The sequence below is a fragment of the Capsicum annuum genome, chromosome 2 (genome assembly GCF_002878395.1).
Source record: "Capsicum annuum cultivar UCD-10X-F1 chromosome 2, UCD10Xv1.1, whole genome shotgun sequence".
Taxonomy (NCBI): Eukaryota; Viridiplantae; Streptophyta; class Magnoliopsida; order Solanales; family Solanaceae; genus Capsicum; species Capsicum annuum.
Window position 1 is genome coordinate 150,354,711 of NC_061112.1, and position 51,408 is coordinate 150,406,118.

General features: G+C 34.1%; 6 protein-coding genes across 7 annotated transcripts; 3 read left to right on the plus strand and 3 right to left on the minus strand.

Moving 5' to 3' along the window:
* Positions 1-2,432: 2,432 nt before the first annotated feature.
* On the minus strand, positions 2,433-4,279 carry LOC107861451 (myb-related protein 306). Its single transcript, XM_016706789.2, has 3 exons — positions 3,971-4,279; positions 3,712-3,841; positions 2,433-3,342 (listed from the first exon to the last, which is right to left on the minus strand). The coding sequence occupies exons 1-3, from the start codon at positions 4,101-4,103 to the stop codon at positions 2,691-2,693; spliced, it is 915 nt and encodes a 304-aa protein (XP_016562275.2). The 5' UTR covers positions 4,104-4,279; the 3' UTR covers positions 2,433-2,690.
* A 26,882-nt stretch (positions 4,280-31,161) lies between these two features.
* LOC107860532 lies at positions 31,162-35,351 on the plus strand. The gene is made up of 5 exons (XM_016705920.2): positions 31,162-31,759; positions 31,849-33,077; positions 34,035-34,457; positions 34,541-34,779; positions 34,907-35,351. Exons 1-5 carry the CDS (start codon positions 31,641-31,643, stop codon positions 35,162-35,164), a joined length of 2,268 nt encoding a protein of 755 aa, XP_016561406.2. The 5' UTR covers positions 31,162-31,640; the 3' UTR covers positions 35,165-35,351.
* Positions 35,352-36,335: 984 nt separating this feature from the next.
* On the minus strand, positions 36,336-40,400 carry LOC107860533 (coiled-coil domain-containing protein 115). 2 transcript variants are annotated; one of them, XM_016705922.2, is made up of 7 exons: positions 39,885-40,400; positions 39,150-39,267; positions 38,613-38,774; positions 38,252-38,313; positions 37,388-37,475; positions 36,947-37,044; positions 36,336-36,743 (listed from the first exon to the last, which is right to left on the minus strand). In XM_016705922.2, the coding sequence occupies exons 1-6, from the start codon at positions 39,996-39,998 to the stop codon at positions 36,953-36,955; spliced, it is 636 nt and encodes a 211-aa protein (XP_016561408.1). In that variant the 5' UTR covers positions 39,999-40,400; the 3' UTR covers positions 36,336-36,743; positions 36,947-36,952. The 2 variants fall into 2 exon arrangements, with proteins under 2 accessions (XP_016561408.1, XP_016561407.1); XM_016705921.2 differs by having other exon boundaries at positions 38,252-38,316; positions 39,885-40,249.
* A 75-nt stretch (positions 40,401-40,475) lies between these two features.
* On the plus strand, positions 40,476-42,595 carry LOC107860534 (60S ribosomal protein L34). Its single transcript, XM_016705923.2, has 4 exons — positions 40,476-40,788; positions 41,003-41,082; positions 42,072-42,181; positions 42,283-42,595. The coding sequence occupies exons 1-4, from the start codon at positions 40,710-40,712 to the stop codon at positions 42,374-42,376; spliced, it is 363 nt and encodes a 120-aa protein (XP_016561409.1). The 5' UTR covers positions 40,476-40,709; the 3' UTR covers positions 42,377-42,595.
* Positions 42,596-43,341: 746 nt separating this feature from the next.
* Positions 43,342-44,642, plus strand: LOC107860535 (delta(3,5)-Delta(2,4)-dienoyl-CoA isomerase, peroxisomal). Its single transcript, XM_016705924.2, has one exon. It carries the CDS (start codon positions 43,502-43,504, stop codon positions 44,327-44,329), a length of 828 nt encoding a protein of 275 aa, XP_016561410.1. The 5' UTR covers positions 43,342-43,501; the 3' UTR covers positions 44,330-44,642.
* A 585-nt stretch (positions 44,643-45,227) lies between these two features.
* Positions 45,228-47,512, minus strand: LOC107861452 (putative NAC domain-containing protein 94). Its single transcript, XM_016706790.2, has 3 exons — positions 46,828-47,512; positions 46,280-46,584; positions 45,228-46,182 (listed from the first exon to the last, which is right to left on the minus strand). Exons 1-3 carry the CDS (start codon positions 47,006-47,008, stop codon positions 45,475-45,477), a joined length of 1,194 nt encoding a protein of 397 aa, XP_016562276.1. The 5' UTR covers positions 47,009-47,512; the 3' UTR covers positions 45,228-45,474.
* Between the last annotated feature and the right edge of the window lie 3,896 nt (positions 47,513-51,408).

Consider the following 51,408-nt stretch of genomic DNA (forward strand, 5'->3'; position numbering starts at 1 on the left):
AATTATTACGAGTTTACAAAAAATAAATAAATGTTTTTAACATTAAATAATTTTTAGGCATGTTTAAAATATTCGTCTCAAGTAAGAATGCGGCGTACGCATCTTTCTGAGACATTTAAAAATTCAAGGATGCAATAATGTACCTTGATAAATATTTTTCTAAAAATTAACTTTTACCGATTTGTTTAATATAAAATAAATAGATAAGTTTTCAGTATAATAAAATGAGCGAATTTAGGCCTTCACACAATTTATTCAAATAATTTTAATCAAGTATAAGTCAATAAAAGCGACCGTGTTAGAACCACGGGATTCGAGGGGTGTCTCACACCTTCCCCTGGGTCAACAGAATTCCTTACCCGATCTTTTGTTTTCACAGACCATAATAAAGAGTCATTGCCTTATGACTAGGGATTCAAAAAGGTGACTTGGAACACCATAACTCAATTCCAAGTGGCGACTCTGTAAATAAAATAATCTCTATTCAATAACCGTCACTTTAATTGGAAAAACCCTTCGACCTTGATCCCTTCGGGCAAAAAAAAGGTGTGACAATTGATACCACTTGCAAAAAAGTCTATGTATACGCTATTGAGATATCATGTTTGTGGCCTAAAACAGTCTATAAATATTTTTATGATTATATAATCATGTTAATAAAGATAAATATAAAACTTGTAGTTAAATTATTTACAAAATATAAAAATACGTCATTCATTTTTCTAACACGCTAGAGAAAAGGGTCTCACATGAAAATAAGATAGAGGGAGTAGCAGGGGAAATCTTGTAGAAGAAAATTTGTGGGACTCTACAAGACGAGTCTAATGCTATTAGAGTTTCTTGGAGGCTATTTCACCCTAAGCCCTAGTTTGGAGGCTACTCTAACCTAAATCCTTAATGAATTTAAAGGTAACATATTTCTTTGAAGAGACATCTCGAAAATTTCATAAACTTATGAAATATCACAAAGGGATCAAGACTCGTCCTTCTTTTTTAAAGAAGATCCACAAATTCTCCTTTCATGGAGATCAAATCCAAATCGTCCTAAATTCGAGAAATACGCTACTAATGGCCCTCGAATCTCGAAGAAAATCAAGTACTCCTTTCATGGAGATCAAATCCAAATCGTACTAAGTTCGACAAAGACACTACTAACGACCCTCGAATCTGGGAGAAAATTAAGAGAGAGGAATCTAGGGAACAAATGAAATTGTACCCATATTATTTATCAATAAAATTATTGTTCTTTATATTTTGTTTGTGATTAAAGTTTATTTTTCAAGAATTAAAAAAATTGTTGCAAACAACACCAACTTAAGTGTCTTAGATTTTGAATATTAACTCACACTTAGATGGCAATTGGACATGAAACCGCTTGGCGTATGGCTCTCAACACACACGCACCTTAATTGTGGTTATAATCACCAGGTTAAAGATTTATATTAATGACAACAATAATCATAATTACAAAGTTGACTTGGGTAGTTAGTGTGTTCTCCACCAAATCAAATACTTACTACTAGTAGTTGAAAATTGTAGAGAGGCACTTGACATGTGAGCATTTAAGGCAAAGAGATGCAAATTTCCACAGCAATTGCTGCCCACATACATTGCTAAAGTCTGATAGCAACGCCTGAGGAGTGAACAAGTGCATCATGTGAAGTCAGTAATCAAATTGAAACTTTTCTATAATTGTGAATATGGACATGTCACAGGGTGTATATCCAATCGAGTGTTAGTAAATTGTTTTCCTCCTGAGACAAGTTTGAGGTATTCAAAATGATTCTATTTTTTTTTCTGAAACAATATGTTTTGAATTTGAATGGAAACAAATTGAGTAAATGGAAATGTTGGAAGCAAAGGAATAGTATCATAAATATCATTCTCTAAAAATTGTTGAATTTTAGTTGTAGGATGCACGTTATCTCTACATGATCGTTGACTTCATCTTTTCTAGATAAGCCCGTTGTCTTTATCATTTCTAGGTACCTCGTTGACTTTGATGTTCTCTAGATATGCCCGAGGTTAGTTTCTAGAAGGCCAAAGAGATTGTTTTAGCCTTGTATTAATTATTATAGGTTGCATCCAATTTGAAGTTCATAAAAGAATTATTATGTGTGCCAAAGGGTGTCCCTCTCTACCACGGATCAAAAGCTTATTTTGTTACTCAATTTCTGACATATATTTCTTATATAAATTTCTCTATAAATAGAGAAAGGGTAAACGCCATTAGGTTTCCCACACCTAATTAACTAGATCTACCCCTGATGTATCTTCGATTTCATGCAGGTTATTCTCAGAAACCAAATGGAAATGAATTTGAATTTTACGGCTACTATTAATACCCTATAAGATCTTATTATAACCAGTTAAACTGAATTAATAATGCAAAAGTTCTCTATACAACAAATATGACTTAATTCCAGTACAAATTAGAGAATAAATAGCTCTCTTAATTAGCAAAGCACAAAATCCTTCTGGCTTAATTGAGTAATCAATTAAGCTAAAATATACACAATGTTAAAAGCCTTGTACCGGACAAAAGAATAAGAATGGGGACGTCACATCCATCCCTAGTCAAAAATTAAAATTCTAGTACTTGGGACTTAGGAGTAACAAACAAAAAAGGATAATGCAACAAAATAGAATCCCCCAAATGGAAAAGCCAAAAAAAAAAAAAAAAAATCCTTCTAAATTAATAAATCGTCATTTTCATCAAACAGCCAACTCTCCAGCATTACTGACAATGGTACTTCATTATCCAATTCTCTCTTGCTTTCACCATAAAATTTACCAGCAGCCTCAGGTGTCGTAGCCTGAGAAAATTGATCTGAATTTGATGGTTCAAATGACTCAAATGATGATGAATATTCCGTCATGGCATTAGTATTGTTAGTAGTATTACAAGAGAATTGAGTACTCGACGATGCCTTTGATTGCTCAGAATTATTTGTGGAATCACTTCTAGTCCATTGTTTGAGTAATTTCGCGATGTTTTCAGCACTTGATGCGTATGTAGAAGTAGACATTTTCGCTTCTTGTTTTATGTATGAGGGATAACAGTCAATATTTATGGGCTTGATAGTGTATTCGGAAATTGGACTTGATTTATCGAGTGACAAGGCATTTTGTAAAGCTTGTTTGGCTGTGTTTATATCAGCTTGAAGTGTCCTTTCCCATTGGCCTCTGGAGGCTGACTTTATAGATGATAAACAGTGTCCATCGCTGGAATATAAATCGTTTGCTTCGAGCTTCTTCAGCTTCTTCTTTAAATGAGTATTCCAATAGTTTTTTATGTCGTTATCTGTTCTCTCCGGGAGATATGAAGCTATGGCAGCCCATCTGTTACGGAGACACAAAAAATCAACAACAGGACAACTAATAATTCTACTAATTCTTTATGAAACAATTACTCTTAAACTTTTCCATAAGGAAAAATAATACACCAAGTGACCATCCAGATCCATGAAGTATTAATTCAAGTTCCCTAATAGTCGATCCAATAAAAAGTACTACTCCATCCGCTACATTTATATGCCGATTTTTTCATCTTTTAGATTCCAAAAGATGATATGTCATGACATGTTTAAAATTACATACATAGAGTTACTCTTAGTACCTATATGCCAAAAATCGGTATTTGTATTTTAAACTAAACTCAATGTTGTGTCAAATAGAAAGGATCAAGATAGGTAATGAAGGAGAGCATACTTGTTGCCTAAAAGTGCCTGAAGCTGGATAATCATTTTCTCCTCTTGATCAGTGAAGCTACCCCTCTTGATTCCTGGTCTGAGATAGTTAGTCCATCTTAGCCTGCAGCTCTTGCTACATCTGCGCAACCCTGCTCATTAAAAGAAAAAAAAAAAACACTTGTTACTAACTCGATGCACTTTGAAATATACTCTTTTAGTAAAACTCAAACTTAAAAGGATTCGAGGAATGACCGAATCGTAAAAGAAAAGAAAATAACCTGTATGAGTGGGAACAGTCCTCCAATTCCCTGGACCATGTTCTTGAACAAAAGAGACCAACATAATATCTTCTTCAGGAGTCCAGGGTCCTTTCTTCACCCCTAGTTTATCACAACAAGGTGGTCTACCCATCTCTCTTTCTTAGTGCAGCTTACTCTCTTTGTATGTACCACAATATTTTATAGTCCTGTATTTTTCCTCTTTTCTCTTCTTGGAAAAAGCAAAGACAAAGGTCTAAGGGGCTAAGGTTGTTTGATGTGGGATATATAGAAAGAAATGACTTGCCAATTCGGAGAGAGAATAGCCTGACCCCAAATTAATTACTCTCTCCACCTCCCGAGAGTCAAACTGTTTTAAGTTTCGATCAGGAATTCATATACGAAATTATCCGTTTCAAATTGAGATGACATAGCTATTAAAAAAATAATAATCGGTAATGTAAGTTTATCATTTTGATCCTATTGATGTGTCATACTGTTAGTTTCAATATTGATGGAGTTATTATATTGCTGATACCAAAACACTTTTTGCATGTATAAGTAGAATTATAGGATTACCAAAGTCTTTGCAACACATTTTTCAAGATTTGATAATTTAATGTTAGTAACAAGGAGTAATCAATTACTAAGGGTATAATTTGAAAAAAAATTGTCATGTCATAATTAATGAAAAAAGACAAATAAAATAAGAAATTAAACTAGGAAATTTGGTATAAATAATTTGGGACAGAGAGAATACTACAAGTCAGAACATAATATATATAAAAATTGTGATCAAAGAAAAACTCATTTGACTCTCAAAATTTGAAAGGTGACACATAAATTGAATCGGAAGGTGAGGGGTAGTGAAAGAGTCAAAAGGTGACAGCAAGAGCATTTACTCCTCCCATGGGAGGCCTCAGCCTAAAGTCAGCTGCCCTGCTTCTCTCTCTCTGCTTCCTCGAAACCGCGTGGGCATTCAATGTTCGATATAGTGTGTCATTATTTCAAGCCATTAACAATCCTAATTAAGGCTCTCAGTATGCTTTTTACTGCTACTGCCTCATCAAATAAAGCTAACTCCAGCAACACTTTTCAAAAGCTTTGATTCATTGGAGTTTGAATAAGTCTAACCTACTATTTTCCAAGATGTATATAATTGTTCCCCACTTTTCTTCTCACTGTGTTCTCTTGTGCCACGAACATGGAGATAATAAACTTTAGATACAAGGTGATGAAATGAGCACACGTGTCATTTTGCGCTAGGTAACACGAATATCCTACCTATAGCGAGGCGCGAGGCCCTGGGGTTATGAAATGATCAAACATGACGAATACTTGATAGATTAGGTTAATAAATAAAGTTGCAACCTTGTTATAAACTATAGCTTTTGCATAATGGTAAACGCTTGCTCCCAAAACTTTTTGAATATTGATACTGACGGAAAATCATGGAGCAGCGATAAAATTATCTCCATGTGACTTAAAGGTCATGATTTCGAGTCGTGGACACAGTCACTAATGTTTGTATTAGAGTAGATGGTCTAATACATTACATACACCCAAGGGGGCAGCCCTTTCACGACTCTGCTAATACGGGATATTTGCTCACCGAACTATCCTTTTTTTTTTTCTAATTATTAAGATCTAATGCTTTGTCATATCCATTTTATATGACTGGGTATGTTAAAGGTACTTAATTATCAATGTGTTTGAATATAAAATCTTCCAACTTCTTCCAAGACAATTCATATATGTGGAATGTGCTTCCCACCATAAGTCATCAGTAACAATGACTTGAAGATATTTAAACGAATCACGAACGGTGCCACAGAAAATAGTAGGTAGTGTACAATGGCACATGCAATATAATAAGTCACTTCATATCTAATGCATGAAAACTACATAATGGAGGGAAAGGAAAAGGGACAATGACATTCATATGCCTATTAATCAGCCGGACGGACCTCCAATCGACGATTAAAGCAGACGGTGAGTGCCTTTTATAAAAAAAAATTTTAATTATTATTATTATTATTATTATTAATTGAAGGCCACCCACTATTATTATTAGCATTCATTCCCCAAGTACTTCTCAAAATAATGTAAGAATATTACTTGGACTTCTGGGTCTGGGCCGGGAGCCGTTAAATATGGGCTTGTGATCTGTGAATGAGTAGTAGGCGTTGAAGAGTAATTCTACCAAATTCGTTTTGAATTAGGTATTTATTTCTAAAAATTACGTATATATATAAGACAACACCTTATAACATAAAATCCACATTGGAAAATAAATTATAAAAATTTCAAATTAATTACTTAAATTCCTATTTTTTTTACTTTCTCTCTTCCTTCTTGTACATCCCAAATAGCTCCATATTTTCCTCCTGAAATCTTGCTACCTTATCTCTCCAATTATCCTCCTTATTATCTCTCTACACCCATAAACTTCAATCTGCAATAATCTCTCTCCAAAAAAAATCTTCTCTATTTTCTCCGTCCAAAATCAACAAAATCTCCTCCGTCCAAAATTATCTTTTCCCTGTCCAAAATCGACAAAATCTTCTCCATTTTCATCAACCCCCCCCCCCCCCCCCTCCCTCAAAAAAAAAATTGCAATTTCATCCAATATATGCTTCTCTGAATCCGGGAATATATGCTTATCTGAGTTTCATCAAAAATGAATTAAGTTGAATCTTCTCCATTTAATGGTCGCGTATTGTTATTCCTGTTGTTGGTTTCGTTCTTAGTTGTTTTGATTATGAAAAAATCAATTTCGTAGAGAACCGTTCGAAGCACCGAAACGATCCAGTAACAATGAAGAAATTAAGGGAAGTTGTCGTTTCAAGTTCAAACAAGAAAGCTCCAAATTCGTCAAGTAAGAAAAAGGTTGATGATTCTGGACGACCACGTCTATCAAAGGTTTAATTAATTATCATTAAAATATGTATTAGCAACACTATTTTATGTATAAGATTTCATTATACAGTTGTTAAGATTATGTAGTGAATTGTATAAGGTGTTCGTATACATGTGAAACAATATTAAATTATATTTATTACTTCTATAAGGTTTACACATACATGTGAAACTGTTGTATGAGGTTGTCTTTTATTTGTTTTGACAGTATGATTCTATGTATATGATGTCATTAGACATGTATTAATACTATATTATTAATTGTATAAGGTTTACATATGCATGTTTAATAATGTTCTAAAATTTGATATCCTTATATATGAAACTATATTGTATGAAGATATTGTAACATTGAATTAGTTAATCCATACAAACGTTTCACTACATGTATATTACTATAGCATAAAATGTTACAATTATAGCTGTAAAAGAAAATTTTCTCACGAAAATATCGTACAATAATATAGATATCATATCAAAATATTTCATCATACACAAGTCTATATGTGTGATGAGTCATTATACATTAGTATACCCGATTTTTACACATTTTATAATGTATAGGAACAACCAATACAATAATAATTACATTAACCGCAGTAACACATTAAAAAACGAACTTATTTAAAATCTATAACAATCAAATTTACCATATTTATTCAACGTATAATATAATACAATACATATCAGAACAAAATAACAAAACTTAACAACTATAATACGACAACTGCAATTTTTATTAAAACGTGTATTAACAGCACTATTCTATGTTCATATTGATTTTTCTGAGAACTGAAGAAAGTCGTAGAAGATTTTTTTTTCATTGAACGCAATTCAACAAAGAAGAAAATTTAATGTGATGTTTAACATATTTTTTAATTTAACTTCCAGTAACCATATTTAATAATACACCACTAAATGTTGAGTAATTAATGGTGTGAATTAAGGAACAAATTGATATTATCAGATTTATCTTTCCTTAAATATAGCCTAATCAGTTTTATCATACATTCCAACAATGTGTGAGGGTCGACCAGATGTATGAATATCTTTCTCAAAATCGAGAGAGAGAAAGGATGGAGGGATTTTATGTAATTACTTTCACTTACTAAAGGATTTATGTAGTTTATAATAAAAAAAACTTGCATAATTCTCGACAAATTTACTCTTGATTACTTTCTAACGTTATTCTTCGCTAAATTATAAATAAGTCCTTATTTTGCAATTTTTGGATATATAATTAGCATCTGCATACATAATTTTGACTACTGAGATACATTCATTTCTGAAACTATTTGATCGAGACACATAATAAATTAAATAGGGAGATATCAAAAAATGGGTTCATGGATGTATCTGGCTGTTTTTCTTTTAGAAAAGAAATTTAGGTGATTAATAAAAAAAATAGAAAATTTATGTAGTTTAGTAAAAATAAGTTGTGATGTTATGTAATTTTTTTTCAATTATTTAAGGCTTCCTTTATTTAATTCATATCCAAATAATTTTTTGAGTCAAATACTACCTGTCATGGATTCAGAAACATACCATGCTCAAGGCCATCGAGCTAAATCATATAGAAATACTAACAAATTATTTGATAATTGGAGGTACAGGTCATCCATTACGTCAAACCACTGCCACTTTCATTGCATTAAATTTTATATGAAAAAAGAAATCGAGGTATATGTATATGTCTTCGATGTTTGTTTAGCCGTCCTGACAAAAATGCAAGCTGCAGTGTTTGCGGTAAGTGTAGGGACTCAGATCGATTGCAAATTTTAAAATTATGGGTGCAGATCATCAATACATTTTCTACGCATTTTTCTTAGTTAGATCAAAGAATATATGTATATGCGTCAGTATGGTTGTGGGAATTATGGAGTCAGTAGCAACATCAATATGTAATGAAGTGTAACCAATTGGAGTTGCAACTATCAATATCATATGTATATAATATACCTTAGTATATTCTCCAAATTTTGTTTGTTTGATGTGATCCGTTACGGTTATTTTCTCTATTTTAGAAACCATCAAGTAGCACATATATATTCCTGCTCAATTGTCCTGCCTAAAGTGAAGTGAATACATTAGGGGACTAATTCCTATGGGCTTTGCTCATTTTCAATTTGTTAGAGGGCCTTTTCTTTCATTCAATTTGGGCTCTAATGAAGACACGAAAAAAATGAAAAATCCAACTGGGTTCACATTCTTCGTGGAGCATTCTCAATTGGTCCTTGCAGACATCTAAAATTTGTGGGACTCTATTTAAAGGTAAAATATTCTTGAAACAAACATCTTGAATATCTCATAAATTGATGGGTATTCGTAAAAACATCAGGATCTCCAATATCTCACAAAATCATGGAATATTCATAATGAGAAATCATCCTATGTTCGAGAAATACGTCACTAACGGCCCTCGAATTACTAAGAGAGGAATCAAGGGAGGAACAGATTTGTAACCACCTTGTTTATCAATAAAATTGTTGTTTCTTCATATTTTTATTTCTGGTTTTATTTTTAATGAACGAAAATTTGTTGGAAACAAATTGGCACGCCCAGTGGGACCAAAATATCCCATAAACTGATGGGTATTCGTAAAAAAATCAGTTTGTGATCACCTCATTTATCAATAAAATTGTTCTTTCTTCATATTTTTATTTGTAGTTTTATTTTTCATGAACGAAAATTTATTGGAAACAAATTGGCACGCCCAGTGGGACTAAAATATCCCATAAACTGATGGGTATTCGTAAAAAGATCACGATCTCCAATATCCCACAAAATCATGGGATATTCATAAAGAGAGATCATTCTATGTTCGAGAAATACGTCACTAACGACCTTCGAATTACTGAGAGAAGAATCAAGGGAGGAACAGATTTGTAACCACCTCGTTTATCAATAAAATTATTGTTTCTTCATATTTTTATTTCTGGTTTTATTTTCCATGAACCACTATTTGTTGGAAACAAATTAGCACGCCCAGTGGGACCAAAATATCCCATAAACTGATGGGTATTCGTAAAAAGATCACGATCTCCAATATCCCACAAAATCATGGAATATTCATAAAGAGAGATCATCCTATGTTCGAGAAATACGTCACTAACGGCCCTCGAATTACTGAGAGAAGAATCAAGGGAGGAACAGATTTGTAACCACCTCGTTTATCAATAAAATTGTTGTTTCTTCATATTTTTATTTCTGGTTTTATTTTCCATGAACCAAAATTTGTTGGAAACAAATTAGCACGCCCAGTGGGACCAAAATATCCCATAAACTGATGGGTATTCGTAAAAAGATTAGGATCTCTAATATCCTACAAAATCATGGGATATTCATAAAGAGAGATCATCCTATGTTCGAGAAACACGCCACTAACGGCCCTCGAATTTCTGAGAGAAGAATGAAGGGAGGAACAGATTTGTAACCACCTCATTTATCAATAAAATTGTTGTTTCTTTCATATTTTTATTTGTGGTTGAAGTTTATTTTCCACGAACGAAAATTTGTTGTATCGGAAACAGTCCTTTCACTATGCCCTTATGCATTGTGGTCTTGTCAAGGCCAAATTTCATATATATATATATATATATAAAGTTGTGGACTTGGTAATACCTAAGTTTTGACATTTTGGCATGATGTTCAGACGAACAAATTTTGCTCAAAACCAATAACTTGTTTTGAATTTCAAAAATCCAACACACGATGATTCAACACTCAAATCTACCTCGATGAGTGCAAAATATAATTTTCATGTACCATAGAGAACAAAATTCAATTTTCTATAACATAATTCAATTATTATTCACGAGCATTTCACTTTGAACCCATGGCGACGATGCTGATCAGCATCCTATACTTTACTCCGCTTATTATGTGTATATCTTGAATCTTTTAACATAGTTTGTCTTTCATTTTAGAGATCTCCCATCGATAAATTTATACATGAAAAAACAATTTGGTACTTCTAAAGTCAGTTTCACTTCATATTATATTCAGCTTTAGATGCTGAGAGTTACATTGACACTAACCCCTACCTTGTAGATTATTAAATCTAAAAGGTAAAAATACGAAGGAAGGGGACATGACACCTCACACGTTCCGGACCTATGTTAAAGATTTAACAAACCAAATCCTAGTACAAAGTTTAAGCTTAGCCGAAACATAATCTGTATCATAATTACAATTATGAAGGTTAGGTCCTACGATTATTTAAGAGACTACAATTTAAGTACAGTATCCCAAAAAGCTATCATGGGAAATAAAACCCCTTGGTTGTGGAACTAAATTAAGCATTAAAGTTAAATTAGCACACCTACAAGTACAATGGGACGAAATGAATATTTTTACAGATTTTTCACTCTAAAAAAGATATGAATACATGATCTTCTCAACACCAAAAGGGAGATGTTATCTTTAAAATGGTGCCTTCATTTTGAACCACACTTGAGGTAACTTGATATATCTTCTTATTAGGAGCCCCAATTGTCTCATCTCTACATATGCAATCACGTCATGACACTGCAGGAGCATAATTTAACTGCAACTTCAATAATTTGACATAACCCAGTTTCGAAGTTGTAGGATATTCACTGTGTATAAATTTCGAAGTTATTCAGTTGTCAAGGTATCACATAAATGGCGTAGTCAATGTTTTTATTGAGAGAGTTCTATTTTTCAGCATGACTTGAAATAATAATTCATGTAGCTGTTTTATTTTACTTGGTCTTAGTTACTTGACACTTTCGATAATAAAATATTATTTATATATTAAATTAAATTTATTAATTATGTTTTAAAATAAATTAATAAATTTATCTTGATTTACTAAATAAATAAGTAAAAAAAAATATTTTTAATATAAAAATCGAAAAAAATGAAACGAACATAGTATTTAATATTTTAATGGCACTCGCAGAAACACTGCACAAAAAAGCTTACATGTGTCTTGCATGTTAGTTTCATGTAACTACTCAATATCTCATTATCAACTTCATTTTTACTATGAACTTAAAATCAAACTAAAATCTTTCAGTTTGGAAAAGCAAGTGAAAACATTAAGTGGTGGCCCCTATTATGTAGCAAAAGCCATGAAATTCGGCCCAAAAGCAAAACTAATTAGTGTGTGAAATTATTTACCCCTTGAATATGAATATACTGGGGTAGTAATAAGATTATTTATTTCTATCCGCAGACATGCAAGGTAATACTCTCGCGGTTTAAAAAAGAATGACCTACTTTGACTTGACACAAAGTTTAAGAAAATAAAGAAGACTTTTGAATCTTATGGCGTTAAATTAAAGTTGTGTTAAATGTACCAAAATACTCTTTAATCTTGTAGTCCTAAATATGTCATGTGAAAAGTTAAAATTAAAGTATTGCCAAAAAAGGAAAGGGGTCTGTTGGACAATAAAATTCTCGAGTGCGAAAAATAAATAATTCAAGACAAAAAAAATATATTGCAACAATCAATTTATTGATTTCAATGCGAGTGTTGCAATCTCTATGAATCCTCTGATTCGCCTTTTCAAATATAAATTCAAGGGCTTAAAGCTTAATCTTGAATTTGAACTTGATTTGCAGACTCGAGGGACTTGATCTTGACTTGTGCTTGAATTCAAGGGCTTTTGAGCTTGTTCTTGAATATTGCGATCTTGATCTTGAATCTTGATGAACTTGATTTGAATGCTTGAGCTTTTTAGAAAAATAGCGGCGTTTGATCCACGAGCTTTCTCTTGTTACTTGTTAGAATTCTGGGGTCTGGGGTCCTTTTTCTGAATTATGAGGCCCCTATTTATAGTTGTAGGAAAAAAAGAGTCATGATGAATATGGACTTCCATTGACCAATCAGATTTAAGTGATGTGGCGCCTTTATGGGCTTTTATTTCATGGGCCTACTGCATCAGTTTGACATGTGGCACGGTCCTATTGGCTCATTCACTTGACTTGGCATGCCACGTCATTTGACACGTGACGCTTATTTGAGTATCTAGAATATGATAATATCTTAGGCTTAGTAAAGTGGGTTCATCATTTGTAGCCCAAATTAATAGACCATCCCAATAAATATTGGGCCTTATTTAAATCCATACCTATTTGGACTTAAATAATTAATTCAATTATATTAATCCGCAATATTTATTTGGGACTAATATATTTTGAATTTAATATAATCCGAATTTTGTACGGATTTAAATTTAATAAAATTGCATCGCCCATAAATGCCCCCTACTTCAAGACTTGTCGAGACATTTAATATTTTAGAGACTAGCCTTGAAGTATGATTATTTAAACATGTTTCATTCGTGCTTCAACGATTTTCCATACATAAGAACACCTCATTCAAAAACTTTAAAGCCGAACCATATTGACATTGTCTCTCAAAACTCTCTTATTTTTTTCATGAATCTCTATACTTAAGACCCGTTGGTGAGGCATGATATCCAATTTCAAACAGTTTTGGAAGACTTTTTTACTGTCTTACTTAACTAGGAATAAAACTCTTCCGATTTAAACTTAGATTGGAGAAGGAAACAACCTCCAATTTGTGTGGGAGAAGGAAACAACCTCCAATTTGAATTGTATGAAAGAAGGAAATCAACCTCCAATTTGAATTTGTATGGGAGAAGGAAAATAACCTCCAATTTGAATTTGTATGGGAAAAGAAAACAATCTCCAATTTGAATTTGGAGATAGAAGCTATCCCAATCTGAATTTATATTGGAGAAAGAAACAATCTCCAATTTGAATATGAAGATGGAAGTTATTTCAATCTGAATTTATATTGAAGAAGAAAACATTCATCCTACAACTCTATAAAAGGAGGTAGTTTTCCCACATTTTCAATATCAATTTTGGGGTTTTCAAGCCATCAACAATATTGAGGTAATTTCTTTCCCTCCTACTTTTCTCCTATTTTCGTCATTTTTTTCAGCACAGCATGTTAGTGGTGGAAAATTCACATCTAATTGTAGGAATATCGAAATTATGAACCGCTTGATATTTCAAAAAATAGACTTCGAGACCTATAACATATACAAAATTTAGATTTAAATTCCTTCAATATAATTTTCGATAATTTTTTGAAGTTAGCCCTGAATTTTATTATGTTGAAAATTTCAGATCTGCGCATCTTACTAAAACTTTCATATCTTGAAGTAGGAAGAATGAAATCACAAGCCGCTTGATTCTTGTGAAATTAGACACAAAGATCTATAACATATCCAAAATTTATAATTTAATACAACCGAGATATTTTCATGTGTTATTCCGAAATCAACATTGAGTTTTGATGCATCAACAATTTCAGATATACGCAACATCACTAAAAAAATTATATATCAATGTGAGATTACTAAAATTATGATATGATTGATCCTATAGATGTCGAAAACATGCATGTATAACATATCCAAAATTTGGATTTTAACACTTTCTTGATTGTTCTAGATGATTTTTTGAAGTCGATCTTATATGCTGTCCGACAAAGGATTTCAGATTTGCATTGCCTCACCAAAAAATTTATTTCTTGATGTGGGACCATCACTACCAAAGGCCGTTTTGATTGCCTCAAACTAGATTTTGAGGGATTTATTCTCATCAAGGCATCTTGTCTCAATCCAAGTTGGTGATATACAATTTTTAAGATCACAACGCTTTGATAGGTAACATATTTTCTATTTGTGTTTTTGCTTTCTTTCTTGTTTTCTCTTTTTTTTTTGTTTTTTTTTTGTTTTTGAAGAATTGAAACAGATAGCAATATACCATAATCGACTTAAGGTGTGAGAGTTTAACTTCGCCTCCGTCATCTTAAGTCCGACCAATTTTATTTGAAGACGGTGGACATTGGCTTAAGGTGCGAGAGTTTAACTTCAACTCCGTCACCTTAAGTCCGACCAAATCTACTTGAAGATGGTGGACATCGGCTTAAGGTACAAGAGTTTAACTTCGCCTCCGTCACCTTAAGTCCGACCAATTCTACTTGAAGACGGTGGACATCGGCTTAAGGTGCGAGAGTTTAAATTCGCCTCTATCACCTTAAGTCCGACCGATTTTACTTGAAGACGATGGACATCGACTTAAGGTGCGAGAGTTTAACTTCGCCTTCGTCACCTTAAGTCCGACCAATTCTACTTGAAGACGGTGCAGTGATTTCTTTTAAGTATGGGCCCTTTTCAATGTTCAGCTTAAGGTGCAAAGGGACAAATCTTGTCCACCTTAAGGCATGAAGATTTTGATATCCTTTTAAGGATAAATCTACGAGAGGCCAACTTAAGGTGCAAAGGGACAAATTTTGTCCACCTTAAGGCATAAAAATTTTGAGATCCTTTTAAGGATAAACCCGTTAGAGGTCGGCTTAAGGTGCAAAGGGATAACTTTTGTCCACCTTAAGGCATGGAAATTTTGAGATCCTTTTAAGGATAAACCCATTAGAGGCCATCTTAAGGTGCAAAGGGACAATGTTTTTACACCTTAAGGCATGGAAGTTTCGATATACTTTTAAAGATAAGCTCGTTAGAGGCTAGTTTTAGGTGCAAAGGGATAATTTTTGTCCACCTTAAGGCATGGAAGTTTTGATGTCCTTTAAGGATAAACCTGTTAGAGGCCAGTTTAAGGTGCAAAGGGATAAATTTTGTCCATCTTAAGGCATGGAAATTTCGATATTCTTTTAAGGATAAACCCGTTAGAGACCAACTTAAGGTGCAAAGGGACAACTTTTGTCCCCCTTAAGGCGTGGAAACTTCAGTTATCCTTTTAGTTATAGGCTTGGAGAACTTTAGCATTCCAAATTCCATTGAAGGAGCTCTTTTTTTTTCGACGGGTTGCCCCCATTGAGTCACAAATATTTGGAGTAAGTCCAAAATTAAAATAGTTTCATACTTGGCGTCCATATGACAGACATTGTGGGAACATATTTTTTTGACACTCTTGCAACTGAAATCGGAATGAGATTTCAAGCGCCTACGTACCTCAATGAAGAGGATCAAGTCACAACGTAGTTCTGGGTGAGTGTTTTTTTCTGTGTGTCCTAAATTTTGCCTAGGCCGCCTCTTTTGAGGTTTTCAACCTAGCGGAATTTCTTTTTTTTTTTAGTCGTACACAGTTAATACTCTTGTGGGCCAGGATTGGACATACAGTTTGTACTCGTGCCTTAAGGAGTGTACATGCAGTTTATACTCATGCCTTAAGGAGTATCATTTCCCTTCAAGGATAGTACTTCTTCATGAACTTGGCATTGATGGGGCCAATCCTCACGCCATCTGCATCAATAACCTTATAAGCACCACTTGAATATACCTCTTGTACGACATATGGTCCATCCTACTTCGAGGTGAATTCGCCCCCAGATTTATGAGAAGTGATAATGAGCCTTCTTACTACAAGAACTTGATCTCCATCTTGGAAGCACCTCAAGCGAACCCTTTTGTTGAAAGAACGAGATAGCCAGGATTGATAGCATTCAAGATTTTGTTGAGCCTCTAGTCTCTTCTCATCAAGAGCTTCTAACTCGGCAAGACACAACTTAGCATTTTCTTCATCGATGAACCTTTCTTGAATAGCCAGTCTCAAAGAAGGTATTTGACGCTCAAGTGGTAGGACTACTTCAAATCCAAAAGCAAGTGAGTATGGGGTTGCTTGTGTTGGTGTATGGTAAGTTGTCCTATACGCCCATAAAACTTCTTCCATTCGCTCATGCCAGTCTCATTTGGATTTGGAGATGACTTTCTTCAACAAGTTGCATAGAGTCTTATTGAAGGCTTCAGCTAGACCATTGGCGGCAACATGATACATTGAAGACTTGCTCTACTTGAAGCCAAAGAGGTCACAGATCTTGTTCATCAACTTTTTATCAAACGGCTTGCCATTGTCAGTTATTATATATTGAGGGACTCCAAAGCGGCAGACGATATTCACTCGAATAAAGTTTGCAACATTTTCTTACTTTACTTCCTTGAGAGCAACAGCTTCGGCCCATTTTGAGAAGTAATCTGTCGCAGCCAAGATGTATAAATGTCCACCAGAAGACTTTGGTAGTGGACCAACAACATCCATTCCTCAAGCATTGAATAGCCAAGACGTTATAGTTGGATGTAGTGCCTATGGAGGTTGATGTATGAAATTTGCATGGAATTGGAAAGCTTTGAATCTTATCGCATAGTCCAAGCAATATTTCATCATCATTGGCCAATAATATCCCATTATTTTAATGTGAAATTGGAGCTTCGGTCCAGACTGATGTGATCCACAAAATCCCGAGTGCGCTTCTTGCAAAGCTTGAATTGCTTCTTCCTATCCCAAGCACCGTAAGAGTACTCCTTCAAATGATCTTCTGTACAGTGAGTCTTTGTAGTAAAGGAAGCAACGTGAACGATGACGAATGTCAGTCTTTCTCCTTGGATCTTCTGGAAGTATCCCATAACATAAGTAATCAATAATAGGTTATCTCCAATCTTATTTTACAGTTTCATACACGGCAACGAGGTATTCAACCTTGTTTTCCACATCCTCATCTGACGGCGGTACTTTCCATTCTTGGCGGACAGTAATTTGGGTCTGATTTGGAAGAGTTAGGGTTGAGGCCAGAGCAGCTAGGGCATCGACTTGCTTATTTTCTCTCTTTGGCACATGTTGGAGGGTTACTCCTCCAAGCCACCCCATCAACTTCTGTGCGTAATCATGGCATGGTCGCAGCTCAGACTTTCTGACTTCATAGCTTCCCCAAAGTTATTTGATCACTAATTGGGAGTCACCAAAGACTTGTAATTGCAGTTGTTTCATGTCCACTTCCATCTCAAGTTCAAGTATTAAAGCTTGATATTCAGCAACATTATTAGAGCAACGATTTATTAGGGTAAAAGAGTATGAGATGACCTCTTCTTTTGGAGTGATGAATACCACCCCGGCACCAGCTCCATTTTGATGTGCGACACCATCAAAGTACATCTTCCATGGGGGTCTAGCTTCAATGACCATTGCATCTTTTTCAGGAAGTTCATCGCTCAGTTCCCAATCATCAGGTATCGGGTGGTCTGCTAAGAAGTCAGCCAATGTTTGTCCCTTATGGCCTTTTGGGGAACATACACAATTTCAAACTGCTGAAATTAAAGGTACCATCTTGCAAGTCGGTCACTAAGGATAGGTTTTGACATTACAAACTTGATGGGATTTTTCCTAGACACGAGACGAACCACATGAGCTTGAAAGTAGTGTTTCATCTTTTGAATTGAGAAGGCCAATGTCAAACATAACTTTTCAATTGGAGAATACTTTAGCTCATTTGGTGTCATCATTCTGCTCAGATAGTAAAGAGAGTTTTCTTTGCCTTCACTATTTTCTTGAGCCAGTAGTGCTCCAACCGACCTTTCTTGTGCCGCGACGTATAGTATCAACGGCTTCCCAGGTATGGGTGCCAGAAGAACTGGAGATTTTATTAAGTACGATTTGATACTCTCAAAGGCATTACTACAAGCTTGGTCCCATTTGAAGGGAATGTTCTTCTTCATAAGACGACTAAATGGTTGACATTTTTCAGCCAGGTTTGAGATGAACCTCCTTAAATATGCTAGCCTTCCTTGAAGGCTTTTTAACTCATGAATATCCCGAGGCTCGGGCATCTTCAAAATTGTATCAATCTTAGCTTGATCAATTTCAATTCCTCGGTGTCGCACAATGAAGCCAAGAAATTTTCCTGAAGTAACTCCAAAGGCACACTTCAATGGATTCATCCTAAGTTGATATCTTCGAAGTAACTCGAATACCATTCTTAGGTCTTTTAAGTGGTCGTCTCTCTTTCTTGACTTCACCACTAGATCATCCATATAGCATTCAACATTTTTATGGAGCAGGCCGTCAAATATGTTCTGCATAGCCCTTTGATAAGTGGCGCCAGCGTTCTTCAAACTAAAAGGCATCACCTTGTAGCAATAAATACCTTTAGGCGTACGAAATTGATACGGTAAAAACTTGAAAGACATGAAATTGGCTCAAAACAGTCCAAACACACTCCAAATATAGTCCATTAATTCAGAGAATCAAGGACCCTTTTGGAGACCACTCTCGGATTCAAGAATGCAATACAAAAAGGACAATATTACAAGGTGTTTGACACCTTTGAAGCCAACAACAAACTAAGTTAACAACACAAGAATAAACCATAATGAGAACAAGAACAGCAACAACAAAAAGAGCTTTACAATACAAGATGGAAAATGGATACAAGATTACAAAAGGAAAAGGATAGATAGATAGACCACATGAAGGTATAATATTAAGAACCAAAGAATGACAACTCTTGGAGCCTTAACACTACATACAACAATAAACATATCTCTTACAAAGACACAAGATCAGAATCCACCTCTCTAGCATCAATGTTTCCAAGCAATCAACAACAAATAAAATCCACCCTATTGTTGTCTCCTAGTTTTGGTTTTGCCTCATCAAGAGAAGAGAGGACTTTGTGTTTTTCAAGTGTTTCTCACTTCAACATCCATAATAATATAAGTAAATAAAACCCTACATTGTTCTTTATATAACTATTACTAGATATAAGTTAAAATGACCAAAAAGGTCTTCAAAGAGTGGGTTGCCCATCAAGTGTAAGTTATAGGCCGATTTTGGTTTGTTTTGGGCCTCTTACACTTAAATTACACACACCAAGTCTCGAGACCAATGCTCACTCTTATAAGTCCATATCCATGATTATTCTTGTATCATTCTCTCCATCTTGAGAGAAATTTGCCCACAAATTCACGGCTTCATCTTGTTCAATTGGCCATTTCAAAAGAAACCACTCAAAACAGTCTGCAAAACATGAAGAGCCCGAAAGATCAATAATAACGAGGGATGTATAAAAAATAAGCTAAAAACATTCCATAAGATATGCACAAAAAACAGTCCATAAGCTAGCCAAAACTGAGAGCATAATGACAAAAAGTCTTGGATCGAATATCTTCATTTTTGACCCTCGACTTTCTCTCCCTCTTTAGATTGGCCTTCAATCTCATCCAACTCAAGTTTCCTTCTATCTTATAAGCATCGTCGTAGACTCCATATCCTTTGTGTCTCTCTCTACCATGTTTCTCTTTTTGGAGGTGTCGGTTTTGGGAAAAGGAAGTTTCAATCGAGAGACTCGATTTGGTAACGTAGAGCTTCGGTTGTGGAGTTTGGATGGGAGGAAATTGGCTTCCAATTCCTCCTTGTTGGAATTGATCAACTTGTGGGGGAAGTGGTCTATCTTGTTCTTAATTTTGAGGGTTATTTGGAGCTTGGCTTGTGGCATTATGTTGTGGTCTTGGAGGATTGGTCATTGGAAATAAACTTTCGGGAGTAAAAGCATGGGAGTTCCTTCGACTCTCCATTTGATCCAACCTCTCACTCATAGTTACCTCATCCGAGTCAATTTTTTTAAGACTTGAATTTTCCCTAGCAAGGTCTTGGGACAAAGCATCAAGGAGGGCCAATATGGTTTCCATTATGCCCAAGAAGTTACCTACAAAACAACAAACAAGTTAGATGTACAAGAATGGTCCTCACACTCCCTCTCTATTGTTTTGTCTCTCGAATTTTTTTTTACTTTGGTCTCACAAGTGTCATAACCTTGCTTGTACTCCGTGAGGCATTGAGGGTGGACCAAGTATTACAATGACTCAAGATAATAAGAAACACAAAGGAAGGCATACACGAAGGACGGTTTCAAAATTAACTTACAATCTAGTACTAGCTTGTAAGTTAGAAATGGAATCAACAAATGAAACTAATGAAACAACACAATGAAACTAAAAGATCAAACTTTGAGCCAAAATTGTTGCGTGAACAGTGTATATGGTGATGTGGCGGTCCACGTGGCAGTCCACTGGTGCTTCGGTTCTTGACAAATTTTAATTTCACAATTTGGACTTTGGTGGAAATTGTTCAATAGGGGGAAATACAAACTAGTCTTTGGAGCTCCTTTTTCAATTCAAATTTCAAGACTTAAACGTCTTTGACTAGACTTGTACTTTTTCTTAAAACATGGACCCTTGTTTTATGGAAAAAGGTTGAGATGTGATGTAAAGTCATTTTGGTGGTTGGGGGTCTTTCAAGATTCAACAAATACTACACCTTGTCTTTCACCTTTTTAAGATCTAAGTTCACTTTAATATTAACAAGGTGATGAATATGGTGAAGAACTTCAAGAACACAATAACCACAACAAGAACAACCAACAACAATCTCCCAGGAACAACAAGTCCACCACAACAAGGTCAACAATCTCACGGCTAAGACCACAAGAATAGCAACAACAATCGGCTAAGTTCCTTTTGTGTTGTGTTTTCGATTTTACAAAAGGTGAAGATTGTGATGAAAAAAAAAACACAACAACAATATTCCAAGATCTACAACAAAACCGCAACACAAGTCCTTCAACTCGGTCAAGGCTAGAACAACAACATCCAATCGGCCACACTTTGTTCACAACAACAATATTAACAATTCAAGCTCAAGTTTGAATCGACTCAAAGTGTTAGTAAGGAACAAAACTAACACTAAAAACACACAATATAAGTAAAAAATTCCTAGACGTAGACTCAAGAACAAATCTCGTCCAAGAAAGGCCAAGAAAACAATTTCGGCCAAGACAATAACAATGGACAGAATGCAATTTTTCTGAAATTTTCAGCTTTTCAATAATTTTTTTTTTTTTGATTTTCTAATAAGCAAGCCCAAGATTGATCTTGTAGGACAAGATCAAGCCATTCTTTGATACCAAATGATACGGTAAAAATTTGAAAGACACGAAATTGGCTCAAAACAGTCCAAACACACTAAAAAAATAGCCCACTAATTCAAAGAATCGAGGACCCTTTTGGAGACCACTCTCGGATTCAAGAATGCAATACAAGAAGGACAATATTACAAGGTGTTTGACACCTTTTCAGCCAACAACAAACTAAGTTAACAACACAAGATTAAACCACAATGAGAACAAGAACAACAACAACAACAAAAAGGGCTTCACAATACAAGATACAAAACGGATACAAGATTACAAATGGAAAAGGATAGATAGATAGACCACATGAAGTTATAATATTAAAAACCCAATAATGGTAACTATTGGACCCTTAACACTACATACAACAATAAACCTATCTCTTACAAAGACACAAGATCGAAATCCACCTCTCTAGCATCAATGTTTCCAAGCAATCAACAACAAAGAGAATCCACCCTATTGTTGTCTCCTAGTTTTGGTTTTGCCTCATCAAGAGAAGAGAGGACTTTGTGTTTTTCAAGTGTTTCTCACTTCAACATCCATAATAATTATCATACCCTATTTTTACCCGAGGTTAAAACGAGCACGACGTTATGGACTCTAAAAGAATGAAAATTTGTACGGAGTCGCCACCTAATTTTTAAGGAAAATAAGGAAACCTATTTATTAACAAATATGATTAATATTTTTAGTCTGCGAAAACCAATTTAAGATTCTAGGTAAAGGTTCAAGTTATTCCAAAGGGAAGAGGCTAGGCACCCTTCAGGATCCACAAATGTGGTAGCCGGCTAGACTAAATTTATCAAAAGAGGGAGGAGGTATAAATATATAAAATAATGTAAAAGTTGTATGTGTTAAGTATAAATTAATTCATTTGAAAAATCTAACTATTTAAAACTATGTAAATGTATATGTATGTTATAAATAAAATATATTGTTATGAAACACAGATGAAAGATATGTATAAAAATGTATAAATTACATGTGAAAAGAAAAAATATTTTGTGACATGTATGAAAAGAAGTGTGTCTTGATATGCTATGAAGAGAAAAGGTATTTACAAATAATATTTTTTACTTGATTTAAAATTTACGAAAAAACGTAAAGATTTATTTGAACAAAAGATCACAATATTTATGATGTTAATGTATGTAAACTAATCGATTAACTTAATTATTTTATGTAAACATTAATGGCCTAAGTTTTACCTAAAAGTGATGAAACTAAATGAAAGAATATCCCCGCTAGACACCCAAAGAGTAAAGTGTTCACTATTATGATATTTATACAAATATAAGAATATAAAATACAATTCAAAATTAAAAGGGCCTCTTTGACTGCAACTCCCGATGAGTATTCCAAAATAACCTGTATAAATACTTGTAAAAAAAAATGTTAGTAACAAATAAATAATAATCAAAATAAATCGAACAAGCATGTGTATATATAAGTATTTTAAAAATATAATTTTTGTTAAAAAAGTGGGCTCAGGTAAAGTCATGGCTGCGAAATGGTTGCTCAATTAATTGACCGTCCTAAATCGTTTTGCTACGAAGTGGCTGCTCAATTAATTGGCCGTCCTAAATCATCTTGCCAAAATATGAATTGTAAAATCTTGTGTTGTTTTAAAATTTCATCATCGCCTAAAAATATTTATTTTATTACGTATATATATGCGTAATAGTCCGTCTTTTGGAATTAGGCACAAGGTTCGTATACCAATCAAAGACATTTCCCTTTAGAGAACGAACAAACTGTTTGACAAGATAGTCACCGTAAGTTCCAACATTATTACATGTCTCGACAAAGTGTGCGACATGTTGTTTCGGATTACCTTTGCCCTCAAATTGTTGAAATTTGGGGGGTTGATGGCTGGCAGGCATTTTGAGGCTATCTATTCTTGCAGTGTGAGGCTTGGCATATGCAAGGGAAGGCTTGGTGACAACATCATACTTGTCTTTGAGGGTCCCTTCAATAAATTCTCTCAATTGCCCAATTGGGATCATTCCCTCAGCAGAAACTTGCACCTCTAGGAAGAAATTCGATGCTCATCGGTCATCACCTCCGACGAACTTGTGGCGAGACGTAAAAGGAAAGCTTGTAGCGTGGGGGGCGGTATTGTTGGACGGCTGTTTCAGGGAAGAAAATCGTGTGGAGGTGGCGCGTGAGATCGGATGAACTGTTGGTATCTACGGAGAAGACGAAAGCTTAAAAATGGAAACTATGTAGTAGGCGTCTGTATATATATTTATATATGTGTCATTGTTGTTGATGGTAAAAAATAAAACAAAAATGGAGGTTGTTTTCTACGTATGCATGTGTTTATGTGTTTTTATATATATTTTTGTGTATGTTTTGGAGAGAAAAATGAAATAAATAAAATATGCTTGTATATTTATGAATATGTGTGTGGGTTTGCAAAGGAAAAATATTTATGAGTTGTAAAAAATAAATATATGTGTATTTTGAAAGAGAGGAAAAAATGAACAAAAATGTGTGTCCAAAATGTGTCCTCCCATCACCTATTTATACAAAAAATTGAGCACCCTTTTTATCCAATAGATAAAGGGGTGCTCTCTCTTTTTATAATAGAACATCCTTATGTCTTTAAGTTATTGGTCAAAGGATTTTCATCCTTTTGACCAAAGAACAAAGTAATTATTCAAAGAGTAGTGTTATTGAGTGGTCGTTGTCAGATGTGACAAGACAACACTGAGTGGTCATTGTCGGACGTGACAAAACATCAAATTATTAGACTGCACAAAAATCATTGATCCGACTCAGCGTTTGAGGACTATAAAATATAGATGTTGAATGAAAAAATGTAAAGAATATTAAAATTATTAAAATATAATTAATTTATATATATTTTAATAATTTTAAAAAATGTCGTGCACGTATGCGGGTGATTGTAAAATATTAAGAACGATAATGAATTGATAAAAATCCTTAAATTAAAAAAATTATTAATAAATTATAAAAAATTAAAATATGGTAAAAAATTGATCAAAATCCTAAAGAAAGGATAATTATCAATAATTTATCAAACAATTGTAAAAAGATGTGAAAATTATGCTTCGTGCCCTTTAACGAACAAAAAGCTTGAAAACGTTAATTTTAGGCATGGAGAGCAAAAATTGAGTGTCAACAAGACCTTCAATTGCCTTTGTCAGATTCGTAAGCTGCTCCTCCATAGACGAGGCATCAGTTACCATTGCTTGCATGATCACCGGAGATGTTGGAGAGTAACACGGATTATCACATAAGTTGATTTTTGAAGTGCTTAGCTTACGTGGTGTAAGTGGAGATGATGTATTTGTTGAACACCATTGCTCTTGGCTTAGAGTATTTAGAACCGGAATGCTCAAGTAGAGCTAAAGTCTTTTTCAGTGATTCGGCCACACTGCTTCCTTATTCTGAAGCACTTGCATTGGATTTCGTTCCTTTCAAGGTTGAAGATCCAAAAACTGGAGCTGGAACGGACGACACTAGATGTGTTTATTATCCTAGCAAGCCTGCCTTGCTTCTTGTGACAGCTCCCAGGCTTCCGAAAGTAACACCAAGGATGCTTTCTACTTCAGCAGAGAACTTTGAATCTGCAGCCTTGGAAGCAGTTGATTGAGAATTGACCTTCTTGGAAGTCATTTCGTTGTTCTTAAAGTTTGAAGTATGAAAAGTTGAGATGAGAGGTAGAGATTGTCCCACTGGGCGTGCCAATTTATTTGCAACATAATTTAAATTTATGGAAAATAAATTTTAACTACAAACAAAAATATGAAGAAACAAGAACTTTTTATTGATAAACGATTGTGGTTACAAATCTGTTCTTTTCTCCGTAATTCGAGGGCCGTTAGTGGCTTATTCTCGAACATAGGATGATCTATTTATGAATATCCCATGATTTTTTGGGATATTGGAGATCCGATCTTTTTACGAATACCCATCAGCTTATGGGATATTCAAGATGGTTGATCTTTTTACGAATACTCATGAGTTTATGGGATATTCAAGATGTCTGTTTCAGGGAACATGTTACCCTTTAAATAGGCGAGATTTAGGGTAAAGTAACCTTCTAGAAATCTAACAGAAATTGGATTCTTATTGAAGAGTCAATAAAGATTTCATCTTTATGCGGTGGCTACAGATTTGCAGATCTGATTTATGAGAGAAGAGATGAAGGACAGATTTGGTCCCACTGGGCGTGCCAGAATTTGTTGGACAGTAAAATTCTCGAATGCGAAAAATAAATAATTCAAGACAAGAAAAATATATTGCAACAATCAATTTATTGATTTCAATACGAGTGTTACAATCTCTATGAATCCTCTGATTCGCCTTTTCAAATATAAATTCAAGGGCTTAAAGCTTAATCTTGAATTTGAACTTGGTTTGCAGACTCGAAGGACTTTATCTTAACTTGTGCTTGAATTCAAGGGCTTTTGAGCTTGTTCTTGAATATTGCGGTCTTGATCTTGAGTCTTGACGAACTTGATTTGAATGCTTGAGCTTTTTAGAGAAATAACGACGTTTGATCCACGAGTTTTCTCTTGCTACTTGTTAGAATTCTGGGGTCTGGGTTCTTTTTCTGAATTATGAGGCCCCTATTTATAGTTGTAGGAAAAAAAGAGTCATGATGAATATGGACTTCCTTTGACCAATCAGATTTAAGTGATGTTGCGTCTTTTATGGGCTTTTATTTCATGGGCCTACTGCATCAGTTTGACACGTGGCACGGTCCTATTGGCTCCTTCACTTGACTTGGCATGCCACGTCATTTGACACGTGGCGCTTATTTGGGCCTCTAGAATATGACAATATCTTGGGCTTAGTAAAGTGGGTTCATCATTTGTAACCCAAATTAATGGACTATTCTAATAAATATTGGGTCTTATTTAAATCCATACCTATTCGGACTTAAATAAATAATTCAATTATATTAATCCGCAATATTTATTTGGGACTAATATATTTTGAATTTAATATAATTCAAATTTTGTACGAATTTAAATTTAATAAAATTACATCGCTCATAGGTTCATTCTTTTTTAAATGGACTAAAACGAAAAGTAGATCATTTGTTTTTCAAAACGGAGGGACTACCAGGTATACTGAGTCGGCCATTTTCTAGATTATTATGGGCACAGTGAAGAGCTTTAATATATTGATATGTCGTTTTTAGAAGAAAAGCGTTGAAAAGATATCAAATTAGAGGCGTGACCCTTTTCATTTTCCCATTTTCAACCTAAGCAAAGCAACTATAAATTGATCAAACTGACGTGTTTAAACTAAAAATACATAAGTAAAAATCAGCCAAAAGCCCAAAACCCATAACTTCCTTTTCCATAAATATTCGTCGCTTTTCCTTTTATTTATTAAAAAAATAGCTTTTAAATATTTTAACTAAAGAACAATGTTTATCATCACTTTTTAACTGTTCATATTTATTAGTATCAATTTTAACACTTCTATCCAAACACTTTATATAATATCTAGGAACGTTTTATGATCATAAAGGGGAACTAACTTTTACGTTTATAAAAAGTAGCCAATAAAAACAGTCTAATTGAGGTTTAGTAATTAATTATGACACATGATTAATTATAAGGCATCATAAGAAAAAGTTCAGCCCAGAGGTGGATCCAGAATTTCAAACTTGTGGATTTCCAAGGGCTCCTTTTTTACCACTAAGCTATTCCTTGGTTTAGTTATAGGTTCTCACCTATTAATATTTATAACTTTTGACGATTTTTCTATGTAATTTTAAGTCTTAAGGTAGCAGGTATGGGTTCTCGGGAACCCACACCTTCTACTCTACATCCGCCACTGGTTCAGCCTAGATCTGTGTTTATGATCGAGATTTTAAAAAGGAAAGACCTTAAAAGTGACTGAATTTACGTTCTATAGTGAAAGGAGTTTCAGTGTGTGCATTATCAAGTGGAGACCTTTTACATAATCATAATACTCATCTTAATCCAAATGTATATGATGAGCCATATCTAATCTAAGTCAATTTGTGATGTTAATCATTTTTTATCATGTGATCGATAAAAATAGAATGATTAAAGATAAATTTAGCTATATATAATACTGTCAACATATTGTGATGATAAAAAATGACTCTGAATATAACTAACGGGTTCATTCTTGTCGCAGGTGTAATCTTACAAATAAGTTATGATTGTCTTTAATTATACTTTTTTCATATATTTGACCTTAGTTATTATCAAACACAAAACCAGATATCGTGGTTTGTTGTCTTTAATGCGTATTTATCATTGCTGTGCAAAATAATTCACATTTTAATTTTCTAGAATTGATTTAACTAATCTTTGCGGTTCAAGTTGATGAGATTAACTCAATTTTCCAAAATTAAAATTTAAATATTTAAAAATTATATGAAAAATACTATAAAGCGTAATTCTTCTTATATCAATATAGTAAAAAGATACATTTTAAAATATTGACTAAAACTCATACTTCCTCCATTTTAAAATAATTGAATTGTTGGGGTATGACACACCCCTTGAGAAATATTTTTAGGTCATAGCTGTAGGTTATTTTTCACTATCATCTTTTAATTATTTTTAAATCACTCTCCTAGAAAATGTGGAGTACTTAAAAACCTCTTTAAATAAAGGGTTAAAACTAAAAGAAATTTTCAACATTTTTCTTGAAGAATGAACAATTCATTTATTTTTTTTGGACATTGAAAAATAACTCAACAATTCATTTATTTTGCAATAGAGGGAGTATAATTTAACTCTTGAAAAATTAAACATGACAAGTATTTTACTCTCTCCGTTCAACAAAATTTTTTCATTATTAACTTGACATATATGTTAAGAAATTATAAATAATAAAAATAATTTTATTATATTATATTTTAAATATAATAAATTTAATATCTTAAAAAATAGATTAAATAACGAATAACATTTAATAGTAAAGATAAAATAGAAGAAAGAGTAAATCTATTTTTAGGAGTATTCTATTGGACAGAGGGAGTAGAAGGGAGCAATAATTTGTTTCTCCTAAACCCTACGGTCAAGGAATCATATTTGCATTACTCGGTTCTTATTGATATGATATATATTTATTTTAAAAAATTATTTTGTTCTTATTGATTTGATATATATTTAATTAAAAAAATTAATTAATGATATATTTTATTAATTAATTTTGATAATAATATTTTGAAACTTTCTATATTATATAATTATTTAATATTAAAAATAATCCTATAAAACTTTTAAAATTTGTTAAAATAAAAAACAAAATAAAATTTTAATCCAAAGATCAAGTTCAATGAAGCTGATGGAGTATAAAACCGACAGATAATTAACATATCAAATATCGTGAACTCATAAATATACTTGAAAGAACAACCATGTTGTGGTGCAGTGGATCCTTAACCAGAGGTCGAAGATTCGATCCTAGGTATGGAGAAAATTTTGTTAGGGAGCTCTACCCTCCGAATGGGGCCCTACGCGACGCGGATCCGAATTAGTCATGCTCAAATGCAGGTATCAGATACCGGATGGGAAACCAAAAAAAATATAATTAGAAAGAAAATTCTGTCTATCCATCAATATTTATTTATGTTACTAAAAATTAGATGTCCAATAATTTTTATCAAAATTTAATTACTTTTAGTCATTTTATCATTACTATTAAATATTAGTATTCAATGTATTAAATTTATTATATATTAAATATGATATAATAATTTTTTTTATTATTATTTATTACTTCTTTCGTTCGCGATTACTTGTCATATTTTGACTTGACACATTCATTAAGAAAAATAATTGATAACATAGCTATTTAATTATAGTAACCCTATTAAATGATGTTTATAATTTAAAGAAAAAATTAATGCTAAGGATAAAATAGAAAAAAAGAAGTTTTTTCTTAATATGTCAAAATAATTAAAAAAAATAAAAAATTAGTGAGAAGTAAAAGTAAATGAAAAAGGTAATTAAATTTATGTGACAAGAAAATAGTGAAAAATTATTGTTGGCAGAAGATAGCAAATCAAAAAGCTCATTAAAGAACTATGACTACCTTTAAGAAGATTTGTCCCTTTTCACGCTTTTCAAATTCTAAAATAAATAAACTTTGACTGCTATTTTAGTTTTCTAAGTATTGTTTCACCGTTGATGTTAGAATTACATTTTATAATATTTTTATATTAGATGGTGAATTAATTAAGTTCTATTTAGCTCTTAAAATTTGTTGATCCTCAATTAATATGTGCTAATTAAATTGTATTCACATGAATTGAAATCGAAGAACTATTTAGTTTCTTTAATACTAGCAATTTTTGCAATGTCGCTATAATGTTGAAAATGCATAATTATAACAAGCTTGAAAATCCAAAATTATTATTTATGATTTGGTCAACTTAGAAATGATGCATTGATAGTTTGGTAAACAAAAATTAATTGGTAGGGGAATATTATTTTTTCATTGGTAGGGGAAAGATTACTCATTTACTGAAAATACTTTTTTTGTTATTGGTAGAGGATAGATTACCCATTTATTGAAAATTTATTGGAACTCATTTATTTTGTTTAATTAGATTAGATTACGCGGATGCCAAAGCTACCTAAGAAAATTAACTTTCATTAAATAACTTGCAGTTAGCTTTTATTTGTCATCAATTTCTTGTTTGACTTCTATCTTTATGTGTTATTTTTGATATATCACACACACAAAAAAAAAAAAAAAAAAATCTTTTTTCTATTTTTAAAATTTAACATTAATTGTTTATTTTCTAAACTAATTTTAGGAAATAATAATAACAATTAATTATTAAAAATATTATAATAAAATAGTTATATTTATAATTATTTTCTTAATAAAAGCGTAGTATTCTTTTGAGAGCATGTAATTATGAATAGTACCGTTTTACCATTAATACTATAATCAACGCGGTTTGAATAAAAACATAGAAATTTCCTTTTTCGCACAATTGCACAGGCAGACACGCTTACTGCTCAATTCCAAAATATGTTCACTCAGAAAATTTGTTAAAATAGGATCGTTACAAAAATAATTTGACAGAGTCTACTGCATAATATGCACAAATTAAAGAGCTAAAATTAGGAAATATATACAATTTTAAACATACACTAATCGATTTCATGAGTAAATTAGACAATACGTACTTAGGAAGATGATCCCACAATGGTTGAATTTACCCCTTTCTTGATCATGAAACGTATTAAACTTAAATAAAATGGTGAGAATTCATATGATTAAAACCACAATGTATGTATTATTTTGGAGTCAATTATACCTTTACTGTTAATTAATTATCTCGTATCTGAAGCTTCTTCATGGTTAAGAGTAAGTACAAACACAAATGTTCCAAGGGATCGTTTGATTGGTGGGACGAGAGTTGGAATATACAAGAATATCTCGAGTTGAACTATTTCATAGAATTATTTTATTCCACCTTATATAAGATAAAAGAAATATGTAAATTCTCTTTTTAACCCCATTTTACCCCTATAAATCTATTTTTAGTGGTACCATACCTATTTCCACCTCACCCCCCACTCTCCCAACATTGGAGTATGCAGAGAATAAGCAACAAGAAGAGGACTTGTCAACTGATAAATTCCAATTCCGATTCTAATGTCCATTTTTCTATAACTAACTCAAAATTCTCCTCTCTCATTATTCAACATTAAACCCATTGTTAGGCCAATTTATGGTCACTAGTACCTTTCATTCTCTCTCCCTTCTCTTAAATCTCTAAAATCCTCACAGTTAGGTCAGTTCTCAATTTATCAACCCCACAAAATTTTCTTTCAAAAATTTTCAACTTAGTTTATATTTGTTTACAGGTGCTGTGTCGGTTTCTTGCTCTGCAAAATTCAAAATTGCTATGAGTTTTCCTTCAGTTTTCCTCTGTTTCTTTACTTCAAACTAAATTTTTCGCAGTTGGGCGTTGTTAAAAGCCATGGCTGATTCAGAAACTCCTTCTTGGTTTATCTGAATATGGATTTTTATTATAGGTTTTTGTATCAGAATTTGTTCTTGTTACTTGCTACTCTCTTTATCTCTGTTTTCTTCCATCTGCTTCCTCTCTTCACTTCCATCCCTACATTGTTCCTCAGGTATTATATTTTGCCTTTTTAGTAATTTTTTAATTATTTTTTTTTTGTGTGTAATTTTCAGTTTAATTTATTTGTTTTTGGAATTGTAGATTAAGAAGGGGTGATGCTGCTTTGGATAATTCAGAGTTTTCTGATGCTCCGGCTAAAGAAAACGACAAAAAAATATCCGACAATGTGATGGTCGAGGAAGAATTAGAACCAAAGTTTGAAGCTTTTGAGGATGTTTTTGAGCGTATGGATTCGGACAAGAATGATGATAGGCAGAACACTGAGTTTTGTTTTAAGTTTAAGTTCCCAACGTATGAGGAGTTCAGTAAAAACAAGACAGAAACTGGTGAACTTATTGTCTCTGATGCTGTACAAGAAAAGTGTTTTAGCAGCTTAATTCAAGAACCTAAAGAATTTGGTTGTGGTATGAAAGGTGTGTTTGATTTGGACGATGAAGGCAGGGAAGAAGTAATACATGATAAAATAGACGGCATTCAGGAGGAAGAGGTGCACGCAAACTGGCACGGGCACCAAGGTTGTCAAAAGGAAATTGAAGGATCAGATACTGTGTGCAAACAATTTTTGGGTGAAGCAGATTTTCCTGATGAGTTTTTGTTTCAATCAGAGAAAGATTCATCGGGTACGGATTCAGATACTGTATCAGTTGGTTTTGAGCCTATGCGTTCGCTTATGAGCAGGTTAGTAAATTCCTACAGTGATGGCTTCTTGTCAGATGAAGATTTTGGAGGTGAATTTGAGCTTGATCCTTTGAATGATATCGATTCAGACTTGAAAAATCTTGAAATGTCTGAAGAAAACCTCGAATCTACTGATTTCGAGGACAGTGATAGTGATATAAACGAAGAGTTAAGGAAATTAGAACAAGAGGAGGCGAAAAACGACTCAGAATTTCTGTCACAGAATGATTTTCATGAAGATTTGGGCATGGTTAAAAGTTCAGAATTTGTTACAGAATTTGTTAAAGAAGATGACAAGTTAATAAATGGTCCACAAGAGTCTGAAAATCTCAAGTCAAAAAACACAGCTATTGCTGACACTTCTCAGGATGCAAACAAATTAGAGTCCCTGTGGGAACATCAAGAATTGATTGAGCAATTAAAGATGGAAATTCGAAAAGTCAGGGCCACGGGTCTGCCTACTATTCTGGAAGAATCCGAGTGTCCAACAATGGACGAATTACAACCATGGAAGATCGATGAAATGCTTCATCGTGAAGATTCTATGAGCGAACTTCACAAATTCTACAAGAGTTACAGAGAGAAAATGCGGAAATTTGATATCTTGACGTATCAGAAGATGTATGCAATAGGTCAGTAACAACTCTATACTACGTAATTTCTTTTTTACATAACTACTGTCACTTGTCGGCGTATAAAAGTTAAAATCTTTTTTAATTAGTAGGTACACCAGGACTTGTGTCCACGGTCATCATCATGTTTCATCGCTTTCAACCAATTAGTAATCAGTGTAAGAGGAAAAAAAGTTGCTCACCTTTAATTAAAGTTTAATTCAGGACCCACAAAATCTGGTTAGCTTAGGCTCCTGAAACTTATAATAACAGGAAAAATTCAATGCATTGGATCCATGATGTAAGAAACAAGTTGGCCCCAGTGAAAAAAGGCTTACTACCTTTTTCCTATTTTATGTTGTCGTCCATATGAAAAAGAAAAGGTTAGGTAATGATACTCTCACACACATTTGACAAACAACATATTTGGTGCAATCACAAGTGGGGTTTGGAGAGGAAAAGATGTACGCAGACCTTACTAATAACTGTATTTGTGGAGTAAAAATGTATATTCCATTTGAATAAGTCAGATGTGTTGTTTTTAATGTTTATTAGTAATATGAACAAGAGGAAGTTTACACAATAAGTTCCAAGATGTCCTAATTATAAAGTACTACTGTACTTGCTAGAAGTGTGTATGTTTTTTTCTTTTATCTCTGTCTAAACAGAATACACAAGTAAAAGAACATAAAAATGTCTATACTTTTGTGTAAGATCATATCTGGAAAGCTAAGCTTTTTATACTTTGATGATTCATACCTACAAGTTTGTTGGCCAACAACAGACAATGATTAAGATAATATCTTGACCTAAAATTCTAATTTTCTTTTTAGGTATTGACCGAAATCATAGTTTAATTCTCCAAAAATCTCCGTCTAGTTGCCGCGCGGAATACTCACTTCTTTTAATAAAATGTCGGTGCATGTAACTTAAATCTTTTTTTAATCATTAGCTGCTCTAATCCGAAATTTTTGACAGGTTATCTGCAGAAAGATCCACTAAAAGATCCACTGCAGTTAGTCTTCAACCAGAAATCTACAGGTCCAACACTAAAATCCCTTCTCTCACAAAATATTAGGCTCTTCAAACATAAAAGTCATGACTTTGATCCAATGGTTAAGTTTATCAAAGAATTGCAGAGTGATTTTGAAGTGATATACGTCGGCCAGATGTGCCTTTCTTGGGAATTTTTGCACTGGCAATATATGAAGGCTTTAAATTTGTGGGATTCTGATCCACGTGGGATCCGAAAATATAATGAAATTGCTGGAGAGTTCCAACAGTTTCAAGTGCTCATGCAAAGATTTATAGAAAATGAACCTTTTCAAGGGCCTAGAGTTCAATACTTTATCAAGAGCCGATATGATCTTCGTAATCTTCTTCAAGTTCCTGTTATTCGAGGTTAGTATCTTTTTGACTTTTGTTGCTGATTGTTGTTAGAGAAGAGACAATCTAGTGTATTTAAACTTGAAAATGACATGCAGATGACAGAGTGAAGAACAGAAACAAGGCAAGAACAAAAGAGAAAACTGACTATCCAATTACAAGTGACATGCTTGTGGAGATACTGGAAGAATCAATACGAATATTTTGGCGATTTATCAGATCTGATAAAGATTGCTACAGCGTGATGGCGAAAGGTCAAAAGGGAATTCATCCAACAGAGGTTCAAGAACAAGAGGAGTTGGAGTTTTTACTGGAGGTCAGAAAAAATCTTGAAAAGGTCAGTTTATAAGGCTATATCTATTTATCTCAAAGTTTAAGCTGTTAGAGAGCGTATATTTAGCTTTGATGTTTGGAATGTACGCTGACATGGATTGGTCTAATTTCATATTTTTCACGAAATGCAGAAGGAGAAGAAGCTGCAGGATGTTTTGAAAAGTGGAAATTGCATACTGAGGAAGTTCAGGAAGAACAGAGAAGAGGAGGAGTCAGATCATGTACTCTATTTTTTCTCTCAAGTAGACATGAAATTAGTGTCTAGGGTTCTCAACATGTCAAGGCTAACGAAAGATCAACTAGTGTGGTGTCACAATAAATTAAGCAGGATTAGTTTTGCACATAGGAAAATACAAGTAGAGCCCTCTTTTTTGCTCTTCCCTTGTTAATACTAGTCAAATTTTTTAGTATCAATTACGCCAACAAATTTTCTTTCACATTGTTGTCATTTTGTATACTTCTAGATTGTCAATCATCTACTAGTAAATATGAACGAGTGGAAACATAAAGATAGGTACTATATATCTTTCGGCCGTGAAAGGAGGTAGCTCGTCTATTTATCTTTTATTGTAGGAAGTTTCTCCAACTCCAAAGATTTGACTTTGGGAACTCTAAAGATAACTTCTGATCAACATGAAGTGATATGTTGGGAAAGTTTATTTCTTGCAATTGGACTAACTGTATCATTTTCTGTAATCTAAAGGTGAAAATGAAAAGAAAAGGGACAAGAGAGAATGAACTCGCATACTCATAATTTCCCTCTATTTTTATTTTTTTGATAATCGTTGTGTCTATGTCAACTTTCATGTACCTCAACTAAATCCACGGGACACCTTTCAACCTGAGAACTTAGGCTCTCAACCCACTTCATTGACCACTAGACCACACCCTTGTGAGCTATACTTTCCTTCTATTTTAAGGACTGAAGTGGATTTCTGACAGTAAGTCAACCAATTCCTAGAATTTCAGATGGCAATGGATACTTCGGTAAAGTTTTACAGTGTAAGTAGTAGTACCAGTAGCTGTGAGGGGTTCTCACGTAATTAAAGTAAAGAAGAAACCTGATTATATGCTGCGGGTAATTCATATTCAGAAACTTTAGGTAAACTGCAATCAAACATGCACTGAGAAGAACAGCGGGCACGTTACTTCAAAAGAACTAATTTCACCCTGTTTTCATGTCTTTATGTTTTAGATATGACGTTCCTGTTGAGAGTTTGTTCATTTCTTTCTGTACATCGAGCTTCTTAACAAAGCTAAAGAGAGCAAAGATTCCAAAAAGGAGAGTTGCAACTGTAAGTGGATTGTCATAAGATCATGAAGCAGCATACGATTCAGTAGTTGCATGGAATGGTAATACTTGGCACCCTTGATACAGCAAGTATGGTGCTCAAAATGGAACTATTGAACATTCTATCACCACTAAAATTCGTATCACTGTTTAACGTAATACTTGAAACTTGATTCACTTGTTGGCTATTGGAACCTATAACTTCAAGTGCCAGCCTCCCCCCCGCACCCCCCCCCCCCCCCCCCCCCAACCACAAACAAAAAAAAAAAAAAAAAAAAAAAAAGACTAGTTCATAAGTTTTGAGTTAGTTGCACAAATAAAATATGCACCCTGTGGGAAACTACATGAAATGTGCAAGGACTTAAACCGCAGAATTGCACAACTTAAATATGCGCCCTGTGGAAAAACCATGAAACATGCAAGGACTTACACTGTAGAATCTTATAGATAAGCAGAAATACAGACATCGACTTGTGGTTAGGACACCAGGCATGAAGAGACTTGTTTTAAAGACAGATCAGTTCGAAAAATACCACCATCTGCAGACCTTCGAGTCTGTTCCTCTTCTTTTCTTTTCTCCTTTTTGTTTTCCTTTTTAGGCAGGGCCGTATTTGCATTTATTTGATTTATCCCCCTTGGCAAAAGTCAGAAGGAGGCGATCTCCAGATACAGGGCTTCTGGTAAAGAACATAAGAAAACATTTTTAATTTTGAACTTTTTATTTAGGAATGTTCTTTTATTACTAATCAAGCTTAAAGTTCAATAAAATGTTATCTTAAACTCAACATTCACTTATTACACATTATTTTCTGAACCCCAAAAGAAAAAGATAACAAACACACAGGGATTAAGGACCCATGGAAAGCAAGAAAAGTATAACCTTCTCTCATTTGGTGGTCTTCATGTGTTCTCGAACCTGGTCATACGCATTAAGAAGGTCTGCCCGTTTATTTGCCACTTCTACAAGAGTTTCCAAAGCTGCAAAAGATAAAGCCACTCATGTTATAAAGATGAGGCACAAAAGGATAGCTTAAATAGGTAAGCCACAAAGTTGATCCAGATTTCAGTAAGTTCTATATATGGCTAGACACACCAGTCCTAGAATAGTACGGTATATTTTGATGGAAAACAGAGAGACATACACACACACTTTGTGGCTCACGAAAATGTTACTGCAGTTTCTCACACATATTTTTGGCACTTTCAATTCTCAAAAGTTTTAACTTCATCAGGACTCTTTGTTACTACAAGCCACTGTTATCTCCAGTATACCAATGTGAAAAGATACTTCTGATGGTTGCTGGGGGTGAAAGTAATTTACCTGTCTCAAATGACGATTGGGCAGCTCGAAGCTTTGGACAGACCAGCACTCCAAACATGGATAATGACTTGAGTCGCTCTTTTCGAGCCTAGAAAAGAAATAACATTACCATTAAATTTAATGTACACAATAATGCTCAATTTAATTCTAGTCTAACCCTGCCAAATTAATAAAAAGAGAGGTAATCAGGAAAAGAATATAGTAAGATTGATGTTCATTTTAAAAAAAAAAAAGAGAACAGTAAAATTGATATATCCAGGCTGAACTCCGAAAATCCAAACTTTTGCAGATGTATTAACACTTGATCTTAGCCAAAAGGCTTGGAAAGGTAAATTCAAACATTGCAGACTTGCTCTCCGCCTATGCCAATTGTGGCAACTAGCTCGGAGATTAAAACAAGGGGGATTTGATGGACTTGTTTATTAAAGTTGGTGAAGGATGCATTGAAATGATTATAGATAACAAGGTCACGTAAAAGAGAAATAGTCTGTTGACAAGATAGCACATCAATGATATAAAGGAAGAAGAAGAAACAGAGAAAGAGATTACTTCTTCACTTCAGTTTATCGATTCAGAGGACAATTACAGGCAAACTTGGATGATGAGAGGGGATCATATAATTGCGGAGATATTTAAGTTGAAACAAGATTGATGTTTAAAAACTTTTTGGATAATCTTGATCTATGTTCACTTCCTAAGGAAAATTTAGTAGCAAAACTGAATTGCAAGGTGATTCAATGATTCTGAACAGATTATCAAATGCATTGATACATGCCATGCAAGCATCGTTTTATAAAATCATACCACCTTGAAAACACTGTATGGTAAGAAATTGTCGTGAGAATTAATTGGCGAGTCTCTTACTTGATCCTCCAGCGTGCGTGGTGATTCAGTAGTTTCTTGAGCTTCTGACACTTCTTCCTGAACTTCTTTGCAAAAGTAAAAGAAATAAACTTTCTTTTATCAAAGAAGATCAATTCAGGTAAAAGAGTATATGAAGGAAAAATGCTAGAGATATTGTCATGCAGTCAACACTATAAATGTTGAGAGAGAAACATTTTCATGCTTCTACCTCAGTAAGAGTAGCTAGAGATTCAGGTCTATTATCGTGTTTGAAACAAGCAGATGTTTTACTTTATATTAACATCCTAGTATCGTATTCTTCTTAAAGCTGCTTTTAAGAAACAGTATGAGCACTAAAAGAGACAGGATCATGCATCTGTACCAGAATTTGACAAACCCTCCTGATTCAGAGACTTTGGACTAATGGATTTCTTCTGTAACAGCTTATCCTCCTCAAATTTCGCTTCCTCAGAACAGCTTTTTGAACTCTCAGATGATGCCCACTTGCACAAACTGAAATGTGATTTCTCTAATTCAGGTCCAGCTGCATAACAAAATGAGTAATAGGAATTGTTGAGAAAAAAAATCTTTTCTACATCATAGTCAATCTTAAAACGAAAAATTAGGAAAAAAATTAAGCTAATACAGGTCCCTGAGCTCACTTGATCCATATAATCAGCTCCGTGGGGAAAGGAAGAAGAGCTGAGTCTTAAATAGGTAAATGAGGAAAAAGATAAATCAGGCATGATGCCATTGTTACGTTGCACTTAAGCATTAGAACTCTTCCATGGATCCCAAAGGTTAAGCATTAACGGAAAAGAATTCCATGGCAAAATGAGCATATCACAAGCAATATTATGTGCCGTCAAGCAAAATGCAGAAATGCTCAAAAAGAATGGATTTAGTAAACCCGATTTACCATCTTGATGATTTAATTGCAATGTAGTGGCAGCGGAATGAGATTTGAGATCAAACAATGCACTACTGATACGCGAAGCACCCATGGAATGCCTAGCACTCGCCAACTCCAGCCATCCCTGCCATGTAAGCAAATGCCGGGTCAACACTATAGCACACGGGCATAGCTATCTCCTTTGGAGATAGTGGACCACGTGAACCTATGGTCTCTCCGACTAGATATTATGTAGTATATATTTCCTAGAATTGATCTAATATTGACTGCTGTCACCCGTGCTCCAAAAAGGTTGAATGCAATGTTATTAGCAAGAGTAATAGGGATCAATTCTACTTATTACATTCGTTTTTCTCCTTTCTTATGTGGTGCACCATTAGAAATTCTAGATTCGCCTCTGCTAAAATATAGCAACTTCGTGGATCAATGAATGTTACTTGCACGAATTTGAATATCATCCACTTGCAATCAGCTCGATCAAACTTAAATATTCATCCACTTGAATACCCATTATATACACACACACATATGCATCACTATAAATCAATTTTAAACTAAATTCAGGATCTGCCGTCAAAGAGATGCAACTCAATTTTAATTATGTGAGGATTATAACAGAATCCTTACCTTGAAATATTCAAATATTTTCGCTTGGATAAAAATGAGTGAAAATATTACCTCGTGGACTAACACAGTCGTAAAAAAAGAATGAGTGAAATCAGAAAAGAAAGAAAATGTAACCTGGCGAAGTGAAGAAGAAAGAGAATTCATAAGAAGTAGATAGCTGTCTGTAGAATCCAGTAACTGTAAAACATTCTTATCGGAACTCTGCATTTCTGCATCTTCATTCACCATATTCAATCAATCACAATCTGCTTGCTGTACAATTCTGGGAGAAAGCTAGAAATTCTTAATTTGTTGATTTAATTCTAGTTCCACTATTAATAGCTAGCCCCGACCCGATCCGATTTCGTCAACCCATCACTTCTATGTTAAATTGACCAACTTACCCCCTCTAATTACATACTTGGTTAAAGATTATATAAGCTTATAAAACTATAATTAATGGAAAAAAAAATTATACAAGTAGGAAATTGAACACTCATATATTAAGTTGACCAACTTACCCTCTTGCATATATTGGTTGAAAATTATATTTTTCTAAAATGCCTTTTTTTAAAAAAATAAAAAAATATAAATATTATATATGTCCCAGAAGAGGCCAGCACATATACAAATTCTGTAAAACATTTTATAAAAAAAGGTCTCTATAGAATTGTTGGTCTTAGACCTTAGTACATTTATGCAATTTAACTTGTGAATTTTTTTTAATATTTCTATCTGATCAAATCTGTTTTACCCAAACGAGTGGTGTGCTTCTGTAATATTCTGCGAGTTGAATGGTTAGTTTTGGAAAACGAAAAATAAGCTGCGAGGCATTCGGATTTAGGGTTTGCAAGAGTACCCCAGTATATATATTCACCTCCCATACGCGCTTTCACTCTTTTGGTCCATTTTTATTATCTCCATTGTTGAGTAGCCGAAAAACTCGAGATACTGCAAAACATGGTGCAGAGACTTACATATCGAAAGCGGCACAGTTATGCCACCAAATCCAATCAACACAGGGTTGTCAAAACTCCTGGTAATTTGCTCTGCTCTAACCTATTTTGTCCCTCTTTTAATTGAGTTGGATTTGCTTCAACATTGTTATTTTTATATGAACCAAGGCTGATTCTGAATTTGAATTAATGTGCATAGTACATCCACCACTAGGAATTGTTTGTTATACAGAGTGTATTCAGTTATGTGATCACTGACGTACTGTTATGATATCTTTTTTTTTTTTTGACAATTAGGTGGAAAGTTAATTTACCAAGCCACCAAGAAGAGAGCCAGTGGCCCTAAATGCCCAGTTACTGGCAAGAGAATCCAAGGGGTATTTTTCATTTTTCATTTTTCATTTTCCCTTTATGGTCCTTTTGTGATTCATTTTTTTCTTTAGTATGCGGTCCTCGGGTATTTAGTAGTTCTCATCTCTTTTCCCCTTTAGAACTCGGCTAATGGATAGAATAAAACTTTGCATAAAAGAAGTAGAACTTAAAGGCACTTGTTCGTAAACAAGCTAAGAATCAGATTGTTTTTCTGCTAAAGGACATTGTTACCAGCTAACAAGAATGCAGGACTTTTATTTAGCCTATGTGGACAAACATATATAGCCTCCGTCTCTTAACATCTTCAAACATGTCTTAGGAATCGAAGCAGCAACTGGGACCATAGAGAAGTGGCCATAAACTAGAGTCTTGACCTATTGTTTAGCAGAAATAAGAATGAAGCTTTAGTTATAGTCTTACAGTTTGTTAAGACACTTATCGAGCTAATGGCTTACAGAAGTGATCATTTTAGATTTTTAATTGCCAGCCTAATAGTGAATGTACTGTTGCTGACCTATGTTCCTTTTATCTCATTTTAGTGTATGGAAAATGGAAATAGATTATTTTTGATTCTTGCCTCTATGTATCAGTTTTAAAATCTTTAGCATAGAATGTTTACATATACAACTAAAAGACAGCGTATGGAACCATCTTGAGGATATTTGATTTGAATTATCATGTACTGTGTTAATGCAAAAAGTTTCCCATCTTTAAGTAAGAAGATCTAGTCAAAAGAAAATTATGGTTGCTGGAGTTTAGACGTTGTTCGGTGAGAGAACTTTGGACATTAGTAAAGAGTTCTAAAATACCCTTTAGATATCCATATACCCCTCCATGACTAGGAGGGTTTAGCAGTCTTAATTTTACTACAGTGGGAACTCTTGGAAATTACCAAAGATGAACGTGTTTTATTACCTCTTCTCCATGTGTCCCCAACTCCCAAAAAGGACCTTAAATGAACAAGTACATATTGATGTTTTTCTCTCTTGTTTAGATTCCACACTTGAGACCTGCTGAATACAAGAGATCCAGATTGCCAAGAAACCGCAGGACTGTGAATCGTGCTTACGGAGGTGTGCTGTCTGGAAGTGCTGTAAGGGAGAGGTATGCTTTTTTTGTCAGCAAATTGCATATTGGCATTCGATATATTTAACTAGAGTTTCTTGACACAAGTACATTAATCCGTCCATGATTTACCTATGCAGAATCATCCGGGCTTTCTTGGTTGAAGAACAAAAAATTGTGAAGAAGGTGTTGAAGATTCAGAAGGCAAAGGAAAAACTAGCTTCAAAGAGCTGAGGGGTAGGGACGCTGAAGTCTCTGTCAAGTCTATTGTGTTTTCAGATAACTTAGCTTTGATGACGATGAATATATGTGAAAGAACCTGTCGAAATGCAACTGCGATTAGAATTTAAGCTCTAGTATGGTTTTGTAAACTCCTTTTGGAACTATTGCCACCTGATTGGAGGAGGTTTTTCCTCTTTCCATTTCAATGATATTTTAACGCATGATAACTAAGTTTACCTGTGCATGGCGTTTGCTTAGTGCATCGGGATGCCCTTTTTTTATAACTCAAGTTTTCGGCTGTGATTATTACTCAATCCCTAAGGTACACTTTTTCAGATGATATACAGGAATGATAGTCATTAGGAAATTACTTATCTTGAAATGCTAGGGAGCCAGGGTGTATGTGATGTTGCGGAAGATAAAATGTAGTAGATTATTTTGTTACGATTTACCTTGAATCACTTGATAGTAAGTTTATGTTGGAGAATGTATCAATTCACCAGGGTACCCGAAAAGAGAAATTGGTAAAATATGAAGCAAATGCTTGACTTTTTTCTTAAGTCGCGTTACACCTACACCTAATAAATCCACTTCCAATTTTATTTTCATTATTGTTTTTATTTATCCAAATTGTATGCGACCTTTCGCAGGATACAAAATCATACTCGCGCCGTTCCAAATTATTCATTCCAATTTTTTAATTTAATTTTTTATTTTACTTATTTTTTTTCATTAATTAAGAAGAAATAATTTTTTTTTTCGTGTTTTACCTTTACATTAATTATTTTTTCTGTAAATTAAAATATAAATATTATTTAATAAGAATACTATAATAAATTTGTCATATTATTAATTATTTTTCTTAATTAATGTGTCATCTCAATTTGAAATTAATTATGTTATTTAATTAATGTGTCATCTCTAATTTGAAATGAAAAAAGTATTAATTAAGTAAAACAAACTTTTTGGTTCTTCAATAATGCAGGGACAAATTCATAGGGGGGGCCTATCTGTAAAATTAGATATTTTATGGATATATAATTTTGTAAAGGGAAAGCATGCGGTAGGTGGATTCCCGTTTATCGCTGAGTCTCATCGTTTTTAATTCTATCTTCCAGTACTAGTACTGCACAAATAATGGAGGAATACAAATCACTGAAAATCATTCAAAAATCCCCAAATTCTGGGGTCTGTTTCTTGTATCTGAACCGACCTAGCCATCTCAACGCTCTGTCAGGTGACTTCTTCACTGAATTCCCCAAAGCCATCTCCTCACTGGATCAAAACCCTGATGTTGCCGTTATCATCCTCGCTGGCTCCGGCAAGCACTTCTGTTCCGGGATCGACTTCCAAACCCTAAACAACGCCTTAAAAGGATCTTACGCTGCTGATTGCGGCCGCAACGTCGAGAGGCTCCGGCAACATATCAAGTTCCTGCAGGAGGCTATTAGTGCCCTGGAGTGTTGTCGTAAACCGGTGATTGCCGCTGTCCATGGCGCATGTATTGGTGGTGCGATTGATATAATTACTGCCTGTGATATTAGGTTTTGTTCTTCTGATGCCTTTTTCTCGGTGAAAGAGGTGGATCTAGCTATTACGGCTGATCTTGGGACACTTCAGAGGCTTCCCAGTATTGTTGGGTTTGGCAATGCCATGGAGTTGGCTTTAACTGGTCGGAGGTTTACAGGTTCCGAAGCTAAAGACTTGGGGTTGGTCTCTCAGGTTTTTACTTGTAAACAAGCTTTGGAGGAAGGCGTCAAACTTGTTGCTGAGGAAATAGCTACAAAGTCTCCGCTTGCTGTTATTGGAACAAAAGCGGTGTTGCTGAAAAGTAGGGATTTGACAGTGGAACAAGGCCTGGATTATGTTGCCACATGGAATTCTGGTGTCCTGTTATCAGATGATTTGAAAGAAGCAATTTCAGCACATAGTCAGAAGAGAAAACCTAAATTTGCCAAACTCTAGTTTGGTAATTGATGGAATTTGAAAGGGTTAATAAATCTGCGTGTGAGCAAATGTGACTGTTGGTCGAGTGACAAGATTGAGATTCTTATGTGTTTAATCATAGTTTAATTCTCAAATACTGTTGGTCTTTGTCAACTCTATTATGTTTTCAGATAACTTAGCTTTGGTGATGATGAATGTGTGAAAGAACCTGTCGAAATGCTACTGCGATTAGAATTTAATTAGCTCTAGTATGGTCTTGTAAACTCCTTTTTGTGGAACTATTGCCACCTGATTGGAGGAGGCAATGATATTTGAACGCAAGATAACTCAAGTTTTCGGCTGTGATTATTACTCAATCCGTAAGGTACACTTTTTCAGATGATATACAGGAATGATAGTCATTAGGAAATTACTATTACCTTGAAATGCTAGGGAGCCAGGGTATGTGATGTTGCGCAAGATAAAATGTAGATTATTTTGTTACGATTACCTTGAATCACTTGATAGTAAGTTTTTCTTGGAGAAGGTATCAATTCACCAGGGTATCACAATGAAATATTGGTAAAAATTGAAAGCAAATGCTCGACTTTTTTCTCAAGTAGCGTTACACCTACACCTAATAAATCCACTTCCAATTTTATTTTCATTATTGTTTCTGTTTATCCAAGTTGTATACGACCTTTTTCAGGATATCAAGTAAAACGAACTCTTTGGTTCTTCAAAACGAATTGGAACTTGTTGCGTTTAATGCAGGGACAAATTCATAGGCGCCAAAATATGGGACACTTTAACCTGTGGCCTATCTGTAATACTAGATATTTTATGTATATATAATCTCTAAAGTCCAACTTGAGAAAGGGAAAGCATGCAATAGAACATAGTGCTCAATAGAGACTTAAGGAGAAAACACGTAAAATTTATCCAAACATATTTTGTTTAAATTGGAGCAGAGCCAGCAGAGTGAAAATAAAACATAAAGCTGTACAATAACTTTTAACAGAATATTGTTGTTTTTTTAGTGCTATGGCTAGATTCTTCTTCTTTTTTTCCCTTACAGGTATCCGGTATCTGAATCTGTCTAACTCAGATTTTGGATACCGGATGCCAAAAGGGAAAAAGACTAGCTGTACACAAAGCAGGAGGTTCACTGTTTGAATTTAGAACTAGGTGTAGCATTTGCTTGTTGAGTAAGCGGTGGATATCTCACTAGGACGGGAAGGAGAATCCCATGACAAACTAGGCTTCCATTCATCAGCTATAGTGGTCAAACTGAATGGAAAACCAACTGATCTGATATTTTCCCATTCAGCAATATTATCATTTATTGAAGTTTGATTACTTGTTAATCCTGCTTCATGTTCTTCCATGCTTATACTTTTTTGCATCTCTTGTGATGAACTAATTGAGAAGCTGTTGAGTTGTTGATTTGGACCTTCGAAGTCTATGGTCTCAGAGGTCTTGCTGATATCCGTGATTAAACCCGGGGATGTGTTGAAAAACATGGAATTCACGTCCAGTAAACACCTGTTGTTTTGTCCTGAAACCTCAGGGGACGACGAAAACACAAAGTTACAGGAGATGTCTGTGCTAGGACTTGAAAGATAAGATGGTCTTGACACCATATTGTTGAGGACCTTATATGAAGGAACATGTGAGACTCCTTGTAGTATGTCATTATTACTCGATAGGTGGAGAACTGATCCAGTTTCTGTTATAGTAGAGACATTCTCCGAGCCGAAATGAGCAGTTGCACTTTGATTGAACAACTCTGGAGATGCTACTTCAGATAATGGATTTACCCAAGGGTAAGATAGAGCTCTATTTGCCATTGAATTGGTTTTCTTGAATATTCTGCAGATGGCCCATGAATCCTGCAGGGATCAAAGAGAACGTATATCGATTTAAACTAAATTAACACAGTCTTAAATGGATGATTGGAGGGCTAAGTAAACTGCATAATGAACCTACATTTGGTGGAAAGTTCTTATCCAAGAATTTCTTAGGTGGTGCTGACTCGCTGTTAGTCGTGGGAAGGCGAAACTCGTGCATCATCCAGTCAGTTTTTATACCTCTGGCAGCCCTGCCTCTGTAGAAAACTAGGGACTTCTTAAGACCAATGCATTTGGTGCTATCAGAGGAATAAATTGGTCTGTCAGTTCCAGTAGCCTTCCAAAAACCAGCTCCTGTTACACGGTTTGGACGGGCGCTATTCCTGTACTTACGGTCCCTTGGACAGTAGAAATACCACTCTTTTTCCCCTGTAGATGCCAGCTCTGTACAAAAATTGGTATCACTAGGAAATATTAGACTATGTCAAATCTTATGTGGGTGTAAGACTAATATTGATTTCGGCTTAAGAATTTTTATACTATCAGATCATCATAAAATAACTATATGCAAGCGTCCATAAAAGTTAGATCTTAAGCATAAGTGAAATAATATACTTGCTGCTACAAAGCTGAAAATGGAAAATGAACCTAAAGAATATGGACATGCAGAGGAATTGTCTTTCTTACTTGGGAGGTCCCATGGATCATATTTATATATATCTACTTGTTTGATGAGCTCAATAGGAAGAGATCTTTGCTGAACCTTTCTCTTTAGATAGAACCCAACCAGCTCTTCATCTGTTGGATGAAATCGAAAACCAGGTAGCATCACTTCATCAAGCTTCTCCACATCACTTTTGTCATCCATTATTTCTCTAGTAATTACTCTCAGGGCAAATCAAGAATCCTCTAGCAAAAATCTCAGGGCAAAGTTTAGAGCAAATTGAATTAGTTTGAGGTCATATTGTCCCTTAAAAAATGTAAGCTAGGGACCAAATTTATGATCTCCAAAAGACTATAAAGTTAGTCTGTATGGAGATATGTTTTCACACCTCCCATGATGTGCTTATTGTTGGCTACCCTTTATATTCTTACTGAATTCTGGCAGTCACAACAAAATGACAAGTCAATCTTCTAATGAAAATAATGTACACTAGTATTAATATTTTAATTTGTTGGAGTTTGAATAGTTTTTTGTGTTTAATTAACATGCATTCTAACCGTTTGCCAATGTTTTGTGTACATCCTTCTTGATTGAAATATGACTTTTAGGTCATTGGATCTAAAAATGGCAGTTTCTATTCTCTGATATAAAAGCTTCCATTCTTTGTGCCACCTATGACCACGTGACCCTTCCCCATTAAATATCTTGGATACTTAGCGATTAATTAAACAAAAATTTGAAAAGAGAAAATATTCTATTACTATACCCAAAACAGCTGTAACACAGCTCAACTTAAAAGGGAGTTTCATTACCCCTGAACTAATTAAAAATATAATTTTGACACCCTTAGTGAGTACGTGGCACACACATGTGCCTATGTGGACACTTCAATGTGTTGTGCCATGTATGTGTCACGTAGGCACTAAGGGTGTCAAAATTATACTTTTAGTTAGTTCAGGGGTAATAAGACCCTCTTTAAGTTGAGGTATGTCTCTGCCATTTTGGGTATAGTTCAAGGGTAACAGGGTATTATCTCATTTGAAAATAGTTGTAGTAAATTATATATAACCAATTGATCACCCTTTTCCAAATGACTTGAGAGCAGCCTATATTGGAAAACTTTATTTGTAGTTGATTAATTTTTTTTTATCAAATCAATTAATACAAACACATGTCATATGTACATTTTATTAGTTAATCATGATCAAGTTGTATTGTATGTTCACTTTAATTCGTTACTTCATTGGGATTGATAAGATAAAAACTTAGACCTTCTAGTGATACAAATTCACTAATTTTTTTTTCTTAAAAACATTTTATGTCATAAGCCTGTTAATGGACCCTATCGGTAACCTGTTGGGAGGTTAGGACTAGGTGCATTACAAGTTGGAACTGATAAAGTCCAAAGTTGGATAAGGCAATACTCGTCATAAAATGTTGTCTTAAGTGTTTGTCTTGTAACATTTGTCTTTTCAAAAAATCCATTTACGGTCGAATTCTAAATTACTTCTTCTTATACCTACTTGGTTACAAAACCATATATAGAATTCATGTGCAATGTGAGATATGAATAGGATTTCAAGATAATTTTTTGGAGAAACGTGAAGTGTAAGTAATTCTCCAGTAAGAAAATTTCACTTGAGACTTGTAGTCTGTTTAGTTGAGCTTTTGATATCTCCATATTCTTTTACTGTTAGAAGTGATTTTAGAAAAAGTTGCTTGACCAATGCTTTTGAAAAATTCTTTTTATCAATATTCGAGCAGTATTTATGCTCGACCAATGTTCAAAAATGCTTCGGTGAAAAACTAGTATTTTAGTTTTTTTGAAAAGAAGCTTTCATAACTACTCAAAAGCACTTTTTTTCTTAAAAACTTGATCAAACATCATTTTTTTTTTTTTCTTTTTAAATAAACACTTTTTAACTTATTAAAAGCGTGATGAAACAGGCTATGAATTTACCATGCATAAAGTATCTTATTGAAAATATAAGATATGGATGGATGTGGAAATTTACGTCAGTAGTGCATTGATTTAGGTTGGAATTTGTACAAGAGTTGAGTATATTGCAAAACTAGGTTAACCACATATGGATTTAATTACCAGCACCTAAGTGATGCGCATGTGCAAGTGTACATTGAAGGTAAATAGTAGTAGTATATTGCAGTTCACCAAACAGCAAGCAACGAGCAGCTCACCTACTACCTATTGACTGCTTCTGTAATCTTTTTTCATCATTATTTCCATTATTGGAAAAAACATAGCTACGAGACATCCAACATACATTTGTAGTCTTATAAGTTGAAAATTTCTTTCATTACCAATGTCATCTACTACTAATTATTGGTATAAAATAGTACTTACTGTTGAAAATGACTTTCTCATAGCTGCATGCATATCATGTAAAATGATGGTGATTGTGTTGTAGTGTAACGATAATTGCAATCATTTATCGATATAAATAAGCTTTGTATATATAACATGAAATTGGTGGGGCACTATTATATTACTGATTTAATTTATCAACTGGGAAAAGAAAATTAATGCCTAGCTTAATATAGACAATGCTTGGTGGAACCTAGGATTGCTAAACCCATGTCTGGTGGCAGAAGAGCATAAAATTAACAAATAAGCAATCCATATAGTAAATGGCTCTTGTAGATTTCAATTCCAATTTAAGGAGTAATGTAGGTCAAAGTTCATCTTGTAACCTGAGCTAACCACACTCTTTCTGTGTGTCAATCAAATTATTGTACTAATTCTAATTATTGCCAAGGAACTTAGGGATAGTGTTTTACTTCTTAATTAAGTGAAATCACAGCCTTGCAAATATTTTAGCTCTATGCGTTCAACCATTAAGACAGCCTATTGTATTTTGAAAATTATAAGTTTGGACTATTTAAAAAATTTTAATAATTTTTTACACAAAAATTTTCGTTACGTATCAAAAGGATTAGATTAATTAGATGAACCTAATATTACAACGTTGCTTCCGCCTCTAAGTACAAAATATATATCATTTAATCACAACAAAACCAAAGTGAAAATTTGATAACGTTGTGCCGACCGAGAATTAGGTGGGGCGGCTTGACGCCGGTGAATGTGCGGGAGATAAGGAAGAAGTTGACTGGTATGGGGGTATGGGTGCGTAGGGGAGACATAGATGGTAGGTGGGATAGGGCGGCTAGGTGCATCAAGGAGACTGCTAGTGAGGTTTTGGGTGTGTCTAGGGGCCAGGCCGGGCACCATAGGGGTGTCACACCCCTTTTTCGCTCGAAGGGATCGAAGTCGAAGGGTTTTCCCAATTAAAGTGACGATATTGAATAGGAATTAATTTATTTATAGAGTCGCCACTTGGAATTGAGTTATGGTGTTCCAAGTCACCTTTTTGAATCCCTAATCAAAAGGAAATGACTCTTTATTGGTCTGCGAAAACAGAAGACCGGATAAGGAATTCTGTTGACCGAGGAGAAGGTGTGAGGCACCCCTCGAGTCCCGTGGTTCTAGTACGGTTGCTTTTATTGACTTATCTTAACTAAAACTATTTTTTTATAAATTATGTTAAGGCCTTGTTTCGTTCATTTTTTTTAAATATCTAAAAATTACTTAAAACTCTTGTATTAAATAAATCGGTGAAAATTAATTTTAGAAAAATATTTATCAAGGTGCATTATTGCATTCTTGAATTTTAATACGTCCCAGAAAGATGTGCACGCCACATTCTTAATCGAGAAAAATATATTAAACGTACTTAAAAATGTTTATCGCTATGAACATGATTATTTTACTATGAATTCATAACAATTTTTATTTATTCAAAACACTATATAATTTTATTAGCAAATTGAACAAAATTTATTCAAAGTGGAACATTAATTTAATAGATAATTATTAAATCTTATTAATGATATTAATAAATAAATTACAAATAATAATAATAACAAATTAATAGAATAAAATAATATAAAATCAACATTTGTAGTTATCAGTAAACCAAATTAATAATTGAGAAACAGTTAAAAGGAAACATAGTATTAGTATGTATTTTTCTATATATAAATAGTAACTGCAGAATGATTCGGGCAAGGAATTTAACCGGAGAAGGTACGCCTGTCAATGATTGGTGGCTGGTGGTGCGGCGGCTAGGTGGTTCTAGCCGGATTTAGCGCCGGAGAGGAGATTTGCAGGCGGGAAAGGGAAAGGAAGAAAAGGCCGGAGGCAGTGCGAGGTTGATTGGTTCGCTGTTGTAGCAATTCCAGCCAAATCCGGTGGTTTTTCCGGCAAAGGGGGAAGGCGGCAGCGATAATGGGTAGTAGAGGTCAATTCCGGTGAGTTGGGTTACGGATTCTACTGTTTTCGACGTTCTCCAATCTCTCACTAATGCATATGTGCAAATTGTGTTGCTGAGAGTGTGTGTGTAATTGATGAATGAAAATATGGATGCTGCTACATCTGTAAAAGTATAAATTAACTTGTGAACATTTTTACTCCGCTTTTGTCATATACAAATGAAAAAATATATACTTCACTGCATATTATAAATTTTCTTTTCACTGTTAACAATACCCGAATACAATAATACAATAAACCTACATAACAATTCATG

Bases quoted from the DNA above. Each gene is read 5' to 3' on its own strand.
- LOC107860532 (XM_016705920.2), top strand. From the start codon at position 31,641: ATGGATTTTTATTATAGGTTTTTGTATCAGAATTTGTTCTTGTTACTT. The intron at 31,760-31,848 runs GTATTATATTTT...TTGGAATTGTAG, and splicing joins ATCCCTACATTGTTCCTCAG to ATTAAGAAGGGGTGATGCTG. The intron at 34,780-34,906 runs GTCAGTTTATAA...CACGAAATGCAG, and splicing joins TCAGAAAAAATCTTGAAAAG to AAGGAGAAGAAGCTGCAGGA.
- LOC107861452 (XM_016706790.2), bottom strand. From the start codon at position 47,008: ATGGATGACAAAAGTGATGTGGAGAAGCTTGATGAAGTGATGCTACCT. The intron at 46,585-46,827 runs GTAAGAAAGACA...ATTTTTGTACAG, and splicing joins TGATCCATGGGACCTCCCAA to AGCTGGCATCTACAGGGGAA. The intron at 46,183-46,279 runs GTAGGTTCATTA...TGATCCCTGCAG, and splicing joins ATAAGAACTTTCCACCAAAT to GATTCATGGGCCATCTGCAG.
- LOC107860535 (XM_016705924.2), top strand. From the start codon at position 43,502: ATGGAGGAATACAAATCACTGAAAATCATTCAAAAATCCCCAAATTCT.
- LOC107861451 (XM_016706789.2), bottom strand. From the start codon at position 4,103: ATGGGTAGACCACCTTGTTGTGATAAACTAGGGGTGAAGAAAGGACCC. The intron at 3,842-3,970 runs GTTATTTTCTTT...TTTAATGAGCAG, and splicing joins GACTGTTCCCACTCATACAG to GGTTGCGCAGATGTAGCAAG. The intron at 3,343-3,711 runs GTATGCTCTCCT...TCTCCGTAACAG, and splicing joins CAGGCACTTTTAGGCAACAA to ATGGGCTGCCATAGCTTCAT.
- LOC107860534 (XM_016705923.2), top strand. From the start codon at position 40,710: ATGGTGCAGAGACTTACATATCGAAAGCGGCACAGTTATGCCACCAAA. The intron at 40,789-41,002 runs GTAATTTGCTCT...TTTGACAATTAG, and splicing joins CAGGGTTGTCAAAACTCCTG to GTGGAAAGTTAATTTACCAA. The intron at 42,182-42,282 runs GTATGCTTTTTT...TTACCTATGCAG, and splicing joins GGAAGTGCTGTAAGGGAGAG to AATCATCCGGGCTTTCTTGG.
- LOC107860533 (XM_016705921.2), bottom strand. From the start codon at position 39,998: ATGGTGAATGAAGATGCAGAAATGCAGAGTTCCGATAAGAATGTTTTA. The intron at 38,317-38,612 runs GTACAGATGCAT...ACTTTTGCAAAG, and splicing joins GGAGGGTTTGTCAAATTCTG to AAGTTCAGGAAGAAGTGTCA. The intron at 37,045-37,387 runs GTAAATTACTTT...TATCTTTTGCAG, and splicing joins CCAATCGTCATTTGAGACAG to CTTTGGAAACTCTTGTAGAA.